Source organism: Carya illinoinensis, chromosome 5 (assembly GCF_018687715.1).
Source record: "Carya illinoinensis cultivar Pawnee chromosome 5, C.illinoinensisPawnee_v1, whole genome shotgun sequence".
Classification (NCBI taxonomy): Eukaryota; Viridiplantae; Streptophyta; class Magnoliopsida; order Fagales; family Juglandaceae; genus Carya; species Carya illinoinensis.
The window spans coordinates 23365951-23438039 of record NC_056756.1 but is presented as its reverse complement, the minus strand read 5'-3'; the positions used below and the strand labels follow the sequence as shown (position 1 = coordinate 23438039).

Genomic DNA, 72089 nt, shown 5'->3' with positions numbered 1-72089 from the left:
CATGACATCCAAAGTTTCCATGGATTGGCATCTTTCTACCGCTGTTCATTAGAAATTTCAATACTCTGATTGCCCCTATCACAGAGTGCCTCAAGGGGCGTGATTTCCAGTGGTCTGAGGAGGCAGAGGCCAATTTTTAACTGGTCAAGCAGAAGATGACCGAGGCACTAGTTTTGGCACTCCCTGATTTTGACAAAGTGGTCGAGGTAAATTGTGATGTATCTGGCGTTGGCATTGGTGGTGTTCTTAGTCAGGCAGGTCGTACGGTTGCTTTTTTCATTGAGAAGCTATCGGGATCAAAGAAAAATTATTCCACTTATGATCTGGAGTTCTATGCCATAGTTCAGTCCCTAAAGCATTGGCGTCACTACCTAGTACAGAAGGAGTTTATTCTGTTTACTGATCATGAGGCCCTGAAGTACATCAATGGCCAACACAAGCTGAGTAGACGTCATGCCAAGTGGGTGGCATACTTGCAAGAATTCACCTTTACGCTGAGGCACCAAGCAGGGAGTTTGAACAGCGTCGCAGATGCCCTGAGCCATCGTACCTTACTCCTCACCACCATGAGTACCAAAGTTGCAGGCTTTGAGATGTTCACAGATATGTATGCAGCTGATCCTTCCCTTGGAAGGATATTTCAGGAGGTAAATGATGGTCACCGTCATGATTTTGTTTTGCATAATGGGTATCTGTTTCGTGGATTACAGTTGTGCATTCCAGATTGTTCATTGAGGCAGCAAATTATAAGTGAGCTTCATAATGAGGGACACTTTGGCCGAGATAAGACCTTGGCCCTTATCTCTTCTGACTTTTATTGGCCCAAGTTGACTAGTGATGTGGCCCATTATGTGGACCTTTGTTATGTGTGCCAGCGGTATAAGGGAGTTCTCACCAATGCGAGCTTGTACACTCCTTACCTCTTCCTGAAACTCCTTGGTTCGATGTCAGCATGGATTTTATATTGGGCTTACCCCGCACCCAAAGGGCCTTGGATTCTATCTTTGTTTTGGTTGACAGATTTTCTAAGATGACCCATTTTGTAGCTTGCAAGAAGACTATGGATGCTGTCTGGATTGCCCATCTTTATTTCAGGGAGATTGTGCATTTACATGGTGTTCCTCGATCCATCACTTCAGATCGTGATACCAAGTTTATCAGTCATTTCTGGAAGAGCCTGTGGGGGAAACTAGGAACACAGTTGAATTTTAGTAGTGCCTACCACCCCCAGACGGATGGCCAGACCGAGGTGGTGAACCGGAGTTTGGGCAACCTTTTGAGATGTTTGGCAGGAACTAAGCTGAAGTAGTGGGATTTGGCATTGCCTCAAGCAGAATTTGCCAACAACAGATCGAAAACCACAGGCTTAAGCCCATTTGAGATTGTCTATGGTCAGATCCATCCGGGGTGCTGGACTTAGCCCCTATTCCACGTATAGGACGTTTCATCCTAAAGCAGATGAGATGGCAAAGTATCTTCGGGGTATCCATGAGCAGGTGAAACATACCATTCATGAGAGCAATACCAAGTACAAGACTCGGGTTGACAGTCATCGTCGTTAGGTACTTTTTGATGTTGGTGATTTTGTTTAGGCTGTATTAACTCGTGATCGTTTTCCTGTTGGAGAGTATAATAAGCTTAAGGATCAGAAGATTGGACCTTGTGAGGTTGTGCAGAAGATCAATGATAATGCTTACAGGTTGCGCATTCCCAGTCACTTGAAGACTTCTGATGTCTTTAATGTGAAGCACCTAAGTCATTGTTTTGTGGATTCTGATGACACTACTTTGAACTCGAGGACGAGTTCTTTCCAACCCGGGATGACTGATGTAGGGGGATCCGAGACAGATGATGCTGAGCTATCAGACTGCACCTTGATGGCATTGAGATACCATGAGTTGACAGATCAGCGCAAAGACGGGAATTGATTGTGATATGTTCCTCATTGAGGCCGTTTTGAGTGCGTTTCAGTCTTTTGGCCATAACTTTGGCTACGGGTGTCAGAATCGCACATAAGACCCCAATTCGGAAAGCTCTTTTCGACGTGCACGCTGTCTACATAGAGCATGGCTCCATGTGCCTTTTTTTTACCTCAAATTCTACTATTTTCCCCTCCGAATCACTAGTTTTAGTTATTTTTTATTATTTATGGTAACATTTCGCTTGTCAGTTAGGAAGTCATTTTAAATCTAATTTGGGCCGGATTTTTTACAGATTGCTTATTTTATTTTGAATTTCAATTTAGAATGATTTCTGAGATTTTGCTATTTTTGGCAGAATTCAGATAAACACGATTTTTGGCTATAACAGTCCGACTTATGGACTGATTTTGATTATTGCTTGATTTTATAATATTCCGTTAAACCCTAGAGACTTTTCTCTCTGGTTTTGGGCTATTTTTCTCCTGTGAATCATCTGTTGGAACTAGCTTGCAGAATAATTGCTATTTTATCTGACGTCAGTAAGTGATTTAATCAAGTAATTAATCACTTAAGCTAAAACTGATAAAATAGGGTTTGGAGAAACTGTTTAAGGTTTGAGGCTTTCACCATGGTTTTGGGGTTTCAATTAGATCTCAAAGCTTTCAGGTTTCACTCGGGTTAAAATCCTCTTTGATTTGCCACAAAGTGTTTGGTTCGATGGAATAGTGTTTGGCTTAGGTGGCATGATCACAATGGTTGATTTTCCTTCCCTTCCTTTATATTTCTATCTCATGATTCCTCTTAGTGTCAAGTGTCCTACACTATTTACCAAGTGTGGCTAAAATTTTGCTAAGTGTCTAAATAAAACTCTTTTAGACTGATTATGACAATCCATATAATGATTTGAAAATTAATTGAATTGGGTGCCACATGGCGCTATCATGAATGTTACTATTTCTCTGAAAAAGACAAAAATAAACATTGCACCATAAAATTATAAATAATCATACGAACCTAATGGTGCATTTTGTTTAACGAAATTTGATTCTTAAGTGTCCCGAATAAATCTAAAAGCATTTCCAAACACTTTACATGCAGAAAATGAAAACATATTATTGTACCGTATATTCCTAAATATTCATCTAAGACTAATGTCACAAACAATTTTTTAATTTCATACTCATAAGTATTTCAAATAAATAAAAAAGGACTTATGTTGCCATAACAAGTGAAAAATCAACTATGTTGACAGACTAAAATCGAAGTGGTCGCTCGGTTCGTGAAATCTTTCTGAGATTTCATGATGCTCCTAAGATCTAAAGAAAATCATCCACTGAATTTTTGATGGGCTGTTACACAATACAATCTAGAGTCATCTTGTTTGCACTAACTTCAGTTTGGTCGGTACTCCAGTGAATAGGGACGGAAGGCGTGATGGATGGGTACGGTGCGGCAATTTGGGAGATAGAGTTCATACACGGGCTCAGTTGGGAGGAGCTTCAACTGTGGAGCTTAAAATTTTAGGAAGTTTAAATAGATGTGGGTCTGTACACCCCGACATGCAAACCCGTTGCCAAAGGTTGGTGATCAGACCCAATACCAACCCGGCTGCATTAGCCCGATCAAGTTGGGTTGGTTGGTCGGGTCTTCAAGTCATACGCATACCCTGCAATATATATTTTATAAGCCTTTAAACAATTTCTTGAGCTTATTACCCAATAGAGTATGGACTCATTGGCTTAATAAAAAAGAATTAACTAGACTTTAACCAACTTATTTGGCCCAATAAGATTCATAGAAGTTGTTTGAATAGTGAGATGATACGATTTTAGATGAAAATTAAAAATTGAATAAAATATTATTAAAATATTATTTTTTAATATTATTATTATTTTGAGACTTGAAACTTTTGAATTAGGATTTGAAAAAGTCGAATTTTTTATTATATTTTGTGTAAAAATTTAAAAAAATTATAATAATGTGATAGAATAAGATAAAATAGATTGAAAGTGTTTCTTAGTTCAAACTACCTCATAATCATCCAAAATAAATTTCCGAGTGCACGGCTTATTCAATACTGTTTAATAAATCTCAATTGGTTTCATATAAAATTCATTGGGCCCAAGGTCCAATTAAAGACTGTAAAATGTAAACTTCAACAATCATTCGGATCTAAAGTCCAATAATAGTCTTACTCAAATCTTTTACCTTCAAGTTTAAAATAAAATAATAATACTAAATAAATAAAAAAATAAAACTCATGACAAAATCCCGATCTTACTTAACATGAAACAAACTTGAGAAAGGCCACTAGTTCCGTGATGGTACGAATTGAATAATGTAAGTGTTATGGTGCCCTAACAAATAGTTAACAATACGGTGATAATTGTGCTACTGCGCCAACCCATTAAAATTTAAGAAAACTTCAGACCTAGTTGGTCCACACCATCTTAACAGGCACATCAATTTGGTAAAATTCCGATTTTCTTAAAAGTAATATTACATATAATCGTAGACTGCATAAGTGCCATATGGTTGCTTTAAAAAAGAGTGAGATTCACTATTAATAAATTAATTTTGTTTCAAGTGGGGGGTTTCTTATTATTATTATTTTTTTAAAGTAATTACCCGACACTTGCACATTAACGACTACAACTATAATTTTCCTTTTCTTAAAACTCTCAAGAAGGTTGAATGGGGTACTGTGGATAGAGGTGATGATCATTCCATAAAAGATGTCTACGCAGAGTTGATGAACCACTATCATCTTTTTTTGCAAAAACATTATTCACCTTCTCTAACTTATCCATCGGAGAATTTTTTGGCCAACGATCGACCAGCATCATAATTTCTTTTGATTTTATAGGTGATCGTGAGATCACAAACATGAAAATTTCCATCAACATTTTCTAATCTAATCTTATCTCTCCTTTTTTATTCCTTTTAATCATGGAGTGTAGTACCGATTTCATCCACTTGATACTTGACGGTGTAAAACATTGGAGCGGCATATATATATATATATATATATATATATCAACAATGAAAATAACCTTCGAAAGTATGCACACAATGAAAATAGCGTTCCAGTTCTGAATACGTCGAAGGTCTCTCTCATCGATCAGCTGGTCGTACAATAAGCCACAAGAGCCTGCATATCCAAAAGTAGTAGTGATTATTCCATATATGAGCTAGCATGCACTTGGCCAGTCTATCAGGACCACCCTACTGGGTGGGTGCATGGCTCCTGTAATCATATAATTTCCGATTCCTTGCATATGTATATACGAATTTTAACGTCTATTTGCTTTTACTACTTTTTCTCAGTCTTGTTTCTTTCACTACTCGTTTCAAACAAAAACGAAACTAGAGACTTTTTCATGCAAGCATATTAATAATTAGCCTTTAGTCTCTCTCCTTGGGAATATCATTTATCAAAATTCTCGGTTGTTTCGTCATCATTACTAGATATTATTTGTGGGATTCACAAAGGAAATCGTCGCATGCAGTATGTAGTGGTCGTCAGGTAAGCATTCTTTTCCAAGTTTGGCATAACTACTTGATGGAGACATTTGCTTCCAAGTTCCAACCTCGAGCTGTATCGCACCTCACTATGTATAGTTAGCAAACTCTAATAATTAACAGTTTAACATGAACTCAACAGCGACAAATTCAATTATATGATCTACATTGAACATCGGAGATCACGTAGCCATTCCTCTGAAAAAATTGAATTCTTGGACTCCATAGATGGAATATTGAAAACTCCCATTGTTGTGAATAATCACCAAACAGAAGTAAAGCATCCAATCATGCATGCCATGTTATGATCAAATAATGTACTATTTGATTAGTGAGGAATGTGTTTTCTGAGTCATAATGCAACAAGTCTACTTCAGAATTGTCAATTCTTAAACTCACCCTACCCATTTCACTGACTCACGACCTAAAAGCAGTGAAATGTATCTACTGCGGCCAAGCTGTCATCCCCGCACCCAACACTAAAGAACCATTCATTGCCTCCTCTATTCATTGGTGAGGAGGTAACTAATCAAGGACGAAACCAGAATGAGCCAAATGGGATTCGGAGTATTCACTCTATTACACCATGTGGAGTCCAGAAATTAAAAAAGAAAGAAAAGAACTAAAAAGAAGGACATAATGCCCTACAATTTTTGTTAAAAATAATTTAGAGATGAAACTATTATATATTTATTCTTAATTTACAAGTTTCCATAACGTAGATACATATATCCACATTTAATTAAAGAGAACGTAAAATACGTGTGTGCCCGTATATATATATATATGCATAACACTTAACTAGGGCTATTCATCCGGGTTCCGATCTGGAAATCTGGGTATACCCAACCCGGAACCCGGACCGGGTTAGCCCGGGTCAGATCTGGGCAGAAACCCGGATGAACTCGAGTTTTGTAAAACCCGGATTCCCGGTTCCGGATTGAAACCGCTTTTTTTTTTTTTTTTTTTTTTTTTTTTTTTTTTTTTCTGTTGTATTTGTCCTCTGTGGTCTGGAGGGTCCCACCCTGAAGTTAAGGAGAAGACGTGTAAAGGAGTTGGACAATGATTGAGAGTGCTCTGTTTTGGATACCAAAAACGGACATGGTGTTGCGACGTCCTTCTACGGGGGTTACGATGGCGTCTTGCTGGTTGAGCAAATGCAAACGACATCATAAGGCAGACAGTGGTTCACGGGGAAACTATGGTGCTTAGTGGTTTGTTTTGAGGAAGCACGAGCTGCAATGATGGTGGTTCACGGTTGCTAAGGATTGGTAAAAAGGCAAGATAGATGGCATGGCTGAGTTGCCCTGTGGTTGCTACTAGAAGTGGTGTAAAACATGGCTAAGCAGTGGAGAGAGGAGCTATTTGATGGACCTGCGGTGGCTTTCCATGGGTGTTTTAAAAATATAAATTTTTTTGGCCTTGTACCGATATATTTTATAGAAAACCAGATGAGTGAGAAGACGAAGATCTAGACGATGTCGAGCTCTGTTTCAGTCTCTTTTCTTTCTTTCTTATTTCTCCCCAGATCAAATGAGCAGGATGATGAAGACTAACACGAACACACAACCGAAAAACTAAGTGACTGGGAGGACGAAGACGAAGGCAAGCTCGAGAAGACCATTGAAGACGAAGACCACGGAGACAAAGACCCAGTCCCAACCGAAGAAGAGTTTCACATGAATTCGAAATCTGTACTCTTTGCCTTTGATATATTTTTTTTTCGTCTATTTCTATTTTTTAATATTAAATATATGAGCTGACTCCCCCACGCTTACCCACCACCTAGAAGACCTGCACAACATTTTCTGGCATTTCCTTCACAAGAGAGCGTCCTTCCAGCCGGAGCAACGATTGCTTCCTGTCGGGGAGAACCTGATGTCGAAGCTAAAGTCCATAGGCGTTGCCCATAACCGGATCCAACTTGACAGCCTGATGCCTCTGGCGGAGAGTAATTCGGAAGCGACGAAAGGCCTAACGGTTGAAGATGCGAGGAAGTTGCTGAGGGTGGCACAGTTGGAAAAGGTGAAGGAGAGGCTGAGAGAGATCCATAAAAACTGGATACCTTATTCAGACTTCAATCGGGTCTGTATAGAAGTCTGCTCCGATCCTGATCAAAGTCTCACCTTGGCCAAGATGCTCGATGAGTCTGGAACCATAATCGTCTTTGGGACGCTGTCTTCCTAAGGCCTGAGCAAGTAAGATGAGAGAGAGAGAGAGAGAGAGAGAGAGAGAGAGAGAGAGAGAGAGAGAGAGAGAGAGAGAGAGAGAGAGAGAGAGAGAGAGGGGCGGATAACGGAAATCGGGTTTAATCCGGTACCCGAATTTTAAATCCGTACCCAGACCGCATAGGTCTGGGTTTTGAAATCTGGGTTTATGCCCAGATTAAATCTGGGCCAGAACCTATAACTGGAATCCAGTTTTACCAGATTCCGGGCCGGGCCGGATTTTGAACAGTCCTACTTAACACTTAGGCCTAGGGATAGGCCCCTTACCCTGCTCGCCCGATACAACTGCCTGCACCCGCAAGTTACCAAGAAGATTAATCACCCGATATTACTAGTTGGGAATGGGTGGAAAATGACCAAATGACCACACCACACATGCAAGTGTAGATGGGGGGGGCGGGGGGGGGGGGTTGCTAATGTGCTTGATTTTCAATATTCCCCTCATAAAGCTCCAAAGGAAAAAGAGGAAAAATCCCAATAGTGGGGTCGAGCCATACTTGAGTGCTACAAAAACTAAATTCTTACCAAACATCTAAATGCTTGGCTCAGGTTTGCAAATCTAAAACTCATGGTTTGGAGTACAATTTACACTAACCAGTTTGGTTTTTGGTGAAAACTTCTCATAACAACTAGTTTGCCCTAGAGTCAAGCATTTGGACCCTACTCAAAACAAGGCTATCATGACCTCGGTGACCATGTTTCAACGACTAAGGCTATCACAACCTTGGTGACCATGTTTGGACAACCAAGGCTAACACGACCTTAGCAACAATGTTCCAACAACCAAGGACATGACTTGGTGACCATAGAAGTTGAGCACACCTCCCACCACTGCAAACAAGGCAAACATACGCCTTCATTGTAGCAGCCAAGCTTAATAGCTTGTAAGCTGGGCTTTGGAAAGCAAGGCACATATATGTCTCTACTAAAATAGTGTGGTCAAACAAGGCTCACACTACCTCAGTGAGAAATGTCTATGTACACACATATGACTGGGGCTACCTCTCTTGCCATAACTGATGGTAGAAGATTACTTTCGGGAATGAGCCTTTGAGCTCCATAACCATCTCATGCGGGTTACCTTTGAGAATGAGTCGATGGGTTTGGTAACTACTTTAGATAGATCTATGGAATCAACGGATTTCCTGACCACTTAGCGTGGGTTACAATAAACACACTCAAACTTTACGCCAAAATAACAACACCAACGTGAAATCATCTCAAGAGGGCAAGAAATCCACTAGTGCCAATGAAAACAAAAACGACCAACAAATATGGAAACTATCCCTTTCATGCTCTTCACTAACAATGAGCAGTCATACACTCATACAAACAAACTTCCAAGTGGACCATTCTTAGCGGCCATTACAAGAGATCTTATTTGCATAATATGACAATGTAAAATCAAGGGCAAGTCTTGGGATTTATTTTTCTCCAGTTTTCATTACTTTCTCTATCATGGTAGACTGGTATTGAAGATTGTCAAAATCTTTTTGTTAGAGAAGTTGACTATAAGAATCGTGGACATTTGTTGGATATAAAATGAATTGGGCCCAACACACTGAATGCCCATTATCAAGAATGAAAAGGAGAGATAAGACAAGAAAGAGATAAAGTTAAGAGAGGTTGACTCAAATACAAAAATGTGAAAGTGAGATAAGATAATTAGTAGGATTCAACTACTTTAAAGTAGAAATGAAACCTCTATAAAAGGAGTGAACCACTACAAACGTGGGGACCTGGAAACTACCTAGAAGGAAAGCATCTTCTTCAACCTCCTTTAAAGCATATTTTCTCTATTATATTGTGAGCTATGGGAGGGCTATAAGAGACTATAAAATCACAAAATATAGTGAATTTTGTATTAAAACGAGCCGTGGACATAGGATTTTATGTTGAACCATGTAATTCTCTGTGTCTAACTCTTTATTTATATTTTATTTCAAGATGACCATTTAAGCATAGTATCAACATCCAAGCCATCATTGTTGGCTATTGAATTATATTGTTGGGCTCTGACCATGATGAAAAAAAGCATCAACATTAAAAATTTGAGAGACGTAAATATGAAATCAAGTTACATATAAGATCTATAAATTCAATTGTATTGAGTAATTTTCAAACAAAAAAACTCAAGAGTCAAAATTTTATTTGAGAATTTTAAGAAACATAGTTAAAATAAGTCTCATACCTTACACTAGACTGGTTTGTTTCCATAGTTCATGAAAATAAATGGACTATAGTTTAAATATGTTGCATTTTTTTTTTTTTTTATCAATTTACCTATTATATGAAAATGAATTTTAATTTTGATAGGGCCAAATTTAGTTTTTCTCAACTATATATACATTAAATACATATAAAAAATTATTTCTTCTCAATCATATATGTCGGTAGTGCTAAGTATTGTAATGCTCCAATGACTTTTCGATACTCAGTTGCATCAACCTGAGTTGAGCCATCATTACTTTGTAAATTGTCTTTGGAAGCAAGTGGTGTTTGTACTTCTTTAGCACCTTCCATCCTTGTTCTAGTGAGTATATCTCGGATATATTTGTGCTGGGTTAAGAACAGCCCCTGTTTGCAAGGAATGACTTCCACACCAAGGAAGTAATGAAGATGACCAAGATCCTTAAGAGAAAATCTGGTTCCTAATGTGTTGATCATCTTGTTGACAGCAGCTGAGTCACTTCCTGTGATGATAATATCATCTACATAGACAAGCAAGTATATAGTGAATGTGTTTTGCCAAAGAATAAATAAAGATGGATCGGCTCTAGAGTTTATGAAACCCAATTGAAGTAGAAATTGTTGCAACTCCTTGTACCAAGCTCTTGGAGCTTGTTTTAGTCCATAAATGGACTTCTTCAGCTTGCAGACATGATGAGGGAAATTAGAATCAACAAAACCTTGTGGTTGAGTCATGTAGACATCCTCATGTAGTGTTCCTTGTAAAAAGGCATTGTTTATGTCGAGTTGCCGTAAAGACCAGCCACTACTCACTGCAATAATGAGTATTGAACGAACAGTCACTGGTTTTATGACAGGACTAAAAGTTTCTGTATAATCAAGGCCTGGTCGTTGATGAAAACCCTTTGCCACCAATCGCGCTTTGTAGCGCTCAATGCTTCCATCAGGATTTCTTTTAATCCGGAATACCCATTTGCAGCCAACCAGATTTGTTGCATCTATTTTAGGAACAAGCTCCCAAGTTCCATGTTTCACAAGTGCCGTGAATTCATTAGACATTGCTTGTCGCCACTTTGGATCTTTCATGGCTTGCGTGATACATGTTGGCTCAACAGGTTGAGGTAAAGGATGCTTTGTAACCATGTATAGCTGTTTTGGTTTGTAAATGTTATTCATTGATCTGGTTGTCATTGAATGGTTTCTCAATGGTAAGACAAATGATGGTGGTGAGGGGTTGTTTGTTGGTGCAGGTGGCTCACTTGAAGGTGCAGGTGGTTCTGTAGAAGGACTCTGATTTGAAAAGGCCGATGCATCACAAGTAACATCCTGCAAAGGCAAAGCCATATTTGATGTATTTCTGGTTTTGTGCACCAGTTGCAATAATTTTGCTTGAGTGCTTGCATTAGTAGGTGTGACATTGGATTGAGATTGATGAGTGTTGGAACCATGAAAAGGAAAAATGGTTTCATCAAATTCAACATGTCTGGACAGGAAGATTTTTGATGACTGAAGATCAAGACATTTATAAGCACTTTGTGAAGTGCAGTAGCCAATGAACAAGCATGGTCGAGACCTTGGGTGAAGTTTGGTGGCATTGTATGGTCTTAACCAAGGAAAGCATTGACAGCCAAATGTTCTTAATTTCAAATAATTTGGTTGTCTTCCAAAGGGAGCTTCAAAAGGACATTTGTTTTTAAGAACTTTGGTGGGCATTCTGTTTATTAGATAAACAGCCGTTTGAAAAGCATGTGACCAGTAAGACAACGGGAGGGAGGCTTGATGAAGCAAAGTAAGACTAGTTTCTACAATATGTCTATGGCGACGCTCACTAGTCCCATTTTGTTGGGGAGTGTGAGGTGCGGAAGTGTAGAAACCAATACCATTGTTTGCAAGAAATGCACGTAGTGCTTGAAACTCTCCTCCATTATCCGAATAAAAATTTTTGATTTTGCTTTTAAACTGATTTTCCAGCATTGCTTTGAGTTGAGTAAAGATAGCATGCACATCCGATTTGTTGCAAAGTGGAAATAGCCATGTGTACTTTGTGAAATGGTCTATAAATATTACATAATATTTAAAACCATCAACAGACGTGAATGAAGTCGGACCCCAAACATCAGCATATATATATTCTAATGGATGAGAACTGATAAGAGATGTGTTTCCAAAAGGGAGCCGATGACTTTTATTGCATTTGCAAGAATTACAAAGACTTGGTAAAGAAGAGTCCTTAGCTAAAACAGGTAAGGAGTTTTGATTAACTATTTGAGACACAATATGAGAGGTGGGATGGCCTAGTCTCCTGTGCCAATTTTCCATGGATACACGTTCACCTACGAATGCAAGAGGACGAGGAGAACTTGTGGCAACTGGTGCTGGAAACGGATATACACCATTTTGACATTTACCTCGAAGGAGTGTCATTCCCGTGCTCCGATCCTTCACAAAAAATTCAAAGGGGTGAAACTCAAGGAAGACATTGTTATCCTTGGTGAAATTGTGCACAGATATTAAATTTTTGTGAATGGATGGAACACATAAAGTTTCAGGTAATGTAAAGGTACGAGAATTTGAGGGAATGGAAACAGAGCCAACATGAGTTACACGCAAACCTGAGCCATCACCTATAACGACTTCATCTGTTCCATCATACTCAGAATGAATAGAAAGATTAGATAAGTCGGAAGTGATTGTGTGAGATGCTGCAGAATCAACAAGCCACTTTTTGTCCGAGACATTAGAACTGGTAGCACAGTTTGCCAAGGGTGCAGATTTGGTGAAAGATGGGCATTGTTTGGCTGTGTGTCCTTGGGCAGCACAGAGTTGACATGTAATTGATGAGTTCCCTCCTTTATCTCGCTTGCTATAACGTTTATCACCACTAGAAAAACAACCCTGTTTTTTGTTGTTGAACTTATTTTGATTGCTGCGACGTTGAGTAGAGTTTGCCGTTGCAATCAGAGTAGCATTCGCAGATTCCAGCCGTTTGAGATAATTTTCATGACTAACTAGCAGATCATGAAGTTCCTCAAAACTAAGGGGATTTTCTCTAGCTCGAATAGGTGCAACAATGTCCTTGAAATCTGTCCCTAGTCCATTGAGAACATATAACGTGATGTCGTCTGCCGAAAGTGGTGCATCAATCACTGAGAGTTCATCTGCAAGTGCTTTCACAGATTGAAGAAAGTCACTAACAGATTTATTTCCACGCTGAATTAGCGTGAGATCCTCCTTGAGCTGCATAACACGAGTGCGAGACTTGTTAGTATATAAACGCCTAAGTCTCTCCCATGCCGAGTAAGATGTTGCCACAGATGCAATGAGGGGCATCACTGCTTCAGAGATTGAGGCAAAAATAGCATGAAGCAAGAGTTGGTCTTGCTTATACCACAGTGTGTAAGCAGCAGATGGTGGCTGAGTAGGGTCACCACGAGATGGACATTGAAGTGTGCCATCTATAAAGCCCATAAGATCGTATCCTATGAGAAGAGTGACAAACTGAGCCCTCCATGAAGGATAGTTGGTAGGGGTAAGTTTCAAGGGTAATTGAGTGCTGGCATTGACAGAAACCAACGGTTGTTGGTTTGCAGGGTTGACTGGATTGTTTGAGACTGGAATATTTGAGCTGTGAGAAGCCATAGGATCGATGTTTGACAATCTCGTTAGAGAGAAGAGGCTCTTGATACCATATAGAAAATCAGAATTGATGAAAGATTCAATACATTATTTTCATATACAGTTTCTGTTTTTATACAGAGTACATCAACTCAAATAAGGAAAGAATTTGAATACAAATAATTACAATTAATTCCAAATCATAACTGAAAATAATAATACAAAGATTTGCCTAGAATCAAGCTTGTAACAGCTAGGCTGCTGTCCGTGAGCTGTCATGACTGTTATCTGTAATAGTATGTACATTGAATAAGCCAAAAGGCATTTCTCCTAAAGGCAAAGGTACCAAAAGGATAAGTAAAGGTGGTCTTTTCTTGATCCTCTGGTGCTATTTCTAATTGATAGTAACTGGAGAACCCATCTAAGAAACAATAAAAAGAATGTCCAACAACTTTTTCTAACACTTGATCAAGGAAGGGCAAAGGAAAATGATCTTTTCTAGTGGCGGCATTCAACTTCCTATAATCTATACACATGCACCAACTAGTAGGAATTTTAGTAGGAATCAATTCATTTTGCTCATTTTGAACAATGGTAAACCCAGATTTTTTTGGAACTACATGAATAGGACTTACTTATTTGCTATCCAAGATGGGGTAAATAATACCCACATCAAACAATTTCAGCATCTCATTTTTAACTTCCTTCATTGTGGGATTCAACCTTCTTTGCATTTCCCTAGAAGGCTTTGCATCCTCTTCTAAATAAATCCTATGGGTACATTCCAAAGGACTTATACCTTTTATATCAGTCATTGTCCACCCAATGGAATTTTTATGCTTCCTAAGGACATCTAGCAATTTATCTTCTTGTTCACTAGTTAAGTGAGAAGAAATTACACAGGGAATGTGCTTTGTGGTCCTAAGAAAGCATACTTCAGCTCCAATGAAAGAGGTTTGAGGTCCAAAGTTGGGGGTTACTCCTCTGAAGGCTTGAGAGTTGCAGTCAAGGGTCGAAATTGCTCAAATTTTGGCCTCCATGGTGGTGTAATTTGCTGACCTATTGAGGAAACAAGAGATGAGTCATTAACAATATCAAATATTTTCAAAACTTCTTCATATTCCTTTAAAGAATCAGTAAATTGAAAGTAAGGTGCAAAATTTTCATCAATAAAATTTTTCAGCAAATTCACTTTATGAACTTCCTCAACTTCTTGCGATTGCCTGCAAAGATTGAAAATATTCAGCTCCAAAGTCATATTTCCAAAACTCAATTTTAAAACTCCACTTCTACAATTTATAAGAGTATTAGATGTGGCTAAGAAAGGTCTTCCTAAGGTAACAGGTGCTTGGAAGGTAGAATGAGTAGTCAATTGCATGTCAAGTACCACAAAATCTACTCGATAGTAGAATTTGTCCACTTGAACTAAAACATTTTCCACAACACCTTTAGGAATCTTAATAGACCTATAGGCTAGCTGCAATATGATAGAAGTAGATTTCAACTCACCCAACCCAAGCTAAACATAAATATTATAAGGCAATAAGTTCACACTTGAACCTAAGTCTAACAATGCTTGGCCTATTTTTGAGCTCCCTATCATACAAGCTATGGTAGGGGATCCTGGGTCTTTGTATTTGGGAGGCGTGTTGGTCTGGATAATAGCACTAACCTGCTTAGTAAGAAAAGCTTTTTTTTGCACATTCAATTTTGTTTTTTTTAGGGTGCATAAATCCTTTAAGAATTTAGCATACGTAGGAACCTGTTGAATAGCGTCTAACAATAGTATATTATTTCTAACTTGTTTAAAAATCTCAAGATTTTCAGCTTGATGATTGCCTTTGTGCAAAGGGGCTAGCCTTTGGGGAAAAGGTGCAGGTGTAGTGCTTGGAACATTTTTAGATTCTAAAGGGTCTTGTCCCTCATTTTCAGCAGAAGGAGATTTAGAAGTATTACCACTCTTTTCTGCTCCTTGAGCTGGAATGTTAATCACCTTACCACTTCTCAAGGTTGTAACAGCCTTGACTTGCTTGACATTGGAATCTCTAGCCACACTTTGAAATCACTGGTTTTGGCCTTGTGGGTTAGGTTGAGATTATGCAGGGAACTTCCCTTTCTCTTGAGCACTCAAGGTTGTGGTCAACCTTGTGATTGAACCTTGGATATTAGTTATAGCTTGTGAATGCTAACTGTTGATGGCGGCTTGGCTTTGCATTAATTGCTGAAAATTGGTAGACATCTGCCGGAAATTGTCTTCAAGGTTCTTTTTCTGAGCTAGGACCGTGTGGTCGGCATATTGAGATGATTCTGAACCTCTTGGGGCTATGTAGGGTGCAACTTGTGAAGGACCAGTTGTGTTGCACACAGTACAACAGCTTGTTCACCCCTCCAACTGAAATTAGGGCGATTTCTCCATCCCAAATTGTAGGTGTTGGAATAAGGACCTAAAAAAGGTTTAGCAACCATATTAACGGCATTAAATTGATCCAAAAGATTTCTTTAAAGGCTGGAATGGTCTGGCAATCAATTAGTTAAATGTCCTTGGCCCTCACAAATATTACAGCTCAAGGTAATCTGAGGTACAACTTGTACCTATTTCACTTTCTTCAGTTCTATGGTTTCTAATTTCTTAGAAATCATAACTAACTTAGCATTCAAATCATCTACTACCCTCAAATTATATTTCCCACCCCCTGAAACTGTCCTTGAACTTTCAGACCTATCATGAACATCAAATGTATCCCATGACTATGCATTTTTAGCTAGATAATCAAAATACTTAAAAGCTTCCTCAGGTTCTTTGTTAAAAAAATTCTCCATTACACATAATCTCCACAAATTGGCTCATTTTTTGTTGCAATCCCTCATAGAAAAAACTAATAATCCTCCAATTCCCATATCCATGGTGAGGACATGCATTTAAAAGGTCTTTGAATCATTCCCAACAATAATAAAATGTTTCCACATCTTTTTGGCAAAAATTAATGATTTGTCTTTTTAAGGCATTGGTTCTATGCATGGGAAAATTTTTCTTCAAAAATTCAGTTTGCAGTTCTTGCCAAGTCCCAATGGATCTTGGTCTTAAGGAATTCAACCATGTCTTAGCCTTGTCTTTTAAGGAAAATGGAAGCAATTTTAGTCTTATGACTCTTTAGTGCATGTTCTATCTATAAATGTGGAACACATTTCTTCAAAATTTTTGATATGCAAGTAGGGGTTTTTCAGATTCCATACCATGAAAGTGAGGTAGCAATGGAATCATCTCAGGTTTAAAATTCAAAGCATTTGCATTAAGAGGCAAAATGATGCAAGAATGTGTGCTAGTCCTAACAGGCTAAAGATACTCTCTAAGTGTCATGTTATGATTTACCATTCCCCTATCATGATGCTCATTTTCATCCATGGTGGTAGGAGTGTCAGATGATAATTCCAGAGAAGGTGATGCGGAGTTAAAAGATGTTAATTATTATGTCCTAACCAGCCGAGATGTTTGATCTCTAGACCAACCAGTCATACAAATAAGAGCAAAAAATCAAAGACAATAAAAAATAAACAGATAAAAGAGAAAAAGATTAGATATCACCTAGGCTGTGAAGAGGTTCACAGCTCTACAAACATCCTCTCAGCAGTAGAGGAATGCTCTGATAATCACCTGTTGTCTCCGGTAACAGCGCTAAAAACTTGACTCAGTCTCAAATGTGTTTCCAAGTGTAGAAGTGTCAAGTTGTATCAAGAATAAGTCCAGTATCGTATTCCACAAGGACAAAGTATTATCAAAGCATTTATGAAATTTTGTTGAAAAAAAAAATGTATTGACTATGAGTGATGAAAAATAAAATGAAATGCAATGTGAGGAATATTTTTAAACTTTTTATGGTTGTATAAAAAAACAGAATATGCAAAACCAAAACAGATTCTTGAAGATGAATTTGGGAGAAAAAGTGTGAAAGTAATTTTAGTAAAATTAAGTCAAAGAGGAAATTAAAGTTTATGTCTAAAAGGCAAATTAGCAAACACTTGGGTTGGGTATGTGACTCTCTTGGTTTTGGCTCATAAATAATTTTCGCACCTACCAATCCGGTCAAGGCATTGATAAATTGAAGATAAAAATAGTTATGCTCAAGTTTTACAATATTTCCTTAAGGGATTCACTATTTTACTATCCAAACACACATTATAAATCAATTGAAAGAAGCCTTGATAATTTTCAAGAACTTTTTGTGCCTTACGTCAACAACAAATCAAGAGCAAGACCTGCAATCTATTTTCAATTCGAATCTGACTAGTAGCAAAGTGAAATCAACATTTATCAACAAAATACTGCATTAAACTAGAATCCAAACAAATCAAGTCTCATTCCACAACCCAAGCTTAAAAAATTAGCTACACATGGTATTTTTAGCAGCAAAACTTAATCTAAGCAAAAGCATATTAAAATCTGAGAAAATACCCAAAATGGGATAAACCCTAGAGTGTAAAAAAAAATGGTCTCAAAATACCCAGCAATTCAAATGTGAATAGCTCAAAGAAATAAAGGAAACCGGAAAAAAAAAAGTCCAAAGAGAAATGAACGAAGCTAATGCCAAAATGCAGAAAAGGAAACTCAGTCGAAAATAAAACGGAGAGGCCAAAGCTGTAGCTGTCACCCAGGTCAAAAGAAAAAAAGCAATACAAGATAAAACAAATGAAACCAAAGAAGAAGAATATAACAGCCCGCTAGAAACTCAATAGTGAAATTTTTATAGACTTTAGGAACCTTATGAAAACTCCGTAAGTTTTCACAAATCGGCTAATCACAAAAATTTTAGTCTGTCAACATAGTCAGTGTTATCATTCACTATGGTGCCAGAAATGTGATTTCATTTGTTTGAGGTAGTTAGAAGTGTCAGAATACATTATAGTCTATGCCACTAGACTAAGTTGAATATTTAGGATTTTATAACACAATAATCCATTTTCATAATTTCGGACAAAACGGCTGTTTGAAACTGTGAATTTATTTTCAGGGGCACTTTGGGGTTGAGTTTTGGTAAATAATTTTCACTATAGGTTAATATGAATATTTAGATTTTTTTAGTAATAAGTTTATTATGCTTTTTGTGGATTGAATAGTAACTTCGATAAGCGTACTAAGTGTAATTTTTTCAAAATCACAGTGTGGAATGTCCAAATTAGGTTAGAAAAGTTTTATTTGGACACTTGGAAAGATCTTACCCACACATATTGAATAGTATTAGACACTTGGCACAAAGAGGAACCATTAGATAGATTTGTGAATGAAATCAATGTGTGAAATTATGCCACCTAAGCAAAACGTTTTTCATCTGATCAACCAAATTGAGCCAGATCAAAGAGGGTTTCAACCCTAGTGAAACCCTAAATGGTTAGAATCCAATTGAAACCCCAAAAGCTTGGTTGAAACCGAAATCCTAAACGGTTTTCCCAAACCCTAAATTGGCCTTCAAATCCTTTTTGATCAAATTTCTAGTATTGTGTTTAATCACTTGATTAAATTACTTCCACATGATATAAATTTCTCAAATCCTTGTTATGACATCTTTGTCCAACCTTTTAAACTTTGAAAATTTGATTGGGCCAAGAAAAATTAGATTTGGGCTTGATAGCATCTCAAAACCTAACCAAACCCCCTTTAAACCCCAAATTGAACACTGTTGGATTTAAGTGAGTCCTTGCTGTTAGTGATTGTGGTTTTGTACGAGAGTTCAGTTCGGAAGCCAAATTGTTACCTAGTTGAAAGAGTAACAATTCTCATTAGGATTATTATTGTTCATACCAATGTAGATATAGTATGCCTTTCAGTAGTATGAGGAAGGGTATTAAAGGTTGAGAAATTGTATTCTGTGTATTTGGAGTTGTTTTGATTTTGAGGACCCAATGGTATTTGTTTCCGGAAGAGTAAAGTATTTGGAACAACCTTTGGCCTTAAGAGGATTTATTTATGATAGTAGTTTTATCTTGCGTCAATTAAATGTTTTTTTTTTGTGAAGCACTGTGTTTGTGGAGACATAGATCGCCCTTGTATTGGAGACAAATATATGGAGAGTAAAATCTTGGTCTTGAGGACTTAAGTGAACAGTATGAACATATCCTTTCATTTAGAGTTAGAATAAGAGGCAGCTCATGATGGATAAAAGAGCTATGCCGATCATAAGAGAGAAAGTCTTGAGTTTAGATTGATGGTTGATCATTTATCAAGGTACCAGCAAGGAGGACGAATGATTCATTGTGATTATGAATGAGTAAGCTAGTCCTAGGCAAATAGGATTCCTTGAGGAAATAGAGAAAGTGAATTCAGTTGTGTATGTATTAAATTCTTCCAAATTGAATTAAGCAAATACTTGAAGTCATAGATTTAAAGAGTATGCCGGTATGACTTGACCTACTTTGTGGAAGGATTCTAGTACAAATTGATGATTTGAGCAGTAAGGAAAGTAGTGATTTCACTTAAGCAAGGATTCAGTATCCTAGAAGGTTAGTCTAGAACTTGTTAAGATTAGGCAGTAACCTTTGTGATCATTATATTCTTCTTTTATACCATGTGACCGTTACATATAAGATTAGTGTGGACTACAAGAGGAAGGCGTTACCTCATGAAGAACATTATCCGCCGATTCACTCGACTATGTGATAAGACGGGATAGCTTCAAAGCGAGGATGGCAAGGAATGGAGTTGAGTCCAACAGAGCAGCAGAGGAGCATGCCACAACAACTGACACTGAGCCGTAACATCAAAATCATCTATACAGAGGAAGTTCACTGGTTGAAGGTTAGCAACTCGAGAACGATGATGAAGAAGTCATACAGCTTCTCGACCCAGGTAACAACAACAATATGGCGTACGTTTTAGAGGACGATGCATTCTACTACTTACCCCAACACTTTGTGCCATTGGACATCGATGCACCTACATTGGAGTCGACTAGTGACGATACGTCCAGTGATAGACAGTAGTTTTAATAAGCAACATCCTCTATTGAGCGTGTTTTATGTCTGTACTTCTGTCAATTTCGAGGAAGAAATCTTTTTTTTAGGAGGGGAGGATGTAACACCCTGCTAGAAATTCAATGGTGGAATTTCTATAGATTTTATGAATCTCGTGAAAACTTACGGAGTTTTCACAAATCGGTTAATCGCAAAATTTTTAGTCTGTTAACATAGTCAGTGTTATCACTCATTATAGTGCCAGAAATACAATTTTATTTGTTTAATGTAGTTAGAAGTGTCAGAATACGTTATAGTCTACACCACTAGACTCAGTTGAATATTTAAGATTTTATGGCACAATAATCCATTTTCATAATTTCGGACGAAACGGTTGTTCGAAACTGTGAATTTATTTTTAGGGGCACTTCGGGGTTGAGTTTTGGTAAAAGATTTTCATTGTAGGTTAATATGAATATTTAGGTTTTATCTGCTTTTTGTGGTTTGAATAGTAACCTCGATAAACGTACTAAGTGCAATGTTTTCAAAATCACAGTGTGGAATGTCCAAATTAGGTTAGAGAAGTTTTATTTGGACACTTGGAAAGATCTTAGCCACACATAGTTAATAGTATTAGACACTTGGCACAAAGATGAACCATTAGATGGATTTGTGAAGGAAATTAAGTTGTGAGATCATGCCACCTAAGCAAAACCTTTTTCATTTGATCAACCAAATTGAGCCAGATCAAAGAGGGTTTTAACCCTAGTGAAACCCTAAATGGTTGGAATCCAATTGAAACCTCAAAAGCTTGGTTGAAACTGAAACTCTAAACGGTTTCCCCAAACCCTAAATTGGCCTTCAAACCCTTTTTGATTCAATTTCTAGCATTGTGTTAAATCACTTGATCAAATCACTTCCACATGCTATTAATTTCTCAAATCCTTGTTATGACATTTTTATCCAACCTTTTAAAGCTTGAAAATTTTATTGGGTCAAGAAAAATTAGATTTGGTCTTGATAGCATCTCAAATCCTAACCAAACTCCCTTTAAACCCCAAAGTGAAGCCCACTTGGTTGAAGCCCACGAATTTGGCCACCTTGGCAAAGCTTCTTGAAGAAGTTTCCTCCCCTACATGGTAGACCATCCACTGCCCTTAGCTGCACCCAATAGTGCCTTGATGAGATGGAGAAACCCACCCCATCAACCTCCATACCTCACAGCTTCTACAAGCAGTCCTTTCCCCTCACTATTCTCCACTTTATGTCATATAGCTACCTCCAATCAATGGTCATTCAAGCGCATATTTTCCCTCTCCAAAATTATAGAGTCATGAAAGACACACTTATTTCTCTTTAATCACTTCTTCACCCTGTTCTTAGAGAGAAACCCAAAAGAGCTCTCTCGGGCAGATTTCTGGGTCTTGTTACATTGAGATTTTTGACCCTTTGTAAGTATTTTCACTTAACGACTCTTTCATAAAAGTTGTTCCTATTTGAGTATAGTTTTCATAGATATATTATTTGTATCATTCCATGGTCATTTTGTTGGTCAAAAGTATTTTTAACCATGGAAAGGTCGTTCTGGGGGTCAAACTGGAGAGTATGTTATGTTTTGGAGTCTTTGACCAAGCTAATGGACATATCTTGGTCCGAAAATTTTATGGAGTTTTGTTAGCATATTTCTATGAGTTTTCATTTAGGTTTTGTTGCATGACTAAAGCTTTTGGTGATAGATTTTCTTAAATCTAGAAACTTGAAAACTAGAAGTGGAAAAATAGTTTTTATTTAGAGAAAGTTTGAATATTTCGTGGTTTAATTTTACTCTAAAGGCTTTGATATTTTTATATGATTATCCAAAGTCTCTTATTTTCATTTTAGGATGTTATTTGGAAGATATTTAGTATTATTTTCAAAGATATGATTTTTCTATGCAAAAGGATTTTGGTTAGGCTTAAGATTTGATTTTTTGGATTAGATCCATGTTTTATTGATTTTGAGCCATGCGATTTTAATTTTTATGGTTGGATATTCTTGAGGGCACATCTTTAAACCATGTGATGCTTTATTTCGAAGATCTCACCTTCTTAAGCCATTGATCAAGAGATTTATCAAAGCTAATTGAGGAAAAAGTTTCTATTTTTGGACTAAGTGTAAAACCAAAAACTCCAAGTGTTATTTTGTGATTTTGGTGACTTTATTTTGATGATTTAAAGCATTTTTAATCTTAGGATGATTTTATGAATATGATAGAAGTAAGATTTGATTTTTTTGGAATTCTTGGAGATGTTTTGATTTAGGATCAAAGCTTGTGATTCAAGTGTTTGGATCTTTTTACAAAACGTTTTGGTGTTGATTATTAGATTTTTTTAAATGGATGTTTTAAGTATGGTTTTAAACTTAGGATAGGAAGATCCTTGTTGCAAAATTTTGGTTTAAGCATGAGTTTTGAAGTTGGAAGGAATTGCAACAAAAATAAAGAGAAGTGGCCTATGGATGTTTTGGCCATAGTGTGTTTTCTATAGTTGTGATTTGTTTTAAATTTTTTTAAGTTGATATTTGAGTTTAGGACAAAATTTACATGAGGAATGTATATTTTGGAAATTTTTTTGGAGTTAGGATGTGAAATCCTTAAGTTAGGGGTAAAGTGATCATTTTCCCACATGTAGAGGGTAAAATGGTAAGTTTACTCTAACTTTTCTCTTTTACACATTTCTAATTGTTAGTAATTAAATTTCTAACTTTTGAATACCCTTTCACAGTTCCTTGTATTTGGCACTTTATCCTGGTAGAACGCGACGACGAGGTAAGTTAGCTTCTAACTTACTATCAGTTTACTATGTATGTATGATGGGTAAGGAAACTACAATTTATGTATGTATGTTATCATATATGTCATGCCATGCCACGTCATTACATGTTTATCTGTTACGCATGATTTATTCTGTCATGAATATTTATCTGTTACACAATCTATTCTATCATGTATTGCTATATGTTATAAGTATGCCAAGTTAAGTATGCCATATATTACATGTATGTTATATCATGTAATATTCACTGTTGCAAGTATGTCATGTCAAGTATGATAACTGTTATATGTTCGGTCATGTTATGAAGTGTTTCCATCTCAAGTAAGTCATCTCAAGTAAGTCATGTCTTTCGAGTTATGTTTAAGTTAGTTATGTCTCGCATACTCGTGATGTAATCATTATGATTGTCCGAGCATCTCCACTTGTAATTCACACGGGGTACTTTTGGCGAAATCATTTTGATTGTCAGAATGCCGTTCAAGTTCAGTTATGCAGATACTCCTAGCGTAATCATTCTGATTGTTAGGGCATCTTATTTAAAATATTCGTGATGGAATCATTCTGATTGTCAGAGTATTACTAGGTACTCCTGGTGTAATCATTCTGATTGCTAGGGTACATGTTTTAAAATACTCATGATAGAATCATTCTGATTGTCTAAGTATCTCTAATAGAATATGTTGGGCGGAATCATTCTGATTGGTCAATATTCCTGACGAAATGACTGGCAGAATCATTTTAATTGTCAGAATTCAAGTCCAAGTTCTTGTTAAGTAAAGAAGTAAGATTCCAAGTTTATGTTAAGTCAAGTTTTAGATCAAGTTTATGTTATGTTATGTTATGTTATGTTCACGTTCACGTTAAGTTTCAAGTTCATGTTCATATCATGTTATGTTCAAGCTCATGTTTATGTAATGTTATGTTCATGCTCACATTAAGTTTCAAGTTCATGTTCATATCATGCTATGTTCACGTTTATGTTATGTTTAAGTTCACGTTCATGTTATGTTATGTTCATGTACATATTATGTTCAAGTTCAAGTTCATGTTATGTTATGATCATGTTCACATTATATCTCAAGTTCACGTTTATGTCATGTTATGCTCAGGTTTATGTTAAGTTCATGTTCATGTTTATGTTATGTATGTTCATGTTCATACTATGTTTCAAGTCCATGTTATGTTTCAAGTTCACGATCATGTTATATTGTTAGTCTATGTTATGGTTTAAGTTCAAGTTCATGTCATGTCAAGTAAAATTCTGTTTACGTTTCAGTTCAGGTTATGTCAGTTATGCCATGATATATGTCAAGTTATGCTATGCTTACTTACGACTTTAATTATGCATTCCTGCTTTTACCGCCATGCATGCACCATTAACCTGTGTGGGAGTTTCCTATTAACTTACTGAGATTTGTAATCAAATCTCATTGTGGTAGTCTCAACTACCATTCCCCCCTAAATGGTAGATCTTGTTACAGGACTCAAAGGAGAATCGGAATCCGACCAACTGAACACGGTCGACTAGGCTACGGTGCGACGTCGATGATGGTATAGTACTTAACTTAGGTTACTACTTGTATTTATGGAGTTGTATCTCCAATACTCTTTTGATCACAACCATTTTGGACTAGTGTTGTGATCATGGTTGTTTAGTATGCCTTTATGTATGAAGTATGTTTCAAGTATTTGAGATATTTTTTAGTTTGGTGCATAATATTGCTAAAGAGAAAAAATAAATAAAATTTATCGGCTGTGAATATTACATAATGCTAAATGCATGTTAGGAACATTGCATCTTATATGTCATGAACGGGAGCAGGTAACCTTGTGTTGCATGTCCCCACACTTCAGATGTCCGTCTGATCCCAAACAGAATCTGGGGGTGTCACAAAGGATGAAAATAAAACCCAGGGAAAATAAAACTAAAACTCAGTTTACGTTTCAGGAAATAAAACAAACGAAAAAATGAAAATTGCGTCTAACCCTAAGAAAAAAAGTAACACCAAGAAAAATAATGAAGAAGGCCCCTGGGGTCTGATTTTTCTTTCCTTTTTATATCTCCCTCGACCTCACGTCCCAGCACTTGAGGCCACGTACCATCGCAGCCCCTTGATTCGTGCCTCTCCATTTCATTCTAGCCAATACCTCTGCTGCGTTGCTTATCTTTTGGCATCTTGTCATGCGCTGGATCGCTGATTCTCTCTCTCATGCCCTTTGGTTTTCGTTCCAGCCTTCTCTCATCGCTCCAGGCCCATACGTGACATGCTGCTTAGCTTGCTTCTGCCCAGCTCGTGCTCTTTCCCTTTTGCTTTTTGTCTTTGAGTTCTAATCTGTAGTAGCTTGTCATCTCTTTTCTTGGTTCCCATTAAATGGGTTCCCAAAACCCATAAATCAATTCCACAATTTCCTCTTGACTCCCATATCCATGTAAATTATCCTTCAACTCTTCTTTTTTTCTTTACTTTCCAAAAATACCCTACAGCATAATATAAGTCATTATTATTTTAAGGGCAAATATAAAACTTTTGTCTGCAAAATATTGGCATCAATTAATTTACACCAGTGCTAGAATTTGATGCATAATTAATTCTCAACTCTTCTTAGATAAAATAAATCACTCACTTAACCAACTTAATTATGCAATTCTAACACTTTATCAACTCAGAAGGGAAAGGGAGCAAGGATTAAGAAAAGCAAGAAAGTAAGAAAGGAGCCAACCATAGAGAACAGAGGCAAACGGACAAGAAACATGTGAAGAAGGGGGCCTTAAATAGCCTTCTTGAATCGGTTGAGAAAATCCATGCAACGTGCAAGACACACGCGATGTGGTGTAAAAATGGATAGATGTGCATGCTGCACGAAGCAACGTGAGACAAGAATCATATCTCAATTCTCCCACACAAGAAGAACTTGATGGGTGCAATCAAGTGCATACTGAAACTATCATAAACGTGCCACAAAAACAAAAGGAAAAAAAAAGGAAGAAGAAGAAAAGAAGAGAGAAAAGAAGAAGGAGAAGGGGGGAAGGCAACAATATAATCCCAGCTGAACCAGTTCATCAAGAATTGGCGAGGTAAAGAGCACGGGAAATTATCATTAAAGGACAAATGGTATCTGCCGACTCTGAGATCTCTTGTTACATCTAGTATTAAAGACACACGGTGGTAAAAGGAACGGGATATGCGGATGACACCCCATTCTCTAATGGGTAACCATAAGTGACCATGCCACTTGCCCATGCAGCATTAAAAGTGCCATGTCAGAAGCCACGCCACACTAATGGCTTGGACCCAAGCTACCGTATCGCGTTGAATGCTCAAGCTAAAACACACACGGGCGAGACGGCTTAACCCTGACACCGGGAACAGGATGCTCTCTAGGGACTTAGCATATTAGCCCCCCATCCACCTACAAATGACTCTCTCTAAACTCTAAATACAAAAGCTATCGTAATATGCACGATGTAATTAACTTTGGCATTGGAGGCTCCCCAAACAATCCCAAGCCCACCTTCTTTGTGTTTACAGGTGAAGATCCTAACCCAAATTGCTAGAACCTTGCCTAGGCATACAAAACACGACGTTAACAATAACTTTATTATTGCATGTCAAGTTCAAAAGTCTGTGTTTAAAATTATCAAACCTAAGTTAGTAGACTTAGTAACATATTGGACATGATCGCTTGACGACATTGACTATATATATATATATACGCATCTTGTGGACTTTTCATAGATAGCTCAATCATCAATCAATTAGTCGCCATGAATGAAGTTGTGGTCCTCTAACTTCCTGTCTCTGTAGTTAATCTAAATTCTTCTTCATCCCAGATTAGATATTTGCGGTGCACGTAGCATTTATTTCATGCCAAAACTGAGAATTGCCGCATGATATCGAAAGATTGATTTGTAGACTACTAGACGTTGTATATACATTATCAAAAACAAACATAACACTTCATGAGTCGAGCAACTTTGGCTATCAACCATGCTATTTTATGCCTATTGACATGTATACAATCCCATCAGCATGAGATTAGTGTATTCACTTTTAATTAGATGAGTTAATTTAAAATTTACTCATATCCATACCCGACTTGATAGAATCTAAAACAAAATCAACAATACAAATTGTTCGCCCTGACCTTCAAATGATGTAATACACTTCAAAGTTCAATTGATATATTAAGTTAGCATTTTCCTTCATTGTAGTATTTTGGAAATCCGCGTATAATCTCCTGAATATTACAAATTAAACTCTTGATCTATTTTAATTTTAAAAAATAAGGGTTCCACAAAAAGAATGTAACTTCGTTTGGTTGTTAAACTCAACTGAGATCAACTTAGTTCATTCTAATTTTAAGCTGAGTCTAATATCTAAATACACAACTTTTAAATTACTAAAACTCATCTCAATTTAAAAGATCATTACACGTAGAATTCATAACCTTTTTCAACTCAATACATCTTTATACGTGGGATCCATAATCTTTTTTAACTATCCATAAATATCTCTAAACTCATCTTAATATCTAAACATATCTAAACTCATATTAGATGGACCCCATATAACTCACTTCACCAACTCAACTCATTACTATTTATAAAGAGTTCAGCTCAACTCAATATCTAAATACAACCTTAATGAATTGTTTAAAATTAACTTTGACGGAATTTAAAATTTTCTGCTTTTGTGTGTACTAGTATATACTTTTTAGGAAAATATTATTTTACATCCTTGAGATCCCATAATATATTTTCAAGTTAATTTGCGCCATAAACTACCAAACTTGACAATTAAAATCCGAAACCATCAAAGTTTGTCTAAACATGAGTAGCTTTTCCTACTTTTATGCTAATCATCCATTATTTACGGAGGCCGGTAAGAAGACGGCTTTAATGATGGCCAAGGACTTCAATGGCATTCAGTACGAATGACATCATTTTCATACCACCAACAATAATTTTAAAAATATCAGGCGGTCTATGCAGCCCTTAATTATGGAAATGAAGCAGCTCGCGAGCTTGCTCGATGTACAAAGTTTGTGGAGGCCAGCCTGGTACTCAATTCTTCATCAACACCTCCTTATCCGTAATATATATATATATATATATATTTATATATAAGAATAATACAGATGAAGAGTAGGGTTAGTGGGGAGAACGTGTCAAACGGGGGTAAAAGCCGTATGAATCATGACCATAAGACGAGATCAATAACTTGCCACCGAAAAACACAATAATTTGAACTCATTTTCAGTGATGTCCATCACCCCCACCACTATATATATACGTGTGGACACTCTTTATTACTAAAATATTTATCTAGTTTTACAAACTGATGTGTTATCACATGAATTACCCACTCAATTTATATAATTTTTTTTAGTAAAATTTTAAGTAATTTAAAAACTATTTTTCATTTCCCAGAAAATATAAGGTGAAATGAAAAATATTATATGAGAAAATATTGAGAGATAGAGAGAGAGAGAGAGATCGATGACTTTGGATTGCCTTCGATCAGGGTTTGATGTGTCGGGCATAAATGATGTAGAATGGTCCCACGGAAGCGCCAAAAGTTTTTTTAATCAAGACTAGAATTGGGTAGAGAGTCGTTGTAATTAAGGTGGAACCCCCACCGCATTACTGCAGATAGATAATAATGCTTTTTCGTTCTGGTCTCATCGTTGCGTTCGGTGGAATCTCATCATTTTGTACATACAGCCATATGGAAGAGAGTTTTTCTTGCATAATCATTTTCCTACCACCTCGCTTCTACAGCCACTTCATCGTAATGGCGGTATTCACAGTATCAGCCAAACCAGAAACAACGGCTATCTGCATTCTGCAGCCATTCTTAATTTAATTTTCCGTTATTCCAAATTTGTATAATTTCCGAAATAATTTTATATTCATACATTAAATACCTGTACGTATATAGTCAATTGATGCAATTTATTCCATATTTTAAGAAAAATAATTGTGTGTATTGTTTTCATTAGTTGGTGTTACTACATAAACAATTTTTTTTCTTACTATTTTTACGTTTCTTCGAAAACTTCAAATTATTTTATGAGTTATATTACATACAGTCATTTTTATGTATTTATTACATATTCCACTAATATTATTGGTCAAAATAATTATTTTATATTAAAAAATGATACAGTCAATCATATTAGTGAAATACACACAAAAATATGTAAGCACACAAATTTTTTATTATTTTATATACCTCTATTTATATATAAATGTTATATACTTAGATCAAAAATTCTATGTGCATATACTCTTTGCACATTTCAGTAATGTAATTTGTTGTTTTACTTTTTTTAATATAAGATAATTATTTTAGTCAATCACATCAATAGAGTATAGAAAAAATATATAAAAATGACTGCATAAATATATATTTCATTAATGAAATTATTTATTCAATAGTTTAAAAAGAATTATAAAAGGATAATGCTTTTTGTTAGACGTTGGTGCATGTTTAACATATTCTTTATAATAATAATAATAACTAATCATGACTTGTTTATTAAAACAATCACTTTGCGTGAGAGTGTGGCAAATGTTTCCTAATGACAAGAAGTTAGCCGTATCACAGGCAATGCTTGACTTAGGAAGCAGTTTGGTGACACCGAAAGGTATTTCCAATAGTGCAAGGAAACATAGTTTTGACGTTTTATTATTTTTATATAGAACGTAGCCTTGTCTGTTGGGGAAGCATGCCTTCTCCCCAGTATATATTAAAGAAAAAGATATATGTAAATGTACAAGGGAGACACTGGTTCATACCAATTAAGTAATCCAAAGCATTGCATTGTGAAAGTATGGTAATCCATGTGAGTTTCTGCGAGAATGAATTATATATTTACATATAATGCCACATTGTTGACAAGAATCAAGTAGACACACTTTTGAAAAACAATGCGAAGAAAATATAACATTAATTTTTTAAGAAATAAAAATTTTAAACATAAGCTTACGTACTACATACTATATATTTTTTTTTCTTTTACCAAAGATTTGATATATAGATTAATGAGTAGAAGAATTTAATTAGTTGAAAAATAATAAACTCAAAAATAATTTTTTAAAAATAAAAAAAAAAATAGTATGGTGTGTAGAGAGGATGAGTAATAATGCTGTATTTTTTATTTTATTTTTTTCAGAAAATATATAGTGTAAGGTTGTTGAGTAGAAAAACTTTTTAAGAAAATAAGAGAGAATGAAAGGAAAAAAATGATAAATACGCATTGCTGAGGGGCAGATGGAGATAAGAACAAACATTACCAACAAAATGGCCAGCGGAACTGGGAATGTTGCTTAAAGCGCAAGGACTCGTGTGGGGTTCAAATGCAAAAATTAAGGATGAGCACGAGCTTCTACGGGCCACTGCATATGTATATATTGCCTTGGTGAGCTGTTACACAGATTCCTTGGATTCGCATTGAAATTGCCAAGTAGCCTAACCAACCCCTATTTGCTGAGAATAGATAGGTTTCACGGGTCTCGGTTTGACCCCCTGCAATCTGACGGCCATGTTTTATTTTTTAAGTGCTGCTAGGGTGCCTAGGTAAAATTTATTTTATTTTTAATTTTTAAAATTTTTTTTAATTTAAGATTTTTAAAAAAATATAAAAAAATCGCACGCGCAGACTGAGAAATAGAAGAAACAAAAGTAAAGAATAGAAACGCGACTACTTTATAGATAAGTTTCATATGTTTCCAACATTAATGACATCTGTCCACAATCAATGCAAATTGGTCTTCATCTATAATGGTATCTTTTCTAGTACATTCATAATGTAAACTTGATCAATACTCAATAGAGATGCTTTCTAATTACTCGATTGAATGAATGAAATGGATTAAATTTATGGGAAGGTTACACATTATTAGAAAAAAATTGTAAAATGTGTATTTCTCTTTAAAATCAAACTATTCCACCAAACAATTACAGACTGACATCAATATCCTATGTTGACTTTAGCTAGGTTAGGTTAGTTACCGTCACCTCAATTGTGAAGGAGTATGTTTTTCACCTTGTTGATGCTTAGTGACGAAAATAACATCCAAAACCTACCCAATATGCTAACGTGATATAACACCTAATTTGATTGGTCCTATAAAAATAATAATCATAAATCCTGTGTCTGTATTTCAATAATTTCAAAGAAACATCAAACATGGATAGAAACAATGACTTTATTTAAGATAAGACTTTTCTCTCTGTTGGAGAAGATTATCTAGTTGTCCACATCATGACATCAACAGGAATAAAATTAAAGGGGCAGTCCCTTTCAGACATGTAGGGGAGATGAATTAATAGAATTCACCCTCCGATTAAAATGCAAAGAGAGAGCTCGATTTCATAAATGACAGGCGAGCACCCCCAACGAAATTAATAAGAAATAGTATAACAAATATTATATTTGCACTCATCTCAAAAATATATATCTCATACTTCAACGAATATCAAGATTCAAGACTTCGCTCTTTTGCTCTAAAAACGCACAAGATATCTTATGCTGTTTTGTTCAAGAAGGCAACCACCTGGAGTTTCTATTTACACTAGTTAAGAATTGCACGTACTTGATTCTCTATGTGAAAATATTTCAAGTTTATAATAGTCTAACAATTCATGCAAAAGTGAAAACCAAAGTCTAAACACCTGAACAAATAAAACAGAAACTGCTTGACCGCAAATGAGTATCATGGAAAGCATAAGTGCTTGCCATCTTGACAAGCAAATACCAAAAACCAAAGTGCTTGTATTACGAGCAAGCACTATTGGAAGCAATGCGATCACAACTGGGGGAAAGTGTTTGCAACCAATGCGATCACCTCGGGAGATAAAAGACTTGCAACCCAAGGAGCACCTCTAGAGGCAAGGTTCGAGCACCAAGGCGAGCACCTCATGCGGCAAAGTGCATGGGCCTCAGGTAAGCAAAGTGCTCGAAATTCAAGCGAGCACTACGAGAAGCGAAGTGTTTAGACCCCTAGTGAATACTATGAAGGATCATGAAACTTGCCACCTTTGCAAGAAACTTAGAAAGTGAAAGTGCTCACCCCCTAAATGGCAAGTTCTCATGATCTACCTGCACATCGCAGGAGGCAAAAAGTGCTTGGACCATAGGAGAGAATCCAGGGAGACAAAGTGCAAGCAACTTAGGTGAACACCATAGGAGACAGAGTGCTCAAGCAATAGGCTAGCCCCATGAAGGAGCATGAGATTCACCACCCTGGGCGGCACAATGCTTAGACCACATGTGAACACCTCTAGAGGCAAAGTGTTCATATCCCCAACATTTTTACGTCCAAATTTCATTTTCCCATTCTATCTTCATATGTCCGTTGTAGCTCCATTTTCCCTTCCTATTTCTATTTTTCCTTCCTATCTTAGTTTTCATCATACTTTCATTTTTCTTTCATGTATTCATCTTTCCATCATACCTTCATTTTTTTTTTTCTTATCTCAATCTTTCTATCCTATTTTTATTTTTTACCTTATCTTCTTTTTCCTTCCTATCACAATTTTTTGATCTTATCTATATTTTTCCGTCCTATCTTGATTTTTCCGTCGTAGCTCCATTTTTCCTCCTGTATTCATTTTTTCTTCCTATCACTTTTTTCTCATCATATCTTCATTTTTCTATCCTATCTCAATTTTCACCCCACTGGTTAAAAAGTGCTCGAGCACAAAGCGAGCAAAGTGCTCAAAATAATGAGCTCGCCTACAAGCGAATACTAAACGGGTAATCTCAGTGGGAAGCGAACTAAGCGGGTAATCTCAATGGGAAGCAAAGTGCTCTCTACCTTGGCAGAACCACAAACTTAGTTTGTTCGCCCTAATGTTTGGACTTACGTTGCTTGCCTTGGGGTTCGAGAACATGTTGTTCACCTGAGGTTCGAGCACTGATGAAATTGAAAGCATCACGCGGACAAGCTTTGTTTGTTTCCCCAGGAACTAAGCATTGTTGTTCACATTCCAGGTTCTTGCTTCCCGCTTGGGCATTGGGTAGTCTTGTTTGTTACCCCCGAGATTAGAGCATTGAACCAAGTTGTCCCTCTATGCTCTGCATGCTTGACTGCCGAACTCCAACATGATCTAAACTATCCCTCTACACTTTATGTACTCAAGCACCGAGCTCCAATGTGATCCTACCAATTGCATCAGGTATGATACTTTTGGATATCGGGGGTTGTCATTTTTCTGTCCTATCTTATTTTTTTATCGTATCTTCATTTTTCTGTTGTATATTCAATACATTTTTCCATCTGGCGGTGCTCCTACCCCCCCCCCCCCTCTGAGCACAAGCATTCACCTTCATTGCTAAACAACTACAAGTTCGAAAGTGATCAAGAACAAGGCATGCTACCCAGCGAGAACCATGAACATACTTTGCTTGCCTTAAGATTCAAAAACTTGTTGTTCGTCTGGGTTCCAAGCATTGATGAAATTAACCGCATCATGTGGACACTCTTTGTTTCCCTAGGTTATTGTTGGCCCCTCTAGCATTAGTAGTCTTTGTTTGTTTCCCCTAGGATTAGAGCACCGAACCAAACTATCCCTCTACACTTGATATGATTGGGTGCCAACTCTCATGTGATCCGACTAATTTCATCGGGGATCTAATACTTTTGGTAATTGGTGGGCTTTTCATGATTGGGAGCTCCCACGTGATATAGCTGACTTGTTTAACTCTGATTGGGAGCATGAGCTAGAGCGTGGCTTTAACCTTGCCGATCAGGCCTAGGATCCAAGCACCGATGGAATTGATTAGGTCACTTACAAACTCAGCTTCCAAGCATGTCACCACAAGATTGAGTGCTCGCCTGCTCTATCCTCACCCTGGTTTTAGGCACTGATGAAATTGATAGAATTGTTCGGGTGCTTGGCTCTCGAGCATGGTCACCACAAGTTCAAGTACTCACCCTACTCTCATGCTCACCCCGATCATGGAGACAAAGATAAGCAAAGTGCTCAAAACGTTAGTAGGCTCAATGACAAGAAAAAAGGTTGCACATAAGAAAGGGGCCTGTCCAGATCAGAGGAGGATGGGAGCACTTTCTTTAAGCCATCTTCTATGGGGAAAAAAAGGTGGTTGATACAGTTTGTGCTTGGGGCAAATGAGGGGGGATAGATTTCTAATGATTAGCAGGTAGTAGTTAAGTTGCTTGAAGAGTTCAGAGGGCTGTTTGAGGAGCCTATTGGGTTGCCTCCTTCCAGAGCTTGTGACCATTAGATTAATTTGAAAGAATTCACTCAAACTATCTTAGTTCGACCCTATAGGTATCCTTATTACCAAAAACTTGTGATAGAGAAAATAGTTAGAGAATTGTTGCAAGCATGTCAGGCCAAGCCAAAGCTATTTTTCATCACCTATGCTCTTGGTTAGGAAACAAGAAGGGAGCTGAGGATTTGAATTGATTATAGAGCCTTGAATCAAGAGAATATCAATGATAAATTTTCAATTCCTATGATTGATGAACTCTTGGACGAGTTGTGTAAGGCTTAGATTTTCTTTGAACTTGTTATGAAGTCTTGATACAATCATATTCGAGTAAGAACTTAGGATATCTCTAGAAACAACTTTTATGACCCATAAGGCTCATTATGAGTTTTTAGTGATGCCATTTGGTTTCACTAATGCTCCTACGGCCTTCTAGGGCCTTATGAATGAGATCTTCAAACCCTTTTTGAGAAGGTTTGTATTGTTTTTTTTTTATGACATCTGGTTTACACCATGACTTTTCATGTTCACTTGAAGTATTTGAGGGCTATTTTTGCAATTTTAAACTAGCACAAACTGTTAGCCAAGATGTCTAGGTGTAGGTTTGGGGTTGGTGAGATTGATTACCTTGGCCATTTGATATCTAGAGAAGGGGTTAAAGCTGACCCAACAAAGATCACTTATATGTTGGAATGGCAACTTCCAACATCATTAAAATCCTTAAGGGGATTGGATTCTTGGGGGTCATTGGGTATTACAGAAAATTCATCAAAGATTATGGCCTGATTGCAGCTCCTTTGACTCCTTCGAGGATCCTTGGTACTAGGGATGCCAGCCGGACGACAACACCCTGGTGTTACTATCTAATCTAGGTGCGTGGTAAGAAGATTAAGTCGTAGCGGAATATGGATCAAAATACGTTGTAAGAAGAATAAGTCATAGCAAAATATGTCAAATGTTTAGTCAAAGACTAAACATTAATTGAACTAAAGGTCTAAACCCATTAAAGATTCATTTATTAAGAATAATAATATCCATATATCATTGTTATTTCTCAAATAATATTACATAATGCCAATTATTCCTCTCTCATCTAGGTATGACAAATCGAACACGGTTTTCCACTTAACTAAATAATACATTTCCATCGATGCAAATAGTAATAGCAAAGACAAGCCTACGTTTCTATCACTCGAGGGGGGTTGATCCTTCTTCCTCGAGAAACTCCTCTCGGGCTACGTCTGCATCAAGGCCTATAGTTTCGATTAATGAAACTATTAAGTAGGTTAAGCATTTATGACAATACTACTAATGAGAGACAATGCAAACAAACATGCATGCACTATTTTGGTAAAAAATCTGTGAACACTTATTTATGCATGGCAATAAATCACTATTTGCATAGAAACACATATATTCATAGTTATAGTGAGGAACCACCCTTTTAATAAAACACAAGTATATAAGCGTGATGAGGAATCATATTTTGAGCAAATCTCAAGTATACATAATAATCACCAGATGTTCTTCTAACATTCTTCTAATAATCACCGTTTGTCATTTGTCTAAAGCCTTTTATAGGGTGAGACCACCAGATGTTCTTCTGACATTCTTCTAACTATTTATATGGTTAGGGTGTATCAGGTCTAGTTTTGTACATTTTTTAGAACCAAACCAATATACACAAGTTTTGAAAATTTAACAACTGATATCGGACCGATTCACCACCAAAACTGGAACTTCCCATTTTTTCAGTTTCAGTCCAATCTAGCCCAATTTTTAAGATTTTGTAGATTATCCATATTAGTAACAATATTATGTTTACATAAACTAAACTGTTACTCTATTTATATTGTAGTATATGTACATTATTAATAATTAATACATACCAGTATACTATTAAAGTTAACTATAGTCAGCACAAAATCTAAACTTTTTATATGAGTATATATGATTAAATTTGTAAAAATTTATTTACAAAAATAATATATATATATATAATAATTGTGACGCCCCCAAACCTCGCTTGGGATTAGATGAAGACTGAAGCATTGGGACAACTTAAGGTTACACACCCCTCATTCATTATAGTTAAAATGCAATACACCTAGTATGTTTATAGCAATATGCAATAATCATAGTGGAAAAAGTTCAAATCTAAGTAAAAATTGAGCAATTAAATTATAGTACCAAGTAAAGAAAAATCTTAATCTCAAAAGTACTTGTTCAAAGATTCTCCCAATACAAACAAAGTGTTTAAACCTCAACTCTAGATACCACATTCTCAATATCTATCAAAAGTCAAGGAAGACATATAAGCTATTCAATCTGTCAAATACAACGTTTCTTCTAATTCAACAGTTCTTGGACTTCCTTGATATGCTCAAGTAGCATTGTCAAGTCAATGATCGCATCTTTGAGACTATCTTCCTCATCATGCTTAGAGCTAGAGGCTAAACTGCCCTCACCCTTACTAGAGTTTTCCTTGCTAAGCTCCTTTTTAGTCTTTAGGGAATTTGGGTGCTTGCATTTCGCCATCATTTTATCCTAGACCTCTCACAACTTCTACCATTCCTAGGGGAATGGTAGTGGAAACTACCACAGTAAAATTTAAAAAATCTCAATAAATTAAACTAATAACATACAAGAAGATAATATAAGCATATATAGGCAAAACATGAGTATGAATGTATGGACATGAACTTGACCAAAAACTTATTTCTTTCTTATATGTGTTTTTTTTTTCAAAACATTGACCATATAATAAAGTAACAAAGTGACAAATAACCATGTAAGAACATCGTTTTTCAATTCATATCAATCGCTTATAACCATTAATCCAACAATGTCGATGAATACCCCATGGCTCTCTTATGCAGAGTGGGCTCTCTGCTAGTTACCGCATCACATTGCCGACCATCTTAACTAAGTGTGAGTACGTCAAAGATCATATAATACAATAATTCACAATTCGCCTTCACCGCATTTCCAATGTATTACACCCATTAGCATTACTACTTCGCTTTAGAGTCTATTAAAAAGAACCAATGCTAAGTTTGTTGACTGTACTTCGTCAACCTAGAAATTGCCACTCCAATTTAAGCACTCCAAAGTAGACAGACGAATTCTATTAGAATATTCCCCCATCTTAGCATTTGGGATAGTGACAAAACCATTTCTTTAATGCATAATCTGAAAATCATGTGACCTTGTAACTTTCTTTCACATTGTCTTATACTTATGCTACATACAAAGAGTGCTCCACTTTTACAGCTTGAAAGAATTAGAACATGTAGAAACATATACTTGAGTATAGGGATGAAAATTTAAGCCGACAATCTAGAGAACCGGACCGGACTGGACTGGTTGGTCCAATTTTGAATCAGTCCAATCCAGGACTGGTACCTATATTTTAAAAACCAATAAAATCGAGTCTGGTTTCAATTTTTAGCTTTTTGGGACTGAACCAGACTAGTTTGTAAAATATATATGTAAATTAATTTTTAATGCTATATATATATAATTTTTATATATAATATATAATTATATATGAAATAACTTTATATTATAATTTATAACATAAAATTTTAATCTTAAATATGAACATTTGTTTGATCATATGTTATTAATATAAAATATAAATATTAATTACATTTTATGACCTAATAAATTCTCAACATATTCATTTTGATAAATATATAATACATTAGTAATACTACTATACATCAGTATATTAATTATATTTTACTTTAATTAATTAGTATACATTAGAAAGTTATATTTTTTTATGACATTGACACTTGATTAAAATCAGAAAATCAGATTAAACCAGACTAAAGCTGGTAAAATCGAAAGTACCGGTTTAGGAGAATAATCAGTCTAGGATCAGTCCTTAAAAATGCAAAACCGATTATACCGATTTGGTCCCAAAATTTGTACAAAACCGGACCCGTTACATCCCTACTTGAGTATAACATATGGAAGCACAACAATGCATACACCATTTTTCAAACATGTCATTTGAATCAATAAACAACATTTGAGCATAACATGTACGTATAAGATATAAACCATACAATGCAACAGGTAACAATTCCATAATCAAATTTGAATGATAAAATGCAAAGTTTACACATGACATAAATACATTATCTAGAAGTAAAATAGAGACTGACTTACAAAGCTTCAAAAGTATTATTTTCCTACGATCAAGCAAGTTGAAAGTGTATATTTCAATCATTACACTTACCAAAATCAACATTACTTTGAACCAAATGTTTGTGTCATGTTCTAGGGTTTAACCCTATTTGGTTCTAGGGTTTCTTTTCACACTTTGTGACCTTCCCTTACCTTGAGCCTCATAGACTAGTGCCTTCAAGAAAAACCTTGGGCCAAGTGATATTTAACACTTCCTTACTCGATAGAACCCATATTGGCTTGGTGCTAGTTGATCCTTGTAACCTTAATGGCCATTTGTGTGTGTTGTGTGAAAGGAGTATACTTGTGTGTGAACATCAACTCTATGGCTGAAAGTTCCTTGAAGATGTGTAAGGGTTTCTAAATTGTGTCTTACTAGAAGGAAGATCTTCATGGAAACCTTAGTGGTGGCTGAAAGTGACCTAACCCTATCAAGGTTCCTTCATTTCTATTTGGCCATTGATGATTCGGGTTCTTTGAGAAAACCCTAGACAACCCATACTCAATAAGACCAAGCATGGTTGAAGAAAATACTCTATAAATCCCATAAAATTCATGGCAACGCCATAACACACATCCCTTCCTTTTCTCTCAAGCCGAACATTCTTCAACTTAAAAGCCCTTGCAAGTGCTTGTGTGTTCATGAGAAGAGATAGAAACATGAAGATTCTCACCATTATAACCTTTCCAATGTGATGTCTGAATCTTCCTTCCTATGCTTGTGCATAGAGGGTGTTTGGTTGGAAGGAAAATAATGATGGGCTATCTTTCCCTAAGGTAGGCGAGATAGAGCGACGAGAGGAGAAGAAAATTTGAAAATGGGACAAAATGACCTTTGGTGTGCCTTTAGTGAGGGTAGGGTGCCAATTCCATTAATGTCCTCCTTACATACCTTACTCAATTCCCACTCTCTCTCCCTCGTCTTCAATTTTGATATGGAAACTAAAGGTTCCCTTTGTGCATGAGTGCCATGTGGCGTCTTGCTTCTTACCTTGATAGTTGAAACCCTAGATGTTCCTCATCAAGATTAGATCCTTCTAGAATCCCTAGGGGCTCATGCATGAATGCAAGTGGCGTGTGAGGACCTTGCCACGCCCAAAATCCTTTTCCTTCCCTTCTTTCTTCCACTTTTTGCCTAGATACATTGAACCTAAAGGAAAGACGATGCATGGTTGCCAAATGGCATGAGATAGGTGCCTGACTCTTGCCCTAACCGAAATAACTCTTGTCTTCTCTCATCCATGGATTCTTCTAGAAGCCATCATGAGTGGCGTGTGGCTCTTCCCAAACCCCTTTTTCACCTTTCTCATCATTACTTCTTCCAGAAACCTTAAAGCCCTATGCATGTGTGACAAATGACCATAAGAAAATTGGCTTCCATGGAATTGAGCGATACTCTAGTAAACCGAACCCTAACTCTTCTTCTCTCAAGTAACTTCTTCTAGAAGCCATTTTGTGTACTTGCCAAGTGGTACATCCGTTATGAACGGAATCTCCCAACCCTATGGATCTAATGATTACATTCTAGGGAAACTCAAGGACTTTGGTGCCTCTTACTTGATCCAAATCTTAATTAGGTCTTTTCGAAACCCTAAAGCCTTAAAATGATTAAGTGTTGGGCTTCTTCCTTGGGCTTTGGTGCCTATTGCATCAACAGATCATGCCCAAAGTCAATCTTACACCCTTAACTTTTCCAATCAACGGGCTTAATCCATTTGAATAAAATTAGAAAAATAAAATAAATATGAGTAAGAATCTAGCTTAGATCGGGTTATCACAATATTATAATTTATTATGACAAAAATGTATTTATCCTTGATATAAAAATATATATATATACACTAAAAGTAAGTTTATATTAATAACTTAATATTAATGTTAACGTGTAAGATTAAAATTTTATGTCATATTAATTTTATATTACAAGATTAAAATTTATATGTTATATCAAATGTTACATTAAAAATTATACGATTAATTTTATATTATCACTTGTTATATTAATTTTATATTATAAGATTAATAAACTTGAATCATAAGATTAGAATTTTATGTTATATTAATTAGCAATTTTACCATATAATATATATATATAATATAAAAAAATTATAAATATATATATACTGGTTTGGTTTGGTTTCTACTGGTTTTCAAATTTAAAAACTAGTACCATACCAGACTGCTTACAAATTAGACTATACCATAGGTTCGATCCGGTCTAATTCAACCAATTTTTTGGTTTTTTTTTAACACCCTTACATATGGTTGAATATGAGCCATTTGATCTCGATTTTCCATTTTACCCCTTGACTTGAAGAATTATAGAGGCCGAGTGACTGATGGTATGCAGTTTCCTACTACTTGCCTTAGGTCCAATCTCATAGTCCCTCCCACTAATAAAGGTCTCTCACGTGGCGCTGGACCATACTTTTGAGATTAGACGATATGGCATGCAAGTCTGTATTCTTTTCTCCACAGGCTCATTCTAAATGTGACATCTTATACAGAGTATGGGCCTCTACATACAACACATGCCACCTCTGAGCATCTTTGCAAAATTCCCGAGAGCCCTGACATTGATCTTATTATTGACTAGTCTTCGTCCTTTGATTGTTGCTCGCCTTTGCCCGTATCTCACCCTTTGCCATCAACCTTCCTTTTCCAAAACTACTAGCCTCTTCAACTCTTCATTCTCACCTAAATAAAGTCGGTACAGTCTTTGTTTGCCTATAGCAAGGTGAAAAGTCTTTTATCTCCTTGTGCCAGGATGTGTTTGCCAAACTTTCTACATCATGTTGCTCGCCCTATTTTGGACTAGTTGCAATTTGCTTGACCGTTGCCTCATCTCTCATAGCACCTTGCCCGTGGGAACGGTTTCTTCTCTTACTTAGGCATGGTTCTTACAAAATTATCAAACACAATTAACCTATTTCTTTTAGATATTCATTTTGTATATCACTCTCATATAACTTTTAGTAATATTTTTTTTTAATATTCTACTATTTCTAATGACAAATATGGATAAGTTTTTTTTTTCCAAATTAGATTAGAGAAGTTTTCTTCAATCTAATATATTTGATTGATATGGAAAATCTGAGCAAATCCAAATGGCAGCTTCTTTACAAACCTAGCACCATTAATCTTTAAAAAAAAAAAATACAACTATGTGCATCTCACACATTTAAACGAAACATAAAAATTTAATAAATTAACCCAATTTATAGAAAATATTTGTCCATAAAGTATTTCCAACAATTGCAAATATCAATCGGAAATCCATAAAAATCATAATCTTGTTTTTAATAATTCTCATGTAAATTGTTAAGAAGACGTAGTGCATGTTTGGGTAACATCAAAATTTTCAAAGTTTATCGTAAATTTATTCCCAAACATCATTTTAATACAAAATATTTTTCAATTTCAAATTTTAAACTCTTCATCTATTCATTACTTAAATACAAAAATAAATTTTTAACTTTTACAATCTTAAATACAACTTTTACAAATTTTAAAATAAAAATAATATAAAAATATATATTCAAACAACTTTTAAACTTAATTTATGTATTTACTTTCACAAAGTCCAATCTATACTTATTTTAAAAAATATTCTTATTCAACTTGTTCTTTCTCATTTTTTTGAACTTAATTCTAAATTGATTCTCACAATTCTCAAATGAGTGCTGCTACTAGTCCGTATAAAGTTTTACAAAGTTTTGGACTTAATTCTAAAAAAATAAAGTTTTGGGTTTTTTTTTTATTATTATTTTTTTATTTTTTTATTTCTAAGTTATAATACAAGAAGTATGCAAGGTAAAACGTATAGTTGCTCACTATAGGTTAGTGGATTTGTTATATATATATATATATATATTTGCCGTTGTTATTGTGTGCAAAATCAAAATAATTACTTGATTTTGAATAACTAAATGAACAATATCATTTCTTTTTTATAACTATATATAAAAGCGGAGTCATGCAATTCCGACATGGCACTCTTTCCGTTCAAGTCGGTTATTATCGGTGATAACAGGTAAATAAAATAAAATTTCGAAGTGTTGCATCGGTGGTCCTTTTAAAAACAGTGTTGCACTAATAGAAACGTTTGTACCTTTTAGATTTCATTTCATTTCTTACATATCAAGTTATTAACCGATTGTTTTGGTGCAAAACTCAAACAAAAGGCACTCATCTCAACCCGTATATTGTTTCGCTAAAAGAAACCATAAATATACCGTATTGTTTATTTACGTATCAATTTTGATATATTTATCAATGTTTTGAATATCGTACCGGATGCCGTACCGGTCAAGATACTGGAACGAAATATTTCGATACCGGTACCGTTTCGAGATAGTCGATATATAAATAAATTATATATATAAATATATATATTAATTATATTTCAAAATAATAATTTATATATAAATAAATTATACATAAATACATATATATATATAAATTATAAATAGTTTAATCTAAATTAAAAGTAAAAAATAAATTTATAGTTTAAAAAAATAAAAAATAAAAAGACCTAAATACCGATCGGTACGAGCTTGTACATAGGCCGGTACAATCTGAAATACCGGCCGGTACGGTCGATATTTGAACCGGTATAAAATTATAGAATTTTTGTATCGATTCAATAGCCGGTATGGAATATACCAACCAGTACAATACGATACGATTTTAAAAACAATGACATTTACACCCAACTCATTAAGGATTTCATCCATCTGGCTCTGTGCCACAAATGACACTTATCGAACGTAAAAAAAGATCCATTTTCTTAAAAACAAAAAATCTGTAGTTAACTATTCAATGTTCATTGCTTAACACCGACCCAATAAAAAGAAAGTGAAAACATAAGATAATGATAGAGATTAGAATATAGGAAACTTCAATTAATACGACGCAGAATAAAGAAGTCAAAAAAAAAAGGGAGAAAAAGAAAACTGTCTGCGTATGAACAGCTAGCTCTCGCACTTTGTCACCATTAAAAAGGACCTCTGTTCCTTCCCCTTTGTGTTTCCTTCTCATTCACCTTTTCGGCTCTCCATTTCGTTGTAGAGATACATACTACAGGTCCCTCTCCCTACTTCCCCTGCACTCCTCCATCTCTCATATGGTCTATACATTTCAAATATAGACAGATTAGAACCAAACCATAACATCCACAAACTCTTCTCCTATTGAGTCAAAGATCAGAAAGACGATGGGGTGCTCTCATCTGGGTTTTCTTCTCCTGATTTATTACTTTCTACTTGTGGTTCTTGCTTCTGAGTCACCCAAGAGTTTTCCAATCATGGCCTTTGATGTAGGTTATACCCAGCTTTTTGGTAGTGATAATATGGCTGTCCATAGGGAAGGGAAATTGGTTCATCTTTCTCTGGATGAGAGGACAGGTAGTTTATTTGTTTTTTATTTTTTTGGCTTATTATGAAGGTTTTACTGTTGGTGCCTTTGACTGATTTTCTTTTTCTCATTTGATGGTTGTTGTTCGTTTAGGGTCCGGATTCGTGTCCCAGGACCTTTACCTGCATGGGTTTTTCAGTGTTTCAATTAAGCTTCCCGCTGATTACACTGCTGGCGTCGTGGTTGCGTTTTATGTGAGTATTCTATTTCGTTATCTGATATACCCTGAAATTATTCTTTTTTCTTAAATGTTAAGATCGTTCCTATAGTTGGATTATATAACAATATTAAGCAGAGTCTTCATTTTTTCTTTTTTTCTTTTTTTTTTCTTTCCTATTTTGTATTAAATTATTTATATGGCTTTTTTCCTTCCGTTTATTGGTGCTGCTGTACTCAGCTGAATAACTTCGTTAATTAGAGCAAGATGATTTGTTTAGGAGTCTCATGAAGCCAGAAAATATGATCCACCAATCTGTTATCGGCGTGAAATTCTTAGGATATAATAATATTTATTTTCCTAATTTTTTAAGAACTCTATACCATGATATACAACGATTTTCTTTTGCTTGGTTTACAACTCGATGCCATAGTATAGGAACAACCAGATGGCCTTATCTTTAAACTTTTTAATTTACCTTTCAAGATCATTAACAAAAATTAAGTTTGGCATTTTGATCAGTTCATACCCTGGAGGAAAAGTTTCAGAAGATTATTACTTTTGAGGGAACGAACAAATCCATTTGTAATTCTTAGTCATGCTTATATTTGGATGGCAGATGTCAAATGGTGATATGTTTGAGAAGAACCACGATGAAATCGATTTTGAGTTCTTGGGTAACATCAGAGGCAAAAACTGGAGGATTCAAACCAATGTTTATGGCAATGGAAGCACTAGCATAGGCAGAGAAGAGAGATACAGTCTCTGGTTCGATCCCTCTGACAATTTCCATCAGTACAGCATTCTCTGGACTGATTCTCAGATCATGTAAGCATCCCATTAATCAATAACCACTGCACCCAGTTTTGGTTCCTTTCTCTTTTTTTCTTTTTATTTTTCTTTTTTTCTTTTTCCCCTTCCGAATTTGGATATATAACTTTCTTTTTGAAAGCTTCTTATATTAGATGATTAGCTTAAATAAGTTTGGTTAAACATTTATTCACTAATACGAAGTAGTAAGTGCTGCTACTTGGCCCCAGCCCCATCATTTTGCTCCCTCAAAGTTACCACTAGTTCAAATTGGTTTTTTGTGTTTTGTATTTTTATTTTTTCAAATGTTAAAAAAAAAAAAAATACAGTGGTAATATTTTTAACCATTTAAAAAAAATTAAATACACTAGTGATAACTTTGAGGGGAAAACGATGGGACTAACTAGCATTATTCATTATTTTTTGGTCTTTAGAGACTTGATGCGTTGCTTTTTTGTCTTCTCTGCTATAGAAACAGCATCTTCTTTGTTTTTTTCTCTTTTAATTTTTTCTTTGTCGTCTTCTTTTCAATGAATAGATGCACCTGTTTCATCAAAGTTGGTTTTCCTTTAATGGCATTACTTAAGCTGGGATGCTCTGTTTCCTTCATTGAAAAGGTTACTAAAAGTTCAGAAATGATGTTTGGATTGTACATTTTCTAGATATATGTTTAGATGTGATTGAACCTAAAACAGCCAAGTAATTTAAGCCGAGTTTATAGACCAGGGAACCAGAGTTAGAATTTTGTTTAATTAGATACAAATTTGGCCTGTTTTTCTTTCACAGTTATCTCAGGAACCAATTAGAGGATAAGGGATTTCTAGTTTTTCTGGAGCAGAGTAATGCTACATACAGTCACTTTTGCGTATTCTCTGCACAATCCACTAATGTGATTGGCTGCATCAATTTTTTTTAATGCTCAACTAATCACATCAGTAGAGTACGTAAAACAGTACACAAAAATGACTGTAAATAGAATTTTTATATTAAAAAATTATATTATAACTATATTTTATTCATTACTATTCAAAACATCTCATCTCATCTGAACTGTGTAATCAAACAAGGCTAATTGTGTTATATTTCCTTGGTCTGTTTTTTTGTTGTAGCTTTTATGTAGACAACGTTCCCATCAGAGAGTTCAAGAGAACAGAATCTATGGGTGGTGATTTTCCTTCTAAGCCAATGACTTTGTATGCCACAATATGGGATGGGTCTGATTGGGCTACCAATGGAGGCAAATACAGAGTCAATTACAAATATGCCCCCTACATGGCTGAATTCTCTGATTTTGTCCTCCATGGCTGCGCAGTCGATCCCATTGAACACTTAGCGAAGTGTGACAATCCTCAAAGTTCTGAAGCAATTCCTACTGGTATCACATCCGTGCAAAGAATTAAAATGGAAAGTTTCAGAAAGAAGCTCATGACATATTCTTATTGCTATGATAGAGTTCGATACAAAGTTTCCCCGGTCGAGTGTGTGATTAATCCCCAAGAAGCAGAGAGACTCAGGCTCTTTGATCCTGTTACATTTGGACGTGGCCGACGACACCATGGAAAGCGACACCACCGTAGCAGAATAAGCCAGGCGGAGGCTACTACCATTTAAGAGGGTTTCGGTATTTATTGTGTCATATGGCACTGTTGTCATCTTAGTTTCCCATAAATTTACCCGGGTCAGTTTTTTCTTTTATTTTATTTTTGTACAGAGAGCATATATTTATTGAGGGTGGTAAGAAGTATTATATCAGTAAATGATTTCTTTAGAAATTGAATTTGGTGATGATTTCTGTACATTATAACCCCCTCTCGGATGGGTTCCATAATTATTTTAGCATTTGTGGTTATACCATATCTACGTATTAGGTGTGGATTTCTGTTTTTTCCGTTCACTGTTCATGACTTTTTCCTTAACCGTAGGCGTGTCTTTTACCATGATTGAACTTATTTTAGGATGCCACTTGTGTGCTTGCTTATTAACAAAAGAGGATCTTGGTTTCGTTAATGGGGCAATCTGCAAACAGGTATTTACCGGGTGTGAGCACCTCCGTGTTGAACCCTATCTGATGTCCACATTTGGATAGAAGATTTAGCACCTCAAGTCTCACTTGGGTGCAAGATTATTTTGAAAAAAACTGAAATATTTGAGAAAATACTTAGGGTAGGTTTGGATAGTGAGATGAGGATTTTTTATTTTAGATGAAAGTTTAAAATATCATTTTTTAATATTGTTAATGTTTTTGTGATTTGAAAAAGTTGAATTGTTTATTATATTTTATATGAGAATTTGAAAAAATTGTAATGATAAGATGATAATTTTGTTTCTCATCCTACTTGCCAAACATGCCCTTAAAGATAAGTCCATAAGGATTTTGTGAAAGTGATTTTTAGAAAAACTAGATTAGAGTACATAAGTTATCTCGAGCGGCAAATCATAGATTGGGTGCGGTTGTCCTACGAACTTCTCATCGTTGTTATTCATCTGACTTTATTCATATCGATGGTACTCTGTTATGTGGTAAGACTAGAGAAATACTGACGTATTACATAGCCTAAATATTGGTATTAGTGAAACACAATCTAAGAGAGAGGCTATCGTTTCCATAGGAATGAGCACCCACTCAAAAGGGAGAGGGGTTATATATATAGATCCCCTCCAACTGTAACCCCTAGTTGGCCCTTAAAGGCCATCCATCAAAGTCATTGAAGTGGCTTTGGATATATGAAGGGGAAGGGGTGCTTACTATGGGCGTCCCTTTATTACACCTTCCACTTGCACATAGGGGGTAAGAACTTACTGTGACACCCCAAATTTCACTTGGGATTAGATGGAATTTGAAGTGTCTAGACATGTAACATAATGTCACATATCTCCATTTATGATAGCTAAAAATTCAGTGCACCTATCATGCATCCAACAATATGCAGTATTTGCATCAGATAATTATTTTTTTAGCAACACACAATGCACCAGAATTACTATATCCCAAATATAAGCATATTTCATAATATTCACATATCCAAAAGCCATAACATCAGTCTGAATCAAAATAAGTACTAGAAACAATGCTCCATAAGTACATACATAAATAAGATTACTGCACTAAACACCAAAACGCTCACACAGCTTGGCTATAAACACCAAAATCGAATCCAAAAGTTGGAGCACTGATTCCATCAGCTCCTCAAGTGTCCTCTGCAGTCTAATCAACCTTGTCTAGCTTTTCAGATCTAGGGGCGTGCAAAACCATCGCCGGTTTTGACTTCAACCGATGTCTGCTCTAATTCTGACTCCAGTGAAGTCAGAAAAATTGAAGTTCATAATCGGAGTCGAAGTTCCTCCAAAACTTTTTGTCAGAGTTAGAGTTAATATTTGCTGCTCCGACTTTGACTAAAAAAAAGCTCTACTATGATTTTCTATTACTTCTTTGAACAAAGAAAAGTCTATATTTTTAGTGCATTTTCTATGTTTGTCGCAATCCTTCTATCTATCAGTCTGCACTTTCTATGTCTATCTCAATCTATCAGTCTGCCTATCTCTGAATCTTCTATCTCTATCTATAAATTATTCAGTCTTCTATCTCTTTTTGTTTGCTTTTACGTTTACATTTAGGTTTGATTTTCAAATCATCGTCCTCTGATTTTTTTTTAGTCTTTTTTTTTTCATGGGTCAAGTTCTAGTTAGATTTTTTGGGTTTTCAAATCAGTGTCAGTTTTCATTTTTTTTGAGTTTTTTCCTCTTTTTTTTTTTTAATTTATGTTCTAGGGCACCACGAGGGGTGATGTTAGCTTTTTTGAGTTTTCACTTTTCAAATTATTGTTAAGTTTTGTTTTTTTGAGGGGTTTTTTTTTCCCTTTTTCTTTGTTTATTTTATTTCTGGTTTAAGGGTCATGAGTATTAGCTTCAAGGTACCAATCCCGACTACTCGTTTCTTTACATTGATGACTTTAATTTGAATACAGTAGTAACAGCGTGCGTGTGCACGCGCATACAAACAGACACACACACACATACATATAAAAATTAATTAGTTTTAGTCTCTTAGTATCTGAGCTCCTCTTGTGATGTCCCCAAATTTCGCTTGGGATCGGACGGATATCTGAAGCGTCGGGACATACAACACAAGGTTACGTGCCCCCGTTCATGACATATAAGATGTAATATTCCTAACATACATCTAGCATTATGTAATATTCGCAACGGATAATTTTTCTTTTTAGTAATACTATGCACCAAACTTATAATATCTCAAATAGTTAAATCATAATCCAAGCATACTTAACAAAATAAACATCCACGATTTCAGTACGAGTCTCAAAAGACTATAATCTCAAAAACATGGAAGGCCAGACTCCATATTTACATTACCAAAATACACTACTGAGGAAGTTCATCGAGTAACTCATGTAACTTGACTAACGAGGCCATAATGCTGTCCAAAAACTAACTAGAGAAGCTGTAAGCTTTACGTCGTGTTTGCGGCATCTAGTCAACCTCATTCAATGTACCAATGTCTGCTCCCTGCTTTGATCCTGACACATCGCCTACAATTCGGGGGGAATGATAGTTGGGACTACCACGGTAAGATTTGATTACAAATCTTAATAAGTTAACAAAAAACTCCTACACAGGTTAATTATGCATGCATGGCAGTAAAAACATGAATGCATAATTAAAGTCGTAAGTAATCATAGCATAACTTGACATATAGCATGGCATAACTGACATAACCTGAACTGAAACGTGAACTGAACTTGACTTGATATGACATGAACTTGAACTTGAACTTAAATATAACATGGGCTAGCAACATAACATGAATGTGAACTTGAAATATAGCATGGATTTGAATCATAGCATGAACGTGAACATACATAACATAAATATGAACTTGAATTTAACATAAACATGAGTATACATGACATAAACGTGAACTTGAAGCATAATGTAAACATGAACATAACATAACATGAACGTGAACTTGAACATAACATGTACGTGAATATAACATGACATGAACGTGAACTTGAAACATAACGTGAACATAAACGTGAACTTGAACATAACATAAACGTGAATATAACATGATATGAACATAAACTTGAAACTTAACGTGAACATGAACATAACATGTACGTGGATATAACATAACATAACATGAACTTGATCTGAAACTTATTCTTATCTCATGGGGTCTCCATGATTGTTTATTCTTATCTCATGGGGTTACCATGATTGCTTATTCTTAACTTCTTGACATGAACTTTAAATCTTGTTCAATAGACTTAATTAATAACGTGACCATATGGGTGCTACACGGGTTCCCTTGAGCCGTGTGTCTCTGCTAATTACCGCATCACAACACAGGTATTTACACCAACTATGAGTGCGTTAATACGTACTCCACAATTATTGTAGACCCACGTATTCTACGTGTCATAATTGTTGTGTCTCACGCAATGTATGCTCCATAGTTGTTGTGGCCCCATATTTCATGCTCCACAATTGTTGTGGCCCCATGAATTGTTGTGCCACACTTGCTGTGAATACACATAAAATAAAATATGGCACCATCGGCGTTAGTACCTGGCGCGCTCCAGTGACTAGCTAATTAGGCCTCATTCGCAACTTGTTGACTGTACTTCGCCAATCCAGGAAATTTCACACCTATTTAGACACTCTAGCGTGAACAAAAGAGTTCTACTAGGATATTACCTCATCCTAGCACTTAGGATCGTGATTGATATGAATAACTCAACATAAACGTTGTGACGCCCCCAAATTCCGTTTGGGATCGAACGGACATTTGAAGCGTCGAGACATGCAACACAAGGTTACCTGCCCCCGTTCATGACATATAAGATGCAATATTCCTAACATGCATCTAACAATATGCAATATTCGCAGCGGATAAATTTTTTGTCTTTAGCAATACTATGCACCAAATTGAAAATATCCCAAATGCTTAAAACATACTTCATACATAAAAATCCATTGAACAACTAAGATCACAACACTAGTCCAAAATGGTTATGATCCAAAAAGTAGTAGAGATGCAACTCAATCGTACAAGTAGTAATTTACGTTAATTACTATATCAACATTTATGTCGCACCGTCACTTAGTCAACTGTGTTTAGTTGATCAGCTCCTGATTCTCCTTCAGGTCCTGTAACAAGATCTACCATTCGGGGGGAATGGTAGTTGGGACTACCAAAGTGAGATTTGATTACAAATCTCAGTAAGTTAACAAAAAACTTCCACACAATCTAATGATGCATGGATGTCAGTAAAAGCATAAATGCATAATGAAATTCATAAGAAATTAAAGCATAACTTGGAGTACAACATAGCATAATTGACATAACTTAAATTGAAACATGAACTGAACTTGACTTGCAACTTGACTTAGCATGAACTTGCTCTGAAACTTGAATTAACATGAAAATACATACTCCACAGTTGTTGTGGCCCCATGTATTCTACACAAACTTGACTTAACATGAAAAATACATACTCCACAGTTGTTGTGGCCCCATGCATTCTATACAAACTTGACTTAACATGAAAAATACATACTCCACAGTTGTTGTGGCCCCATGTATTCTATGTGTAAATACATACTCCACAGTTGTTGTGGCCCCATGTATTCTATGTGTAAATACATACTCCACAGTTGTTGTGGCCCCATGTATTCTATGTGTAAATACATACTCCACAGTTGTTGTGGCCCCATGTATTCTACACAAACTTGACTTAACATGAAAAATACATATTCCACAGTTGTTGTGGCCCCATGTATTTTACGCATCACATTTGTAGTTAAATACATACTCCACAGTTGTTGTGGCCCCATGTATTCTACACATCATAATGTACTCAAGATGAAATGTGACTGGAATACGAAAGGACTGAAGTCCTGACGTAACATAACGTGACTTGAACATAACTTAGAATACATGACCAACTTGAGATAGAAACATTTCGTAACATGGCATAACATATAATAGACAACATATTTAACATGACATACTTGCAACAGTGAATATTACATGACTTGACTTACATGTAATAGATGACATACTTAGCATGACGTACTTGTAATGTACAGTAATACATAACAGAATATATTATGTAACAGATAAAAATTGATGACAGAATAAATTCTGTATAATAGACAATTACATGATAACTTGACATGGCATGACACATATGATAAGATACATACATACACTGTAGTTCTTTTACTTAGCATACATACACAGTAGACTGCTAGTAAGTTAAAAGCTAACTTACCTCGATCTCCGCGTTTCTTATAAAACCTCAAGCGCGATCACGAGGAACTGTAATTAGTGATTCTAAAAGTTAGTACTAAATCACTAATAATTTGAAATATGGAAAAATACTAACTTAAAGAGTAAAATTTCCATTTTACTTTCTATATGTAGGAAAATGACCGTTTTACCCATAACTTAAGGATTTTGCATACTAACTCCAAAAGTCACCAAAATTTACATGCCTCATGTAAATTTTATCCTCAACTCAAATATCAATTTAGAAAAATTTAAAACTAATCACAACTATTAAAACTCCATAGGGCCGAAATTCTCATATGCTATTTCTATTGATTTTTGTTTCCAACTTGTTTTGATCAACCTTTTGATCTATGACTTATAAATATGTGATCTTCAAACCAAACCATCACATGGTTTAAAAAGATGTCCTAAAACATATATAAGCTTCTAATTCAAGATCACATGGTTAAAAATTAACCAAAACATAAATTTAGCCAAGAACATCCACACTTTGGCTTATCTGAATATCTCTTTACATAAAATTTCATATCTTTGAAACTAACATCAAATATCTTCAAAATAATAATATAACATGTATATAAGATGCTTAGGATCCTCCAATAAAATTATCAAAGTCATTAGAATAGGTTTAGACCACCAAAGAGTTAAACTTTCTCAAAATAGAAACTGTTTTTCTTCTTCCAGTTTCTAAGTTTCTAAATCTAAGAAAATATTTCATCAAAACCTTCAATCATGCAAAAATCCTCAACCAATAGTCATATATACATGTTAACAATACTCCATAAAAATTTCGGACCAATATCTATCCATTAGCTTGGTCAAAAACTCCAAACTATAACATATTCTCCAGTTTATCTCCCAGAATGACCTTTTTATAGTTTACACAATATTTGACTGACCAAATGATCTTCAACTGGGGCAAATAAGATATCCATGTAAACTAGACTCAAAAAGGAACAACTTATATGAAGGAGACTTTATGATAAAACACTTACAACAGCTTCGAAATGGGCATGCAAAAGAACTCCTAAAAGCTGTCCGAGAGAGAATGTTTGATATTCTTTTAAAGAAACGTGTAAATGAAGATAAGTTCGTGGGTGATGGCTGGAGATGCTTATGGAAGAGATAAGGGAGATGATAAGGCTGGATTTGAGAGTTGAGTGTGGTTTTCTCCTACCCAAAATATCTATAAAATATTATCTCAAAATATTCTATCCAATAATATCTATAAAAATCAGCTCAATATATTTTCCAAATGTGGAGTAGACTTGGAAGAGTAAGGTAGCTAAAATCTTTCTATGTATATTTTAAATCTCTATTCTTAAGATATTTTCCAAATGTGTATTTTGCTTAGGTGTCATGATCTCACACCTTGATTTCCTTCACAATTCCATCTAATGGTTTCTCTTTGTGCCAAGTATCTAATACTATTCATTATGTGTGGTTAAGATCTTGCCAAGTGTCCAAATAAAATATCGCTATCCTAATTTGGACATTTCACACTATGATTTTGAAAACACTGCGCTCAGTACATTTACCGAGGTTACTATTCACTCCAAAAATAAACGTAATAAACTTAGTACTGAAAAATTCTAAATATTCAATTAAGCCTAGTGGTGTAGACTATAATGTATTCTGACACTTTTAACTATCTCAAATAATTAAAATCGCATTTCTGGCACCATAGTGAGTGATAACACTAACTATGTTGACAGGCTAAAATTTATGCGATTAGTCGATTCGTGTAAACTTACAGAGTTTTCACGAGGTTCCTAAAGTCAATAGAAATTCCTTAATTGAATTTCTAGCGGGCTGTTACAAACGTGATCTGAAACTTGACTTAACATAAACTTGATCTGACTTCTTTACTTAACATGACATACTTGCAATAGTGAATATTACATGATATGACATACATGTAACATACAACATACTTATAACATACAGCAATACGTGACAGAATAGATTGTGTAACAGATAAATATTCGTGACAGAATAAATCATGCATAACATATAAAAATGTAATAACGTGGCATGACATGACATATATGATAACATACATACATAAATTATAGCTCTCTTACCCATCATACATACACAATAAACTGACAGTAAGCTAGAAGCTAATTCACCTCGATCGTTGCATTCTACGAGAATAAATTGCGAAACAGGAGGAACTGTAAGAGGATATTCTAAAGTTAGAAATTTAATTACTAACAATTAGAAATATGAGAACAAGCTAACTTAGAGTAAAATTACCATTTTACCCTCTACATGTGGGAAAATGATCATTTTACCTATAACTTAAGAATTTCACATCCTAACTCCAAAAATTTTTAAAATTTACAATCCTTAGGTAAATTTTGTTATAAACTCCAATATCAACTCAGAAAAATTTAAAACAAATCACAACTATGGAAAACATACTATAGCCGAAACATCCATAGGTCATTTCTCTTGATTTTTGTTGCAATTTCTTCCAACTTCAAAATTCATGCTTAAACCAAAATTTTGCAATAAAGATCCTCCTATTCAAGTTTACAACCATACTTAAAAACCATAAACTTTTTCCTCAACTAGCTTTGATAAATCTCTTGATCAATGGCTTCAGAAGGTGAGATCTTCAAAATAAAGCATTACATAGTTTAAAAATGTGTCCTAAAGAATATCCAACCATCAAATTTAAAATCACATGGCTAAAAATCAATAAAACATAGATCTAACCCAAACACATCAAATCTTAGGCCTAACCGGAATTCTCTTGCATAGAGAAATCATATCTTTGAAAATAATACTAAATATTTTTAAAATAACATCCTGACATGAAAATAAGAGACTTGGGATCATCATATAAAAATATCAAAGCCTTTAGAGTAAGATCAAACTACGAAATATTCAAACTTTCTCCAAACAAAAACTATTTTTCCACTTCCAGTTTTCAAGTTTCTAGATCTAAGCAAATATATCACCAAAAACTTTAGTCATGCAACAAAACCTCAATGTAAACTCATAAACATATGCTAACAACACTCCATAAAAATTTCAGACCAAGATATGTCCATTAGCTTGGTCAAAAACTCCAAAACATAACATACTCTCCAGTTTCATGCTCAGAATGACATTTCCATGGTTAAAAATACTTTTTACCGACAAAATGACCATGGAATGATAGGAATGATAAGAATAATATATCTACGGAAACTATACTCAAATAGGAACAACTTTTATGGTGGAGTCATCGTGTGAAAATAATTTCAAATGGTCGAAAATCTCCCCGTAAAAAGACCCAGAAATCTGCCTGAGAGAGCTCTTTTGGGTTTCTCTCTAAAAATGGGCTGAAGAAGTGATTAATGGGAAAGAAGTGTATCTAGCACGACTCTATACTTTTTGAGGGGGAAGATATGGACTTGAATGACCATTGATTGGAGGTAGCTATGTGACATAAAGTGGAGAATAGTGAGGAGAAATGACTGCTTGCAGAACCTGTGAGGTATGGAGGTTGATGGGGTGGGTTTCTCCATCTCAGCAAGGCACTATTGGGTGCAACCAAGGGCAGTGGATGGTCTGTCATGTGGGAGAGGAAACTTCTTCAAGAAACTTTACCAAGGTGGCCAAATTCGTGGGTCTTGGTGGGTCTCAACCAAGTGGACTTCAAATTGGGGTTTAAAATGGATTTGGTTAGGTTTTGAGATGCTATCAAGCCCAAATTCAATTTTTCTTGGCCCAATCAAATATCCAAGATTTAAAAAGTTGGATAATAATGTCATAACAAGAGTTTGAGAAATTAATAGCATGTGGAAGTGATTTAATCAAGTGATTAAACACAATGCTAGAAATTGGATCAAAAAGGGTTTGAAGGCCAATTTAGGGTTTGGGGAAACCGTTTAGGGTTTCGGTTTCAACCAAGATTTTGGAGTTTCAATTGGATTCCAACCATTTAGGGTTTCACTAGGGTTGAAACTCTCTTTGATCTGATTCAATTTGGTTGATCAGATGAAAAACGTTTTGCTTAGGTGGCATGATCTCACACTTTGATTTCCTTCACAAATCCATCTAATGGTTTCTCTTTATGCCAAGTGTCTAATACTATTTACTATGTGTGGCTAAGATCTTGCTAAATTTCTAAATAAAACTTCTCTAACCTAATTTGGACATTCCACACTGTAATTTTGAAAACACTGCACTTAGTATGCTTATTGAGATTACTATTAACTCCACAAAAATGCGTAATAAAATTAGTACTGAAAAATCTTAAATATTCATATTAACTTACAGTGAAAATTGTTTACCAAAACTCAACCATGAAGTGCCCCTAAAAATAAATTCACAGTTTCGAACAGGCGTTTCGTCTAAAATTATGAAAATTGGTTATTGTGACATAAAATCCTAAATATTCAACTGAGTCTAGTGGCGTAGACTATAACATATTCTTTTTTTTTTAAAGGAGACTATAACATATTCTGACACTTCTAACTACCTCAAACAATTAAAATCGCATTTTTGGCACCATAGCGAGTGATAACACTGACTATGTTGACAAGCTAAAATCTTTGCGATTATTCAATTCGTGAAAACTCAATAAGTTTTCACGAGGTTCCTAAAATCTATAGAAATTCCACCATTAAATTTTTAACGGGCTGTTACATCCTCCCCTCCTAAAAAAAAGATTTTGTCCTCGTAATCGACGCAAGTACAAACATAAAACATGCTCAATAGATGATGTTGCTTACCTAAACTACTGTCCATCACTAGATGTATCATCTCTGGTCGTATCCGATGAAGGTGCATCGATGTCCAATGGCATGGCTTGTTAGGGTAAGTAGTAGAACACATTGTCCTTTTAATCATAGACCATATTGTCGAAATGACCTTGGTCGGGGGCTGCACAAACTCTTCATCGCCGTTTTCTGGCTCTTGACCCTCTACTAGCAAATGCCCAAGGTGAGTTGATGACATACATGATCCTGACATTACTGGCTCAGTGTTGGCAGCTGCGGCGCGCTCTTCTGCTGCTATGCTGGACTCAGCTCCATCCCGTGCTGTCTTCGCTTTGAAGCTATCTCGATCTAACCACGTAGTCGAGTGAAGAGTTCGAGCAGCATGCATGTGATCTTTAGGGTTTCTAGAAGAATCTAATTATGAAGAGAACTTAAAGGTTTCAACCTTAGCAAGGGAGGCGCCACTTGTCCTCCAAGCGTAAGAGTCCGTTAAGTTTCCAAGAGAGGGAAATTATGAAGAGAATGGAAGAGGCATTCAGCTATGATAGTTGGCAAGCATGCATAGGATGTTTGAGGTTTTAGAAGATGCAATCATGAGTAAAATTTTGGAAAAATAGAAAGAGATGCCACATGGCAATCATGTAGAAGCTTCCAAGGTTTTGGAAATAGGGAAGAGTAAGGGACCAAAGGGGTGTTCGACTAGGGCAAGAAGAAGGGGCCCCTCGGTGCTCATGCAAGAGATTTATTGTGTCTCTTCACTTTCCAGTAGAAATAATGATGAGAGAGAATGAACGGATGCAAGAAGACCTATAAATAGGTCCATTAATGGCCAACACGCATAGAGGAAAGGTCAAGAATCATTCGATGCATTTTCAGCTTTTCTCCCATTCTTTTCCTTTATATCTCGCCCATGCCCTAGGAGATAGTTCTCAAATTTTCTCTTCATCCAAAAATCAAACTTGTGCAAGCAAAGAGGGAAGATTTAGAGATATATTTTTGGTGTAGCTGGGCACAGTAAGGATTTCAAATCATAGTCTTTCTTTCACACACTCACACAAGCAAATGCCAAAGGAGGTTGTGGAAGGTTTCAATTTGTAAGGACCAAACGTGGTGTTGTTGTTTTGAAAAAAAGAATCATAGAGATGATTGAGTGGTAGGTTTTGCCATAGAGGGATGAACCATGCTCGAAATCTAGATTTTAATATGGTTAGCCTTTAGAGCTTTTCTTCAAAACAGAGTCTTTGATGGTAAGATAAGTGAGGAAGAATCTCTTGGATGTCTAAAGAGTGTTTAGCCATAACTAGGGTTTCATCAGGAGTTTTATCTAGTCACCATTTGAAGTAGCACAATCTTGAGTGCTATGCACTTTTCAGCCACTAAGTTTTGTTTAAGTGAAATCACACTTGTCAATACAAACACATACTCAGCTACTAGAGCTTCACAAGGATATGGAGGGTTAATGTTATTCAACCCTAGGGTTCTCATGACATATGTGTATATGTTCATAAGAATCACAAAAAGGGCATAGAACAAAGAGAAGTCACGAATAGATAACAAAAAGGAACTATAGCCATTTAGGATTAGACAGTCCAAACCCTTAATGCACAAATCACATGCTTAGTCTAGTGCTTTGATTTTGAGTGCCTAATGTTTAATGTGTATTTTCCATGTTTAATACATACACTTTCAGCCTGCTTGATCATCGAATACGTTGGAAGCTTTGTAAGTCAGCATCTAATTTAGCATTGGATAACTTATTTATGCTCTTGTGTAAATTTTGCATCTTGCTATTGTTTTCTATTGCCTATTGATAATAACATGTTTGATTGTGATCTCTATATGTTGAAATTTTGGACTGAATAACAAGATTAGTTTCTATTTGAGTTGTATATGCCATATTGGATCACCAAGAGTTTCTTTTTTCTTTATTTTTTATTTTTTTTAATTTTTATGGAAATACCCTTAAGCCATTTCGTTGAACTAAAGAAGAGATACAAGGAGGAAGTTCCTCCATAGTTACAATAAAATCAAAAATTGTAAGAGCATCTTCTATTGCTCCATAGGATTCAACTAGAAGGGGTCAAGAAAGAGCATTTTCCTTTGCCTCACGGTTGCTATGGTCTAGCCCTTGTCGTCCCTTATAATTACCCTTATGCCAATCACTCCCTTAGCTTTGTCCACTGCCCCATCCCAATTGACTTTAAACCAATTCAATGATAGACCCTGCCATACATTAGCTGACGTACATGTCTGATGGTCTCTACTATGGTTCTAGGGTTTTTCGTCTTCAGACATCATGTCCAATCTCAGCCTTGTCTCCTGAGCAAACAACTAGGAGGCATGAGATTTTTGTTGAAAATTTTGGAATTCCTTCTTAGCCATAGTTGCCTTACAACCACCACAAATTCTTATAGTTCTTCTACATTGAGAGCTTTAATCAAGACCTCAAAGAAAACTGGAATAGGTAGTTGAGAGTTGTTGCTTTTTTGTATTTTTTTGGAACATAGGCCCCAAACATCCTTTGCTGCCTCGCAATTCCATAGAACATGTGACTCGATCTCAAATGTATTCTTCCAAGTGTAGAAGTGTCAAGTTGTATCAAGGATAAGTCTAAGATCGTATTCCACAGGGATAAAGGGTTATCAAAGTAGTTGTGAAATTCTTGTTGTAAAATATGTATCAACTATGAGAGATGAAAATAAATGTGAATTTATGTTTCTAAAATTACCAAGAACCAAAAGATTTAAGGAAAATGTGTAGAAGTTGAATTAAACTTGTAAGAAGCAATAAAACAAACACTTGGGATGCAATTTTCGCCCATTTCTAATTTGAAGTGGATTCACCTCTAATTTCATTTTCTCTCAACCATTTTCTCATTCCAAGAGATTATGATCGGTTAATTAAACAATAAGCACACTTTTCAGTATAATCAAGGTGCTTGATAGATTTTATAACAAGTATAAAAGTGAAAGAAAGCCATCAAAATCTTGTTATAAGTTCAAGCATCAATCGTGCCTTTATGTCTACGACTGATCAAGTTCAAGAACATAGAGCTTTAATCCTTCCAATAGGCAAAATGAAATACAATCTATCAAGTTAATCATTCAAAATTTCATAACCTTGAAGAAAATCTAACCCAAAACAGTCATGAGTTACTCATTGAATTCCAAGCTAAAAATCTAGCCTATCATTTCTAAATTAGCAAAATGCCCAAAGATGATGAACCCTAACATTTTAAGTTGCTGTATGAAAATAAATGCAAAAGAATAAAAATAACAAGATGAACGATAATCAAAATGATTTAAAGAAAAGAAGTGCCAAAAACATCCAAATGAAAAACTGCAAGAAAAATAAACTACGAAACACCATATTCTGGAATCCCTCTAAGAACGAACAAAGAAAACTGGGTAACTGAAAAGACAAAAAAATAAATCAAACAACACCGCCCCTGGTCTGCCAGCCGAAAACCAAAAGGAGGCCAAAAATAAAAATAAGAATCGAGCACCCCTAAAGTCTAAACCACTAAGAACTTAAGAAAGAAAACTAGGAAGAAACAAAAACCTAAACCAAGACAAAAAAAAAAAAAAAAAAATCAAAACAGCCGCCCCTCCGATCTGCCAGCCGAAACCAAAACTAAAAAATAGCAAAGATCTAAAACGAGAGAGAGAGAGAGAGAGAGAGAGAGAGAGAGAGAGAGAGAGAGAGAGAGAGAGAGAGAGAGAGAGAGAGAGAGAGAGAGAGAGAGAGAGTGCTTATCACACTATCTCCTCAATTCTAGAAAAAGATAGAAAAAAATAAAATGAAAACTGACCAACCCTCCAACCCACGCCATCTAAACCCAAAAAGCCAAAAACAAGAGCCGAAATGAAATTTTCTGTAGAAATTTGAAATTGCCCCTACATTTGCTGTCCATTGAGGCCATGATCTGCATCCCAGCTTCTATATCGTGCTCCTACACTACGTCGTGCTCCTGCTGCTGCTTTCCCTTTCCGTGCATGAGTGTGCATATTGAGTTGAGGCCAAAAACAAAACCCATATGTCCGTGCTCCACTTTCTACCACCAATTTCTTTGTGCATAGTTGGGTATTTTCGAAATACCCCTTTGTTGCAAGATCACTTTCAAATGAGGTGTAGGCAGCTCATGTCTTTTTTTTAATAGTGTCCTGCAACATTTAAGCAAGATACAATATGAATAAAATTGAGATATTAATTCTGATGTGAGACAGCTGCATTTAAATCTTTTTAAGTGCAAAAATATCAGAATTTATTAATTTACCCAAGTGTCATAATCTACTGCATAATTAAGTGCTTAATTCATTTTTGGTTAAACAATTTAGTCACTTTAACAACTTAATTATGTAGTTTTGACACCTCATCAATATGCAGGGTGCTTTCTTCCTTTCTAGTGCATATTGGACATAGTGGATCACTTAGTGCCTTCTTTTTAAACAAATTGAGCTGAGTGGGGAGGGATTCTTGACATGCTCTCCATATAAACATCTTATCACTTGGGAGAGCAGGAAGCTGCCATATCTTGTTCCACACTTCTTTGAGACTGTTACTGGTTGAGGCTTGGCCTTTGGTTTCCATTTCTTTTGTTTTCTCCACATGGTATGCACTCTTAACTAAAAAAGAACCATCTTTTGTGCCATGCCAGATGAGTCTATTCATGGAGTTCATAGAGCTAATGGGAGTTTTACAGATCACAGGAGCTTCCCCCTCTTCAAAAATGTCTTTCACAAGGCTTGTTTTCCACTTCATTATAGTAGGGTCAATAAGTTCTACAACTGTAGCCTCACTATCGAGCACCTTAACTGGGCTTGTAACCTTTGCTGGCTTTGCCTCTACTATCCGTTTGTCTGTCCAAATGTGTATCTGGTCTCCTGTGCCCAATCTCCAAAAGGAACCTACCTCTACAGTTTGTCTTGCAGCAAGAAGGCTTCTCCACACAAATGAGGGCTTAGTTCCAACCTTAGCTATTCGGAAGTTCAAATTAAGGAAATACTTGGCTTTTAAGACTCTAGCAACAAGGGATGTAGGGTCTTGAATTAACCTCCAGTATTTTTTGGACAACATAGCTTTGTTAAATAATTCAAGGTCCCTAAACCCCAAACCTCCATCAGCTTTGGCTTGCCCCAACCTTTTCCATGAAATCCAATGAATTTTATGCTCTTTCTCTTGCTATCCCCACCAGTAGTTTTGGATTACACTGTTTATGGATTGTAGTAAGGTTAGAGGTAGCTTGAACACACACATTGTGTAAGTTGGAAGGGCTTGAATCACTGCCTTCATGTAAATTTCTTTTCCTGCCTGAGAGAGGGTCTTAATTCTTTGATTACTCAGCTTCATTCTTATGTTGTCAAGAATATTCTTGAAAGTTTTTAATCTATCTCGACCAACAACAGGTGGTAGCCCTAGGTACTTTTCATACGGCATGGTGGTCCTTATTTCTACTACAGATAGGATGAAATTCTATGTAGTTCTGCTAGTGTTCTTACTGAAAACAATTAAAGTCTTCTCAACATTTAATCTCTGGCCCGAGGCCATTTCATATACTCTTAGTAAGCTTATCATTCTGCCCAATTCTACTGCATTGGCCTTGCAAAACCATAGGTTGTCATATACAAAGAAAAAGTGGGATGCCCTGATCTATCCACGAGCAACTGGTACCCCATGTATTAACTCCTCCTTTGCTTTGCAGAACAAGTTACTCAATCCTTCAGCACACAATATGAAAAGGTATGGTGATATAGGGTCACCTTGCCCTATGCCTCCAGTGGGGGAGAAAACTTTTTGAGGTTCACCATTCACTAGTAAGGAATAGGTGACTATTTGAATACAATGCATCACCAAGTCCACCCATTTGTTACAAAATCCCAGCTTGAGAAGGACTATTCTCAAAAAACTCCATTCCATTCTATCATAGGCTTTGCTCATGTCTAATTTCAGTGCCTTATAGCCCTCTTTTCCTGATATTTTACATTTCATAGTATGCAATGCCTCAAATGCAACAATTATGTTATCTGAAATGAGTCTGCTAGGTACAAAGGCTGATTGAGATGCAGATATGATACTAGGGAGCACCTTTTCCAGTCCGTTTGCTATGATTCTTTAGATAAGTTTATAGAGAACATTATATAGAGAGATAGGTCTGAACTCTTTTTTTTTTTTTTTTTTTGTGCCTTCTTCTTTGGTATAAGTGCAATGAAGGTGTTGTTGATGCTTCCCATACTGCCCGTTCAATTTAGCACATTCAAAACAATATCACATACTTGAGGTAACACTATAAGCCAGTGTTTTTGATAGAACATAGCTGGGAATCCATCTGTCCTTGGAGAGCTTAGTCCATTCATGTTGAAAAGAGCTTCTTCCACTTCCTGAGTGCAGTAAGGTCTGGTGAGAAGCTCATTCTGAGACTCAATTACTCAAGCCTCTAAGGAAGAGACGCAATCAGTAGGTTGGCTGGAATTAAAGGAGGAGAAAAGGTCAATGAAGCAGTCTTGCAATAGATCACAAATTCCGCTTCTCGAGGTTACTACTTGATCATTTCTGTCCACCAGCTTCTTGATCAAATTAGTTTTCCTTCTTTGTGATGCAGCCTGGTGGAAGTACTTAGTATTTCTATCACGCTCCTTCAACCACCTTTACTTGGCCCTTTGCTTTACTTGATGTTTTTAGCCTCTAAAATTTTTTCCATCCCCTTTTGTACTTGCTTAATTTCCTCATTTAAATGGCCCATGTTTCTTTCCTGAAGGTAAGAAAGATGTGCCATCTGATCCTGGACCACTCTCTTAGAGTTGCCACAATTCTTTTTGCTCCACTGAGTTAGCTTCTGTTGGCAGTGCTTTAGATCTTCTGAAGTGAATCTCATTGTGTTGTTTGCCAATGTTGGAGCCTTCCATGCCTCTTCCACTATTTTGTAGCAATCTTTACTAAGTGGCCATCTAGCTTCAAATTTGAAAGGCTTGGTATTTTTGTAAACAGAATATTGTAGCTGGTCCATAGTGATCCAAATTGGACTATCATCTGAATTAAGGAGAGGATAATGAATCTCAGATCTGTATACAGATCTAACCATTCTCCATTACAAAAAGCCCTATCCAACCTCTCTTTTGTGAAGGCTGCCCTTTGCCTTCCATTTGTCCAAGTGAATTTATTCCCTGAGTACCCCATGTTAAGAAGGCCACAATTATCTATAGCTTTTCTAAATATCTCCATTTTCTTATGGAGTCTTAGGGGTCCTCCACTTTTCTCTCCATAGTTCAGAGTCTCATTGAAGTCTCCTACACACAACTATCTTGTAGTTGTGGTAGGTTTTAAACCTTACAAAAGTTGCCAACTCTCACGCCTTTTTCTGTATTTTGGTTACCATAAAAGCCAGCTAGGTTCCAGGTGACTCCCTCCTTCATTCCAATGACTGACAATGAGATGTGTGATTGTGTATAAGATAGAACCTCAGCATCTATCCCTTCCTTCTAGAAGAAAGCTAGGCCTCCACTAGAGCCTATTGAGTTAACCACAAAACCATGTTCATAGTTCAACAACCGCTTGATTGATTCCATTTTTGTTCTTCTACTCTTTGTCTCCATTAAGAAAACAAAGGTTGGGGACTTTGTTTGCACCATGAGTGATGGGCCCCAAGGTGGTCTTATGTTAGGGAAAGTATTTGTTAGGGAAGACCTGTGTCATCTCATTCCATGATCCTATTGAGCATGGTCTTAGTGAGTACAACCAACTCTTTACTCTATCCTTCAAAAATAAAGGAAAGAACTTAAGTCTCACAATATCATCTATAGCATTATGATTATAGAAAGTCGCAACTACTTCTTCAAACTCCCTGATATGCAAATAAGGATTTTCATTCTCTAAACCATGAAATGTGGGAAGTAGCTGCATCATCCATGTTTAAAAATCAAAATGATGAGTATTGGCTGGAAACATGATGCATGATGGTATGGTTGTGCATGTAAGGTGGAAGTAATCTTGAAGAGTTCTAGTGAGTTGATTTTCGTGTTCACTCATTTCATTAAGACTAGATGAAATTTTACTCTGACTCTAACACAGGCCTATGAGCAAACCGACCCAAGGCATCTCTATGTCTGTGCATGCAAAGTAAAAACTAAAAACTAAAAAAAATACTTCAAAAATAAAAAAAAAAGAAAAATAATGTAGCAAGCTTAAAGAGAGAACGAAGTTATCGCCTTTACACACTGCTAGAGTAAATTATACCTTGTATCGATTTTTACACAACCCAACAATGGCGCCAAAATTTAATTATGCTCAAACTATTATGTGGTGGTATAGTATAGTTCACAAAAACCATAGTAAGATTTAATATAATTGTCTCAAACTTATAAAAATCCAAAACAATAAGAGAATTCAATTTTAGAATCTTAAACAATAAAACTTAATCTATGAATTGAAATAAAGTCAAAATATCTTCACCAATCAATTTCTACCCTAAGCTTTACCCAAGATTTAGTTCTCCATGGGAGAACTCAAAAAGTACAAACAAAATACTTTTCTCTTTCTTCTTATCTGTCGCCAGCACGTCTAAAACCCTCCCCAAGTAAAACAAAAATGGCCTCTTCCGTATGTGCCTTCCGAAAGAAATTAAATTCTCCACTTGTGTCCGTTGGTCAACACAAAAAGCCCTCAGTCCATGAAACTATCTCTTACGTGTTGAGTGCGTTTGTCAAAAACCCAGCTTGCGTGTTTTTGCATTCAAAATAAAGGATACAATGATAGGTCCCACTCCAAAATAAAGAAAAGTAATTTGCTCCAAAATAAAATCCCCCTAGCGTTTCAAAGAGTATTCAAATCTTTCTGCCATTTTTCTCGCTGCGTTTCCTTCTCTTTTATGGACTCTGAAATTAAAAATAAAAAAAAAATGTGCTTAGAAATATCTCAAAATAAATAAAAACTAAATTCAGGAATATAAATAATTCATGAATATAAATTAATTCATATAATTTTTATTCACATTTTAGCATTCTAGTCCAATAATAGAGTATTTAGAGTGCATTACCGTACACTCATCAGGAAGCATGAAGAAATTATTTGATTCTTGCCATGTGTCAAGCATGCAAAAGGGTAGATGAATAGTTGTCTTAGGAATGGGCAAGATCTTGTTGGAAGAATGGGCTACACGCCTACTAGGGTTTCTAGAATGGTTGTTTTTGTAAAAGAATCCCTTGAGATGGGCGGCTAGGGCATGGATTTTGGGGCATTTTTCCACCCTTGTGACCAATCATACAATGTTCAAAACATTGGTATAAGAAGATCGCCTTGGGAAGAGAGAGAGATTTCGGCCACCATGCACACACACTCCTCACATGCCACTTGGCACACATTCACACATGTAGGAGATTGAATAAGATCTTAGCTTGATAAAAGACTAAATTTCCATAAGATTTATTGAACCAAGACATGAGATGGAGGGCAAAAGTTGAAAGGAGTTTTGATTTTAAAGGAAGAGGTGCCACTTGTCCAAAAGTGCTATTGTGTTTCCAACACACTCAAATGATGGGGAAGAGTAAGAGGCCTTAGGGGAGGTGCCACTTGGCAACCATGTAAATGAACTTGGTTTGTGCAAGAAGCTTTTTGTACCTATAAAAAGGAGAGAGTGCCGAAAATCTCATCTTTTAGTCACTTGAAGGTTTTTGTTGTTAAGTTTCTACCACCACATTTCTCTCTACTTTCATTCACTTTCTCACCAACCAAATACCATTCACACTACTCGCCTTTCATTCAAATATCATTTTGAAGGCAAGTAAGGCTAGAGGATATTTTCTAAGGAAAGAATCACTCAAGGTATGAAGCCAAAAACTCACCTTTCCGTTTTCCCACACAAGGCCTTGAGGGGGGGAGTTTTCAGTTTCAACAAGTTCATCATGAACTTATGCTCTCACACACACGCCCACACACTTGAGTTAGAGGGAGTTACTCATGTTTTGAGAAGTTTTCCATATGATTACACCTATATGCAAAAGGTTTTAGGGTTTTAAAACTAGGGTTTGAGTTGATGAAGGTTTCGAACTTGGTGAGTAGAGGTCCGAAATGTTGGAGATTTTTCCTTAGAATAGATATCATGAGCTTACACGTGCACACATTGGTTAGGTTTTCTCATAAACCGAACCTAATGTTTTTATTTTTATACTTTCAGCTCGCTTGTTTTGATTGTGGATTTTTGTAAGTAAAATTCTAATTTGTACTTGATATTTTATATATATGCTATGTGAACTTACTTCTTGTTGGTTGCACGGTTGTGTTTGATGAAATGATGATGTTATACTCAGCTCTATTGTGTGAATGTTCAGCTCATGATTATAATGGTTTTATGTTGTTATTTTATGTGATGAAAATGAAATAAAGAGGCTAAACTAGGGTTTTGGATTTTTGCATTATTTTTTCTCTATGGTTATGGAGGTTTTTGTATTGTTGAGTTTCTTATAAGATGCTAATCAAGAAAATGATTGTTCTTCCATGAATATACACTTATTCATATGTTCGGTCATACATGGTGTTCATTGTTGTTAGTTTATGTCATGAAAATGGAATGGATAGCCATGTTTAGAATTTCGATTTTTGCATGATTTTCAGAATGTTCATTACCTAATCTTTTAAAGGATTAAACTCAAAGAAAGTGGTTATTTTTCTTAAGCAACGCTCACTTGTATGTTTCGGCTATATGTGGAAATTTATGGATAAAATTTTGGTAAAACCATTAGAAGATTCCAAGTTTATGTAAAATAGATGTAAGATATTTTTAACACTAAGATGTTTCAGCCAGGACAATAGTTGAAGGCATGTAATTAATTTTCTTGCATATTGATGTTTATGGGTTTCAGCTATTGCATAAAGGATGTTATGAATGTTTGTTGAATGATTGCCTTAGATTTATGATTTAGAACATGGTCATATGTTCTAATATTTTCAATCCGTAACATGAGATGTATCTGAATATGCATGATTATTATATAAGGTCATGATTAAGTTTCGGCATTTGCATGTGTCCCATGAAAGCACAAAGTTTCATAGTTCATGTCACATGCATTGGATTTGTGGAACTTTTCAAAAGAAAATGGTAAAATAGTATTTTAAAAATTTGTCACGACTCCAAAGGCTAAGATGGGGAAATGCCCTAGTGGAACTCCTTTTTCCACTCAGGAGTGTCTAAAATAGAGTGGTAACCCATAGATTAACGAAGTACAGTTGATGGATCTCGAATGGTTCCTAAAAGAAAAGGATACCGAAGCGAGGTTGCACTTAAAACTAGTGAGTGCCTTACAGTGAAGGCAAAAAGCAAACCGCCGTAATAAGAATGATTATAAGTAAAACGTAGTCATCTTGGTCAAGGTGGGCCAATGGTTGATGTGTAACTAGTGGGGAACACACAATGCATAGGGGAGCCGTGAAGTATCCATTTATATGTTAAAAGTCAAATATTAAGACCTTGAGCTCTAAGACATGCTATGCTATGCTATATAAACAAAAACTCGAGCTCATATGCTATGTTATATGAACAAGAACCCGAGCTCACAAGTATGTTTATAAGAACAAGAATGAAATGACAAAAAGATGTTATGAAAAGGGAAAAAAAAAAGTTATGAAAGTTTTGATGCATGTGGTGTTTTCAAAATGTCATATGCATGAGTAAAGTTTCATATCCATGCATTCATTTCGAATTTGCTTTCACATTAGTTGTTTACTTATTAAGATTTCTTGAAATCTCACTATTATAATTTTCACTATTATTCTCTTACTCAAAATGGTAGAAGTTGTGACAGGAGCCCAGAAAGATAGTCATAGGAAAACGTAAGAGACCAGCTCCCCAGATCCCAAGAAGACTCCAATAAGACGCGAGATCTCTCATGAGTTGTCTATTTTTGAGAGGTTGAAAGTTGCCGACCAATTCATTACTGAAGTGTGACTCACTCAAAAATGAGTAGTACAAAGGCTATCCCAAGTGTAGGAGGATGTCGTGTAATAATTAGGAACGAAATTCGTAGATCGTCTCCTTGGGAAAAGTATCGTCTCCGAGGAGGAAGTTACTTAAATCCAAAATTGTATAAAATGGTGAAAAATTTCACAAACCAAAATAGTGGTATATACAATGAATGAAAAGAGTGCAACAGGAAAAAAAAAAAAAACACTAGTTTAGACTAGATTCATACTTTTGGATTTTTTTTTTAGTGTCAAAATGGAACATAAAAGACTAAGAAATTGAAATTAACAATTAAAGATTCAACTACACTAAACAATTTTAATTAATCTAAAAATTAAATAATAAACTGAAACTAATCTAAAATGTAATTGTAATGCATATTTAATGGAATCTCAAAGGAATAAGAAAAATAACTAACATAAAATTAAATAAACAGCAAATAAAATGCTCATACTTTTAAGCCAAAAATATTAAGAATACACCATAAATTTCAAATTGAAATTAAATAAAAAGTAGAGAATGAAAATATCAAACCAAATGAATGGAGATTGAGATTGAAAGCAGTGGAAGAAGCTAGATTATAGCAGCAATTGGACCCCTCAATGAGCTATTCAACGCGCTTTAATGTGAGTGAGTGCCCCAGAAGAATTTATGTGTTGCAGCATGAATGAACCTCTAAAGGAAAAATATTCCGTGCGGCTTGAAATGCCCAAGTCAATAAAAATAAATATGTGAGATGTTCCAAGTCTAGAATTACGTACGGCGTTCAATCAATAATAAAAATGAAAAGAATTTATTCCCCGTAGGTCAAAGTCTCCCTTGAATCATGGTTGTCGTAGAAGTCTTCAAGTCTTATAATGCCCAATAAAAGAAATCCCTTCCGTGCCCCTTTTGAAGTCCAAAAAGCATCCTTTTTAGACTAATTCGTATGCCCTTTTTGCTTTTTGATTTTTTTGACTTTTCTCTTTTTTAATTTTTGTATTCCTTGGACTTAAAAAGAAAAGGAAATAAGAAAAATAAAATAAAATAGAAAGAAAGAATAGAATATCAAATTTGTGTTATGCATGTAAAAAAATATTACCCAATTAAATTACAAGTTATAAAATTAAGCATAAAATTATGCTACTAACCAATTTAAATCACAACTTAGATTTATGCATCTTAACAATTTTTTCATCTATAACCAATAAAAATGTAATAAATAAATAAAGTATATTGGTTTTAAATGTATAAAATATGCAATATTTCAGCTCAATCAAAGTATTGTAGCTTTTTGAGCAATTAAGGAGGTGAATCAAGACAAAGCCAAGTAGGATCGGCCTTATTGAAGGAATTTTGTCATGGAAATCCTTGTGATGGATGATTTGTCTTGATGACACTTTTGTGATGGTCCATGTCTTGGGAGTTTATTTTGGAGAACAATTAAACCTTTTGATGGTTATTATAAAATTTTCTGTTTGAGATTTATGTGCTTCAGTACCATGATATCAATCTTGTTTATTTGACCTAAGTAGCATTTCCACTACTATCTATTGCATATTGTTAGATATCAACAGGTGCATTGCATCTTAATTGTCATGTAAGAGAGGTATGTATTCTTGTGTTATATATTCGGATGCTTCAATCACCATTCAATCCCAAACGTGGGCTGGGGGCATTATATGAGGTCTCTTCGGAGCCATCCGTTTTGGAGAAGTTGGAAGCCACAGACCAATTTATCACCAAAGTATTGCAGCTCTTCAACAAGCTAAGAATGGTTCTAAACCAAGACAAGGTCAATTAGGATCAGCCTTGTCAAAAGATATTTTGATATGCCTTTTGATGATGGATAGTTTGTTTTAATAACAGTTGAAATGATGGTCCTATGTTTTGGGAGTTCTTTTAGAAACAACTAAGTTTTTTGAAAGATTTTATGAAACTGTTGTTTTGGGATTTATGTGTTTCGGTACCATGATATCTATCTTATTTTATTTCACCTAAGTAGAATTTCTACTACGATATACTGCATACTATTAGATCAATAGGTGCATTGCATCTTAACTGTCATGTACGAAGGGTATATAACCTTATGTTACATGTCCCGATGCTTCAGTTACTGTTCAATCCCAAGCGAGAGTTGAGGGCATCATAGCAACAAAGAGAAGATTTGAAATTAATGGATATTCGACGAAGGGATAAGATGGAACCCTATTGTATGAGAACCGCAGAGTGATCTCGACAAATTTGGAGATCAAGGAAAAATACTTGCCAAAACCCATATGACACATTACTCGGAACATCTTGGAAGCTCAAATATGCACTGAGATTTGAAGAAAAGTTTTTGGTTGGAAGGAATAAAATGAGACATCGCCCACTTTATTGAAAGATGTTTCATGTGTAGACAAGTAAAAATGGAAACATCATAGACTTTGCAATTTGTAGCCCTTACCAATCCCATAGTGGAAATTGGATGATATTTCCATAGGTTTTGTAGTCGAGCTACCAAAGCATCCGAGAGAGAAGAACTCAGTATGGGTGATTGTGAATAGGTTAACCAAGAGTGCACATTTTCTTCTAGTTACTAATGTGAATTCCTTATGGAAGTTGACTCGACTGTATATTAAGGAAATAGTCAGGCTGCTTGGAGTTCCTAAAATTATAGTGTCAGATTAGGACCCAATATTTACTTCCCATTTTTGGAAGAGTTTACAAGTGGCGATAAGGTAATGACCACCAAATTGAGATTTAGTAGTGCTTCTCACCCATAGAGCATTAATTAACGTATCTGTGGAGGATTGTATATTTAAAAAGAAAATGAGTTTTATATGTTATAGAGCCTCTCCTTTGAATAGTTGGAGTCTATACTTTTGTATTGTTGAAAACCTGATTTTAAGTGGTAGGAACTCACTCTCTAACCCTTTGGGTATGGGCGTGACAAACTAACTCGTCCAAAAATCTATGATTGGGTATGGGCGTGACAAACTAACTCGTCCAAAAATCTACGATCCTTTAAATAACTTTTCGATCTGAATATGATAATAATTGATCCATTTGTTTCATAAATATTAAATG

General features: G+C 35.6%; 1 protein-coding gene, 1 long non-coding RNA gene and 1 other non-coding gene across 3 annotated transcripts; 2 read left to right on the top strand and 1 right to left on the bottom strand.

Moving 5' to 3' along the window:
* The first annotated feature begins 16374 nt into the window (after window positions 1-16374).
* LOC122312086 lies at window positions 16375-16482 on the top strand. Its single transcript, XR_006243000.1, has one exon. It is a non-coding gene; the product is annotated as a small nucleolar RNA R71 (small nucleolar RNA).
* Window positions 16483-35465: 18983 nt separating this feature from the next.
* On the bottom strand, window positions 35466-39774 carry LOC122311520. The gene is made up of 2 exons (XR_006242805.1): window positions 39348-39774; window positions 35466-35729 (listed from the first exon to the last, which is right to left on the bottom strand). It is a non-coding gene; the product is annotated as an uncharacterized LOC122311520 (long non-coding RNA).
* Window positions 39775-43610: 3836 nt separating this feature from the next.
* LOC122311711 (probable xyloglucan endotransglucosylase/hydrolase protein 28) lies at window positions 43611-46909 on the top strand. The gene is made up of 4 exons (XM_043126346.1): window positions 43611-44078; window positions 44182-44282; window positions 44865-45073; window positions 46165-46909. Exons 1-4 carry the CDS (start codon window positions 43889-43891, stop codon window positions 46664-46666), a joined length of 1002 nt encoding a protein of 333 aa, XP_042982280.1. The 5' UTR covers window positions 43611-43888; the 3' UTR covers window positions 46667-46909.
* The last annotated feature ends 25180 nt before the right edge of the window (window positions 46910-72089 follow it).

Excerpts from the sequence above, each read along its gene's own strand:
- LOC122311711 (XM_043126346.1), top strand. The coding sequence starts at position 43,889 with ATGGGGTGCTCTCATCTGGGTTTTCTTCTCCTGATTTATTACTTTCTA. Across the intron at positions 44,283-44,864 it reads GCGTCGTGGTTGCGTTTTAT|ATGTCAAATGGTGATATGTT; the intron begins GTGAGTATTCTA and ends TTTGGATGGCAG. Across the intron at positions 45,074-46,164 it reads TGGACTGATTCTCAGATCAT|CTTTTATGTAGACAACGTTC; the intron begins GTAAGCATCCCA and ends TTTTTGTTGTAG.